The sequence below is a fragment of the Camellia sinensis genome, chromosome 9 (genome assembly GCF_055761805.1).
Source record: "Camellia sinensis isolate YWXY chromosome 9, ASM5576180v1, whole genome shotgun sequence".
Classification (NCBI taxonomy): Eukaryota; Viridiplantae; Streptophyta; class Magnoliopsida; order Ericales; family Theaceae; genus Camellia; species Camellia sinensis.
The window spans coordinates 71917362-71989450 of record NC_138969.1 but is presented as its reverse complement, the minus strand read 5'-3'; the positions used below and the strand labels follow the sequence as shown (position 1 = coordinate 71989450).

At 39.1% G+C, this 72089-nt stretch overlaps 1 protein-coding gene and 2 pseudogenes across 19 annotated transcripts in view; 1 reads left to right on the top strand and 2 right to left on the bottom strand.

The window, feature by feature from the left end:
* Positions 1 to 2353, bottom strand: part of LOC114258822 (uncharacterized) — a 13017-nt gene extending 10664 nt beyond the window's left edge. For 4 of the 19 annotated variants that reach the window (XM_082887092.1, XM_082887102.1, XM_082887094.1 and 1 more), the window contains exons 1-3: positions 2015 to 2340; positions 1761 to 1871; positions 62 to 102 (exon numbers count right to left, since the gene is read on the bottom strand). The gene's annotated coding sequence lies outside the window, so the exon portion shown is untranslated. Of the gene's footprint in view, positions 1875 to 2014 lie in introns of those variants that run through there. The other 15 variants (XM_082887088.1, XM_028198820.2, XM_082887100.1 and 12 more) reach the window with 9 other exon arrangements.
* Positions 2354 to 28146: 25793 nt separating this feature from the next.
* On the bottom strand, positions 28147 to 30506 carry LOC145799532 (protein AUXIN SIGNALING F-BOX 2 pseudogene; annotated as a pseudogene).
* A 176-nt stretch (positions 30507 to 30682) lies between these two features.
* On the top strand, positions 30683 to 58158 carry LOC114258827 (aspartokinase 1, chloroplastic-like; annotated as a pseudogene).
* The last annotated feature ends 13931 nt before the right edge of the window (positions 58159 to 72089 follow it).

The window sequence follows — 72089 nt, the reverse complement described above, 5'->3', positions numbered from 1 at the left end:
CAAAGCAAAACAAAGCTTTATCAAAACATTATAACATAGCTTTATTAGAAATACCACTCACTTAGTTCTTCGGGTGTAGGGATTAAGGCAAGGATCCAAGACCTACAAATACATGACAAAGTCCACTGAATGCATTTCCGGAAGACAAGAAAGAATGCTCAAAGATGGTTATGCAATGCATTCCCAAAACAAGCTTTACATGAATGAAAATGATCCCAGCATTTCTTTCCAAAACCAAGTCAAGACAAAGCAAAACAGGTGCTGGGAGTCAAAACACTGTTTTTCTTCTAGGGGAAACATGCTGGGTACCAACCAAGTCTCGGAATAGATGCACATAGATGATCTAGGCCGAGGTCCCACACTTCTTGGCCGAGGTGTAGTCTCCTAGGCCTAGGTGTGTGGTGGTCGGCCTAGGTATGCATGCAAGATAGGCTAAGGTGCAAGTGATTCTGCAAGGTAGGCCAAAGTGAGATACGATGCTTGGCCTAGGTGTGAGATCTAGGCAATAGTGGGTCTCGGTGACCACCCTTAAGCGAATAAGTCTGGAAATCTGTGTTTCCTCTTGAAGAACATGGAAAACATGAACATGAAGAACACGAATGCTAAAATCATAACTTGTTATTACAAAATCTGAGATTTCATGAGATGAGTTCAAAAATATGGACCTGGGTACCCGTACTTGGAGGTTTCATGAAAACAAACACAAAAACATGGATTTTGATACAAACTTTCGGATCAAAACATGATTTTTCTTAAAGAACACATGAACATCACTTTCTCTTTCTAAAACCAAGCTTTAAATCAATGCATGGCTCATGAATCATGCCAGATCATGCAATGCGATTAGATCAACATAAACAACAACAAGAGTGAATTAAGAATCTAACCTCAAAACATGGATCTAACGGTTCAAGGTGTGAAAATCAAGCTTGGAAATCTAGTTCTCTCACTCTAAGAACTTCTTTTCCTCTTCCTAGAGCTTCTCTCTCTTCAAAGGCAAAGATATAGCAAATGATATGTTTTCTCAACTAGTACCTGACTTAACCCTCTGCTGGGACACGTGGCATCACTGGATTGGATCTCCTCAAAAAGGCGATAGAATGAAAAGACAAGAGCATGGCAAAGTGTGTATAACAAGTAAGGTGGCATGGGCACTCTGACAAGCCAATGACCTCGGATTAAGACATAGGCTTCGGCTAGCAAGGTCTCACTGATCTCGGCCAGGAAGGATAACACTTGGCCCAACTGTGTCACACCTCGGCCTAGATGTGCCACACCTTAGTCTAGGTCACACCAGTCCAAGAACAAGATCACTAGGTGCAAGGATCAAAGATCTAGAACGCCTAGATGATAACATCTCGGCCTAGATGATACACATCTCGGCCTAGGTGACGCACACCTCGGCCTAGATGATGACATCTCACCCCAGATGAAGACATCTCGGCCCATATGCCAGGGTGAAGGTGGAGGTCAACCAAAGTAGTTCCAAGATGATCCTAGGTGTTGGTGTGCAATGGCCTATGTGTAAAAACTCAAAGGTATGATCTAGGCTTGAGATAGCAAAGGCAGATGACCTAGGCTTAACACACCAAGCAAGGGACAAAGCATGCAAGCAACACTTAGGCAAATCACATAAACACAAAACAAGACAGAGACCTCTACTTAGGCAAAATAAGTCAAAGTCTACAAATGCAAAATTAACAAGACAAAATCATGCAAATGCACATGAGCGTGGCCAAGACGAGAATGAAGGTTATTACAGAATCGATCGGCAGCTGAAACACAAAGAGATGAGGAAAGGGGGGCTTTTACTTGCACGGCATACATTCACCACACAAAATTGGATTGAGTCATCGTCATCGTCATCGTCTCTACTTTGAAGCAACGTTTTGAAAAGCCAAAAAATAAAAATAAATAAAGCATATATAAACAATCGAATCAAACAATAACAGCAACAGCTAAATCAGAATAAGGAAAACAAAACACAATTGAAGGTCTGATCGTCGAGGCGCACCATGAACAAAGATTGAATTCATGTTCGGTGATGATCTTCCATAAGCATGTATATCAATCAATCTTCGGATCTTATGCTTATATATATATATATATAGTTGGATTTGAAATTGATTAGTAAAGTTGAAGAACAATTTATTAAAAGAATGATGAAATGAAGATTTTAATGGAGTGAAATTAAGAAAGATCTTCCTCCTTTTGCGCCTCTTGGGAAATGGAGGTGGTTGCGTCGTCTTTGCGGTTCGGCGAAAGCCCATGGCCCTCCCTCTCTCTCTCTCTCTCTCTTCTATTTCTCACTTCTTATCACTCCTCTCTGTCTGTGTGTTTGTAAGGGTGTTTGGAAAGTTTATGCGTTGGGTTTTTTTTGATTTTTTTCGCTGAAAGATAAATTTTTTGTAAAATAAAATAAATTAAAATAAAATATCACATTTAATTTTATAATTATTTTATTTTTTTTTTTATAAATATCACATCTAATTATAAAAAATTTAATTATCTATCCAAACATAAAAAAAAATTATCCAATAATATCCTATAACTAAAAAAATTTACATAAAAACTCACTTCCTAAACACCCACGGTATATTATTAAATTTCTTTAAAAAAAAAACTCAAAAATACCAGCGTCATCATCTCTTTTGGTTGGTCCCAGGATTTTACACTGTAATTTTAAAAGTTCGAGGGCCTCCAAACAATAAGTTGCAAGTGTACAAAATTAAGGGCTTTTTGGTTTGTTTTTCAAAAAAAAAAAAAAATTGGAAAAAATTTTCTACAAATAAATTTTTAAGAGTAATCAAACCAAACAAATTTTTTCAAAAAATTTCTCAAAATTTTGTTTGATTACCTACTTTCTAAAATCACTCACACTCTCTCTCATACACATCAAATCAATCACTTTTTAAAAACTCTTTCTCCAAAATAATTTTTCAAAACCATTTTTAAAAAAAGACAAACTAAACAAGTTTTCGTACTTTTTATTTCAAAAATTACTTTACAAATACAAACCAAACACACCTTAAGAATTTGGACAGAATTAAGTCGAGCCACTCTAAAAAATAATTAAATTTGAATGATATAATATAATTTTAAATTTGATACGGACATCAATTTCCAAACTCAAATTCAATTCGGGTTTGTTTGTGAGAACGATTTGGGTAATTTATGAGGACACGATAAATAAAATGTGATGTAGCACTACTTTAAAAATAAACGCAGCCTAATTCCAAAAAATTGAAAGTATTAATCAATTCAAGTTTAACCTCAGTTTAATTTATTGAGATTTAAGCCTTGTTTATCATAATTTTAAAAAGTTAAAAAATTACTATCTTATTTAAATGGGAGCTTTTTTGATAAATCCATTTTCTAAGAGTTTTATTCCATCCAACCCATATTCTTTTTGACTATTCCATTAGGTCCAATTTGAGATAAGAAGACCAAAATACCATTTTCATCTACTTATGTTCCATTTAGTTCACATTATTTTCTTATATTTCAATAAGTCCTATGGGTGACATAATTACCAAAATACCCTTAATGTGAATGTTCACACCGTCAACGTAAATGTTCATATCGTCAATGTGTAGGGGCCCGGCCCATGTCGATCCTCGTGGGTGCCCAGAAAAATTCGAGTCGGGCCGGGCCGGCCCACAGGCCAAAAAAATAGGCCCGGCTCGGCCTGTTGATAATATGAATATTCATATTGACAAGTTAACATTCACATTGATAGGAGTGTAAAATTGGCCTGCGGCCCGTGGGCTGCCCGAAACCAGCCCGCCGCCCGGGGCGGGCCCGGACCGGCCCGTTCACAATGTGAATATTCACATTGACATATTAACATTAACAATAACATTGACAAGAGTGTAAAATTGGCCCATGACCCATGGGCAGCCCGAAGCCCAGGCCCGGATTGGGGCGGGCCCGGCCCGTTGACAATGTGAATATTCACATTGATATGTTAACATTCACATTGATAGAAGCGTAAAATTAGCCCGCGGCCTATGGCCGGCCCGAAACCCGCCCGCGACTCGTGGGCTGCCCTGGGCGGGCCCGGCCCGACCCGTTGATAATGTGAATATTCACATTGACATGTTAACATTCACATTGATAAGAGTATAAAATTAGTCCGCGCCCCGTGGCTGCTCGAAACTAGCCCACGGCCCGTGGGTGACCCGGGGTGGGCTCGGCCCGGCCTGTTGACAATGTGAATATTCACATTGACATGTTAACATTCACATTGATAAGAGTGTAAAATTGACTCGCGTCCCATGGGCGGCACGAAGCCCGTGGGTGGCGCTGGGCGAGCCCGATCCGGCCCGTTGACAATGTGAATATTCACATTGACATATTAACATTCACATTGATAAGAGTGTAAAATTGACCCGTGGCCCGTGGGCGGCCCGAAACCCGCCCGCTGCCCAGGGCGGGCCCGACCCGGCTCGTTGACAATGTGAATATTCACATTGACATATTAACATTAACATTGATAAGAGTGTAAAATTGGTCCGTGACCCGTGAGCAGCCCGAAGCCCGGCCCCCGGCCGGGGCGAGCCCGGCCCGTTGACAACGTGAATGTTCACATTGACATATTAACATTCACATTGATAAGAGTGTAACATTAGCCTGTGCCCCGTGGATGCCCGAAATATGCCCATGGCCCGTGGGCGGCCCGAGGCGGGCCCGGCCCGGCCTGTTGACAATGTGAATATTCACATTGACATGTTAACATTCACATTGATAAGAGTGTAAAATTGACTCGCGTCCCACGGGCGGCCTGACGCCCGTGGGCGGCCCGGGTTTGGGTCCGGGCCTAGCCCGGGCCGCGGGCGAGCTTCGGGCAGCGGACAAATTTTACACTCCTATCAATGTTAATGTTAACATGTCAATGTGAATATTCACATTGTCACAGGTCGGGCCAAGCCCGCCTTGGGCTGCGATCAGGCTTCGAGCCGCCCACGGGCTGCGGGCCAATTTTACACTCCTATTAATGTGAATATTAACATGTCAATGTGAATATTCACATTGCCAACGAGCCGGGCCCGCCCCGGCCTGAGGTCAGGCTTCGGGCTGCACACGGGCCACGGCCCAATTGTACACACTTATCAATGTGAATGTTAACATGTCAATGTGAATATTCACATTGTCAACAGGCCGGGCCGGGCCCGCCCGGGGCCACCCACAGGCCGTGGGCGGGTTTCGAGCAGCCACGGGGCGCGGGCTAATTTTACACTCCTATCAATGTGCATGTTAACATGTCAATATGAATATTCCCATTGTCACGAGTCGGGCCAAGCCCGCCTCGGGCTGCGGTCGGGCTTCGGGCCGCCCACGGGCTGCGGGCCAATTTTACACTCTTATCAATGTGAATGTTAACTTGTCAATGTGAATATTCACATTGTCAACAGGCCGGGCCGGGCCCGCTCCGGGCACCGGGCCGGGCCCGTTCCTGGCAGCGGGCGGGCTTTTGGCCGTGGGCGAATTTTATACTCTTATCAATGTGAATGTTAACATGTCAATGCGAATATTCACATTGTCAACGGGCCGCCCATGGGCCGCGGACGGGTTTCGAGCCACTACGGGACGGGGCCAATTTTACACTCCTATTAATGTGAATGTTAACATGTCAATGTGAATATTCACATTGTCAACGGGTCGGGCCGGGTCGGCTCGCCCTGGACTGCTGTCCAGTTTTATACTCTTATCAATGTGAACGTTAACATGTTAATGTGAACATTCACATTGTCAACAGGCAGGGCCGGGCCCGCCCACGGCCCGTGGGCGGGTTTCGGGCAGCCATGAGGTGCCGGCTAATTTTACACTCCTATCAATGTGAATGTTAACATGTCAATGTGAATATTCACATTGTCAACGGGTCTGGCCAGGCCCGCCCCGGGCCGCGGGCAGGCTTTTGGCCGCCCATGGGCCGCGGCCCAATTTTATACTCTTATCAATGTGAATGTTAACATGTCAATGTGAATATTCACATTGTCAATGGGCCGGACCGGGCCCGCCTCGGGCCACCCATGGGCCGCGGGCGAGTTTCGCACCGTCACGGGACGGGGGCCAATTTTGCACTCCTATTAATGTGAATGTTAACATGTCAATGTGAATATTCACATTGTCAACGGGTCGGGCCGGGCCGGGTCGAGCCCGCCCTGGGCTGCTGTCCAGTTTTATACTCTTATCAATGTGAATGTTAACATGTCAATGTGAACATTCACATTGGCAACAGGCCGGGCCGGGCCCGCCCACGGGCCGTGGGTAGGTTTTGGGCAGCCACGAGGCGCGGGCTAATTTTATACTCCTATCAATGTGAATGTTAACATGTCAATGTGAATATTCACATTGTCAACGGGCCGGGCCGGGCCCGCCTCGGGCCGCGGGCGGGCTTTTGGCCGCCCGTGGGCCGCGGCCCAATTTTATGCTCTTATCAATGTGAATGTTAACATGTCAATGTGAATATTCACATTGTCGACGGGCCGGACCAGGACCGCCCCGGGCCGGCCATGGGTCGCGGGCGGGTTTCGCGCCGCCACGGGACGGGGGTCAATTTTACACTTCTATTAATGTGAATGTTAATATGTCAATGTGAATATTCACATTGTCAACGGGCCGGGCCTGCCCCGGCTCGCGGCCGGGTTTCGGGCTGCCCACAGGCCAATTTTACATTCCTAGCAATGTGAATTTTAAAATATGAATGTTCACTTCATTAAATTGCTAATCGTTCAAAAAATATTTATAAGGGTATCAAAATTAAATATAAGGGCATAAGTGTCCAAGAAAATAGTGTAAATCAAGAAAATGGACTTTATGGAATAAAACTATACATACATGGGACTAAATGGGTTAAAAAATTCCTTCATGGACTTCTTGGGTTAAAACACTTCTAAATTGGACTTATCAATAAAAATCCCTATTTAAATTACATCATCTTATTTAAGTCACATCACTTCAAATTCAACCCATACCCAACTTATATTTTATAAAAAGTCAAAAAATATACTTATTTAAATCATCTCAAAACACCCTAAATTGAGCTTAGATAGGTAATAAACTCATGCCTCGTTTGGCAAGTTGACATTTTAACCAAAAAGACAAAAAGTTACTAAAAAAATCAAAAAACCTATAACCTATACCAAAAAGTCAAAGATTCCCTCTTTTCTCTACTTTTTGCACATCTTTTCGTAAAAAGTCAAAAAATCACCCCAAACATACTAATTTTTTTTACCTCATATTTTAACAAAAAAATCAAAAAAATTACTAAAATAATTTGTTTCCAAACGAGGCCTTAAGATAAGAGATTGGGTCTAGTCAGACTTGAACAATTTTGTATCAATTTAAACTAGGCTTAGAAAACCATCTATCATCTGTGGCATCTATCTATCTATCTATCTATCTATCTATCTATATATATATATATATATATGAGCATTGATAGAGATCCCCTCCAATCACCACCCCACACACACGTGGCGGGTGGTGATAGAAGGAGAAGGAAAAAAAAAAAAAAAACAAAAGAAAAAGTAGCCAATCAAAAAAGAGAGGGGGTCAAAGGGGGGGAGAAAAGGGGTCTTAAACATTTTTGTATATATATATTATAAGAAAAAAGGGGCTCCTAATTTACAAATTTTGTGGGAGCTCCAATATCATAATCTTAATTTTCTAATTTTTTGATTTAACAAAAAAAAAATCTCAACATTTATTAACTTCTCCCAACCCACAATCCCTTTTGATTTCTCTCATAATTACTGCAGCACAATTTTCAATTTCTTCCATATACTATGGTTATACACAAAAATAAAGATAAGAATTTAGCTATAGATCTCAAAAAGATATAACATCTAAATTTGAATTATGATTTAGTAATATAATTATGTTATATATATATATATATATCAAAATTTTAAATCGCTTAATGGGACAAATTAATCAATTTTTTAAAATTATTGATTTTTTAATTTACAAAATAGATTAAAAAAATTATTGACTGATTTATTTATTTAATAACAAAAATATTTCATAATCTCTCCCTCGTAATCTCTCTCGCCAATTTTCAAAAAAAAATATTAAAACTTACATTTCTTTTCTCTTCCCAAAAAATCAGATAATATTTTTTACTAAAATTGTCGATATCTATCTATATCTTATATATTATATTATAGCATAATAAAAAAAACTATTTTTTTTTAAAGTTTATCTAAATAAATTTTAAGTCAATAAACTCACATGTCTATCACATATCTAACACACATCATAACTTACCTAAATAATAATAATTAAAAACAAATAGAAACCACAAATAAATTAAATTAAAATAATAGATACCCACAACTCCAACTTAAATAAATTGAAGGAAAAAAAACCCGAATAGAAACCACACAAAAATAAAAATAAAAAAGATAAGAATTTAGATATGGATATAATAAAAAATATTAAAACTTGCATTCATTCTCTTTTTTTCAAAAAATCAGATAATATTTTTTTATTAAAGTTGTAGATATCTATCTATATCTTATATATTATATTATAAGATAACAAAAAAAAAAAAAACTAAAAATCAGATATACAACTAGATAAAATTAATAAATTTGATTTTTATTTATTCAGTTAAAATCTTTTTTTTGCATCTCAATATCCAATTTTAAATTTTAAAAATCTTCAAAGTTTATCTAACAAATCTAATTTGAAAATGTCTCCCACCATTATACTTTAAATCAATAAAACTCACATGTTTATAACATGTCTAATTCACGTCATAACTCACCTAAATAATAATAATTAAAAACAAATAGACACCACTGATAAATTAAATTAAAAAAAAAATAGATACCCACAACGCTATCTTAAATAAATAAATTAAAAAAAAACCTAAATAGAAACCATACAAAAACAAAAAATATAAGAATTTAGATATAGATCTAAAAAAAATATTAAAACTTGCATTCTTTCTCTCTTCTCCAAAAAATCAAATAATATTTTTTATGAAAGTTATAGATATCTATCAATATCTTATATATTATATTACAACATAACAAGAAAAAACTAAAAATCAGATATACAAACAGAAAAAATTAATAAATTTAATTTTTATTTATTAAGTTAAAAATTTTCTTTTGCATCTCAATATCCAATTTTAAATTTTAAAAATCTTTAAAGTTTATCTAAACAAATCTAATTTGAAAATATCTCCCACCATTATACTTTCAATAAGTAAAACTCACATGTCTATCACATATCTAACTCACATCATAACTTACCTAAATAATAGCAATTAAAAACAAATAGAAACCACAGATAAATTAAATTTTAAAAAAAAAAAATAGATACCTACAACTCCATCTTAAATAAATTAAAAAAAAAACCAAATAAAAACCACACAAAAATAAAAAAAGATAAGAATTTAGATATAGATCTAAAAAAATATGACTATATCTTTGAATTATGATTTAGTAATATAATTATCTATTTTTCTGATGTATATATATCAAAATTTTAAATCACTTAATGAGACAAATTAATTAATTTTCAAGTTTTATTTAAAGAATAATCTGATTAGTCATCTCAACTCCTAAACTTCGTGGACACTAGCAGAGGAGCTAACAGATTGGGTTAGGTGAGGTTTAAGTTGTTGGAGGTAACATTTTCATATTTTATAAATTTATTTATTTTTTAATTTTATTTTTTTCCTGTGTGATTTTATTTCTTTACTGTTGGTTTGGTTTTAGTTTCGGTTTTAGTGAGGTTTATGTGTTTGTTTACAGGTTTGCATTGTAGAGAAAATTTATTAGTGATTATGGTTTCAATCGAAGTATCTATGTCCGTTCCATGTCAAGAATTTTGATCGGATTTTGTTTTCTTCAGTAGAGACCATAAAATTGAAGTTAAAAAAATGAGTATCAAATTTTTTATATTTTTTGTCATTTTATTTTATAGAAAATGTGAAAATTTATTGAGAATTTAAGATTTTACTATAACATTAGATTTTTGTATAACTAGGTAAATTTAAAACTTTTAAATATCACTGTGTTCTTTATTTTTATTTTCTTTATATCTCATTAGATCATTACTGCTATTTATTTGTTTGTTAATTATAATTCAGTTAATTGAAAATGAAAGCCTAATATAACTTTTCATATATATTACAGTTAATTTGTTATAACTGTAGTTGTAGATAATAGCATGATATATAGGGATAATATTTAAATATAATTTCTATTTTTTATGTGATTAAAATAGTCCATCTTAATAGTATACAGAAGAGTTAGTTGGTTTCTTCTATCTCTAAAAAATTCAATCTATTTTTGTTTTACTTTTTAATTTTTTAAATTGAAATATCAATTGTTTATGTCCATCAAACAAAACTGATAAACACATATAAAAAAGCTACACTTTTCTTTTTCTTTTTATTTTTTTTTTCATTTTTAATATGTAGGATATTTACAAATGAAAAATATTTGACACCCCAAATTTTTTTCAATAATCCAACTTATAATGATGTAGTCATAAGTGTCAATTTTTATACAAATATGAGAAGAGAATTAATTAAATTATACATTTCAACCAACCACATACTCAAACTTTGACTATTTCAAGATGTTATTTCACTATAATTCTAATTAAGAAAATCTTCAATCATTAATTTTTTTTTATCAAATTATAATTTGATAAAAATTTAAAAAGATGAAATGTTGAAAATTATTCAGTGTGCTTGGTTTGAGTTTTTTGGATTACGTTTTTTAAAAATTGAGTTTTTTGGTTTTCGTGTTTTTTTGTTTTTAGTGAATATTTTTAAAATTTTAAACATTTTTTTTTTACTTTTTAGATGCATCTTACTTAGATATATCTAAAAAATAAAAAAATTGTGAAAAAATATTTTAAAATATTAATAAATACAAAAAAATGTACTAAATTCTTGTATTTTTTTTTTTGTATTTTTGGTATTTAGTAAATTTTTAAATGGTTTTTTTCACAATTTTTTTACTTTTTAGGTATATTTATGTTAGGTATGTCTAAAAAATAAAAATAAAAAATTGCTTAAAATATTAAAAAAATTCAGTAAAAACAAAAAAAATATGAAAAACAAGAAAGTAGAATTTTCTGAAAAGTGTTTTTGGAAAAGAGGAACCAAATCAAAATTGGTGAAAAGAAAAAAAATTGGGATAAGAATGAAAATTCTTTTAAAAATTGATAAAAATTTAATGAAAACGTTAAAGTAATTTATATCAAATCAAAATTTTTATTCAAATTTAAAATCAAATTAGATAAAAAAATTAAAAAAAAATGATGAAAGTTTGAAAATATTTTGAAACATTCTTATTCATAAAGACTAGAAATCCGTGTGTATTATATTCGTATTGTATTTTTAGTTATGAAATTGAAATCAAAAGAAATATAACTTAAATTATTGGATTAATAATAGAAATATCGAATTAATTATTGATCAATATCAGTTCACGTCGTATTTAATAATAAAATTATATATTTGTTTTAATTATAACTTTTAAATTTATATATTTTTGTACGGGAAAGAAATAAACCTTCTCGTATAATCATGTTGATAAAGTCAACGCTCCTCCGTACGTCATCGCTTTATTCCCTGAAAACACAAACGTGAGCTAGCCGGCGGGTGTGTGCCGGATACCTCTTCGATGCCTAAGTCAGCAAAATAGACAAAGACAAAAAGTTCTTTGTATTTGAGAATCAAAGTTGTGTCTTACCTCTCCATAGGTGATGTTATGAGCTTTTATAAGTTCCGCGTGGCACAATCCTAATAGGACTCTTACTCCTCCATGTAGAGTCCTCCTAGGATTCATACTCCTGAAAAATAATGCTTATACTTCAACACCCCCCTCACTGCATAAACCAAGTGAGATGGTTCTACCATGGTCAGACTTCAACATGACCGAGGTAAACATGGCTATGCTAAGCCGCAGACTAAACCGAGATAACATTAGCTCGGCTTTTCCATTCACTGCTCTCACATTGGCTCTTCTTAATGCTAACCACGGTATGTCTAGACCAGAATAACCAATACTCCGGTCCAAACCGGGATAACTTTGTGAGTGACGACCGAACTTACCGTAAGCTCTTTGGGACCAGAGTAACTTCAGGTCTCTCGTGGACCGGAGTAACTTTACACCTCTTATGGATTGGAGTAACTTTACACCTCTCTTGGGTCGAAGTAACTTCGTAGCCTTTTTACTCAGCTCTTCGCACTGTGGCCCATAATGGCCCATTACCCAGCTCGGCCCAATTTTCATATAAATTACCCTCTCAATTGCTCCTTAATTCCATCTACGCAGCATGATAGGGATTACTTTGTCTACCAGCCGAGCTAAAAAACTCTTTAGCCTTTCCGACCGAGCTAAAAGACTCTCTTAGCCTCTCCAGCCGAGCTAAATTCACGCCGGCTCTACCTGTCCGGTCAAAATGTCTCTTCAATCACAGCAACTGAATCGTTTCTCATTCCAAGGACACGTGGCCCCCTCTGATTGGCCCAATGCAGCTGTCACGCCGTCTTCGTTCTCCGTGTATTTTGAACAGTTCCCGCCTCCGGTCCTTATATCAAAACAAAACTCTTTATTTTTTGAATCACTTACCACACTATTCATTTCCTCTTCTCACTCTTTCGTTCCTGAGCTTCTTTAACCCTGAACTTGCTGAGTTCGTGTTCTTCATTGCCGTTGTTTCCATCTCCGATTTCTTCCTCTTGAACTGGTAAGTTTACTCAAATCTGCCTTGTTTTTGTTGTTTTCGCATTTGCTTTTACAATACATGTATTTTGTGTGTTTTTTCAAAACACATACCTTTCTTTCGTGTAATAGAACCTCTGGCTTTTCACGAATAAACTGAAAAACACTGATTTTGATCCAAAATCATAGTATAACCGAACTAAAAAGTCGTTTGTAGTTGATGTCATTCTAGCCAGACCATTCAACCGTACTAACACTTCACGTTATGCCATTAGTTTTAACAAGTCAAACCACCTTTTGTTTTAACTCAACCGAGCTAGCAATTCGCACTAAGTCTGTGTAATAGTGCGTTTGTTAGTCTCAATCACGGCCGAGCTATAACTTGGGGCTAACCCAGCCTTCGTAGTTCAAACCGAACTAAGAGCGCTGCCCCCTAAAGGTTCAACCGGGCTAACACTAACCTTTGCACAAAACGAAATAACAAACCCCTTGCACAAACCAAGATACCAAATTCTTTCTTCAAACCGAGCTAGAACTATATTTATCTTGCCCCTTTTTGTTCTTTTAGCATGGTCCCACAAGCTGTGCTTAACACCTTTTTTTTCACTTTGCAGACTTTAGGTTGCCCAGGCACTCCTTCGAACGTTCAACCGAACTACTCAGCACCTTTCTCTGACCGAGCTAACATAAGCTTAATTTATTCGTAACTTAAAAGAGAATGGGTTAATATAGGTTCTTAGTAGACACACCTGGGGGTTTGGCCGAATTCCGAAAGGATTATAACATCCTTGATAATGTTCACCTCACCTTAGCCAAATAAGATATCATGCATTGGGGAAACCCTGGTTTTGTTCCCTTCACCCTCCTTTCCCTTGTAGAAACCGGCCTAAGATTTCCTGTACAGCCTTTAGTTTGTGAATTCCTTAGGCAAACTAGGATATGCCCAACTCAGCTTTCCACAAACTCATACCGCATAATAAATGGTATAGCCGAGCTAAACCGCTGACCTGGCATTAACCTCGGCTTAGCCGAACTCTTTCATCAATATTCAATAGGATCAAAAGAAGATGGATGGGTCTATTATCTAAGAATACGCCGTCGTTGAGAGAAAATAATAACGGACACACCAGATAAAGACTTGAACGATGATGATTTCTTCTGGGTTTCTGGAAACTTCGAAGACCAAGAAGCTCAGATTCCTGGTGACCAAATAAACTGGAATAAAGGGACCACCGGTATAATTACCTCGGCTCTATTGCATGCCTCTTTTTATTTTGGTTTCCAGTTCCTGAACCGAACTGACAGTTGTCTTCTTTATGCAGATTCAACCCACCTCAAGTCACTGTACAGTTACCCTAACCTAAACACATTTTGCGCCGCACTACGGTATCCTAAAAGAAGTTGGGCCAAGCTGCTCAATTTTGAACCGACATACAGATATAGCAGTTGACGAAAAGCCAGAGTAACAGACTTTTTGTTGGAGGCATCGCCTGAACCGGATCCAACCTTGCCACAAATTAACCTGGTCCGTACTACTGCTGAACAAGAGATGGCGAAGAGGAACAGAGTGAAGACCCTCATAACCAAAACACACCCAACCGAAGTACCACTAACCACCCAGACTCAAGAGACCGTGGTGGCTCTTCCATCTCAACAACCCTCTTCATCTCGCCCCAGCAAGCGTGCCCGGACTACCCAAACCGAGCAACGCCTTGTTGATGAAGATGAAACCATCCTTCCACCAAGCCCTCCAACGAGCCCTCAGCTGGAGCGTTCTAACCGGGCTAGCTCCTCCAAGTGGGCTCCAAAAATGTCTTTCCAAAACCGCGCTATTCGTGATATTGACTCAGTGGTGGCTGACAAAGACTGTATACTAGCTTTCAATCTGGCTAAGAGTGTATGTCTGCCCTCTGATATGAAGCATCACAACCAGTTGACCGAGCGCAAGGCCATCCGATCTGCAACGAAATCAATGATCCTGGTAAGCAGCCCCTCTGGTCTCTCTAATTTTTCCAACTTTTTGCTCGGTTTTGTCATTAGTTTCTTTCCATTCTTCTTCAGGCCATGCAAAAGAGTCAAATTGCCCACAAACATGTATTGGAGCTCTGAAAAATAGCAAGGCAAGCCATGGCCGAAGTAACTGAAAAATCTACTGAGCTAAAAGAGGCTAGGAAGCAGCTAGTCGAGCTAAAATCCGAGAACGGTCGTCTGGCCGGTCTTGTTAGCTCGGCTGATGCAGAAAAACAAAAAGCTGCAGTTGTGATCAAAGACAAATATTTGCGCGAACTTGCTAAACTAGAAGGAAAGAAGAATGCCGAAATTGAGGAGATGAAGAAGAAGCTGGAGGGTACTGAGACCCGCGGTTTTAAGGAAGGTGAAGCCCTTTATATTAAGTAATGTGAAGCGGCGAAGGACCTTTTCTTCAAGAGCGGTTGGAGGGCGGCCGTGACTCAGCTCTGTTATCAACCAGAGATCGAGGTCTACAATCCTCCACCGTATTTCATACCGGGCTCAATGGTGGAGTATGCTGCGATCGTTCAACAACAATTTCTTGAAGAATCAGATAAGGAAGAAGAAACCGTGCCCAACGATACCTCGATCGTCAATGACGCTGCCGATCAGTCAGCTCGGCTGGAGCAAGTGGTGGAAAACCTGACTGACGAGCTGCCTGTTGAAACCGTGCTCGCAACCGGGACTGTGCTGCCAGCTGAAACCGGTCTTAGAGTTGATCTTGACGTCGATCTAGACACCGAAATAGATGATCTGTTTAACTGACTTTGTATTTTCTCTTTTTTTTGGAAACAAATTGTAACCAGGCTGAGGCCCCACCCTTTGTACTTGCTTTTGAATTTTGAATGAATGCTTCTTTTTTGTTCAAACTCTTATTTCGATTGATCTTTATACTTATACCTTTACTTTCTAACTGATGCCTTGCATGAGGTACAACATTCTCTTGCCGAGATACTTTATCTCGGTCTTAATCATTGCAACTATGAGTATACCAGCCAATCATTCTTTAGCCGAGATCCCTACCTCGGCTGAAGAATACTAAAAGTTGGTTTAATCCAACCAACCACTCTTTAGCCGATGTCCTTACTTCGGCTGAAGAGTACTAAGAGTTGGTTTAGTTCAGCCAACCACTCTTTAGCCGATATCCTTACTTCGGCTAAGGAGTACGAAGAGTTGGTTTAATCCTGCCAACCACTCTTTAGCCGATGTCCTTACTTCGGCTGAAGAGTACCAAGAGTTGGTTTAGTCTAGCCAACCACTCTTTAGCCGATATCCTTACTTCGGCTAAAGAGTACTAAGAGTTGGTTTAATCCAGCCAACCACTCTTTAGCCGATATCCTTTCTTCGGCTGAAAAGTACCAAGAGTTGATTTAGTCCAGCCAACCACTCTTTAGCCGATATCCTTACTTCGGCTAAAGAGTACTAAGAGTTGGTTTAATCTAGCCAACCACTCTTTAGCCGATATCCTTTCTTCGGCTAAAGAGTACCAAGAGTTGGTTTAATCCAGCCAACCACTCTTTAGCGGATTTCCTTACTTTGGCTAAAGAGTACGAAGAGTTGGTTTAATCCAGCCAACCACTCTTTTGCCGATGTCCTTACTTCAGCTGAAGAGTACCAAGAGTTGGTTTAGTCCAGCCAACCACTCTTTAGCCGATATCTTTTCTTCGGCTAAAGAGTACCAAGAGTTGGTTTAATCCAGCCAACCACTCTTTAGCTGATGTCCTTACTTTGGCTGAAGAGTACCAAGAGTTGGTTTAGTCCATCCAACCACTCTTTAGCCGATATCCTTACTTCGGCTAAAGAGTACCAAGAGTTGGTTTAATCCAGTCAACCTCTAAATTGGTTATTCCTGCCAATTTAGAATAAAATGTTTAGTTATTCCGACCAAACGTCCTGCAGTCTGGATCCTTATCCTGGGCTTAGGAGGGGTGTTGGTTTTTCCAGCCAACCTCTAGATTGGTTTTTCCAGCCAACCTAGAGTAAAGTGTTTGGTTGGTCTGACCAAACGTCCTGCAGCCTGGATCCTTATCCTGGGCTTAGGAGGGGTTTTGGTTTTTCCAGCCAACCTCTAGATTGGTTTTTCCAGCCAACCTAGAGTAAAGTGTTTGGTTATTCCGACCAACCTTGCTGTTGATGTCCCTAACTTACTTAATACAATCTCTTTTTACAGAATAAAACATTTATGCTGAAAAGAAAACTACTTGTTTTATTGAGGAAAAAAGAAAATTACAAGTATTTTGAAGAAAAGCTAAAAATAAAATAGTTTGAGATTGGCAGTGTTCCATGGCCTGGGAATTGCTTTGCCATCCTCATCTTCTAAGTGGTATGCCCCCTTGCCAGCTAATCCGACCACTTTGTAGGGTCCTTCCTAATTAGGCCCTAATTTGCCATCTCCTGGGACCAAGGTGTTTCCCATTACTTTGCGCAGCACCCAATCTCCGATCTTGAATTGCCTTGGATGCACTGTTTTGTTGTATTTCCTGGATAACTCTTGTTGGTATGAGGCAATGTGAACTAGTGCTCTGTCTCTTCTTTCCTCTGCAAGGTCGAGCTCTAATGCTATGGCTTCTCCATTCAAGTCTAGATCAAAATTTTCACTTCTAATTGTGGGGAGGCCAACTTCCAGCGGGATTACTGCTTCCATGCCATAGGCTAAGGAGAATGGTGTTTCTCCTGTTGATCGTCGAGGTGTGGTGCGGTAAGCCCATAAAACATGAGGAAGCTCGTCAGCCTATTTGCCTTTTGCTCTTTCTAACCTTTTCTTCAGTCCATCCAAGATGACCTTGTTTGACGCTTCTGCCTGGCCGTTGGCTTGGGGATATGCCGGTGTAGAATTGTAGAACTCTATTTTGTATTCTTCATAAAAGCCTCTAAAGATTCTGCCATCAAACTGGGTGCCGTTGTCTGATATTAGGGCTTTAGGTATGCCGAATCGAGTAATGATATTCTGCCAGACGAACTTCTTCACATCTTTTTCCTTGATTGATGCCAATGCTTCTGCTTCCACCCACTTTGTGAAGTAGTCTGCTGCTGCGAGAAAGAACTTCTTGTTTCCGGGTGCTGTTGGAAGTGGTCCTACTATGTCCAAGCCTTACATTGCAAAGGTCCATGGGCTGGACAATGGTAGAAGTTCTCTGGCCGGCTGATGTATTTGGTGTGCGAACTTCTGACATTTCTCGCACTTCTTCACATACTTCTCCGAGTCTGCCTGCATGTATGGCCACCAGTATCCTTGTAAAATGACTCTGTAAGCTAACGAGCTTCCTCCTTGGTGGCTTCCGCACACCCCTTCGTGTATTTCGAACAAGAATGCTTCTACTTTGCTGGGGTGGACACACTTTAGATAAGGTCCTGAGAATGACTTTTTGTACAATGCCATAGATGGGGAGAGCCAAAATCGCTGTGACTTTGCTCTAATTTTGTTGGCTTCTTTCTTGTCTTCCGGTAAGATGCTGTCTTTTAAGAACAGTATGATAGGATCCATCCATGAGGGGCCTAATTCGGCACAACATACCTCTTCTACTTCAGGGTCCTCAATGCTTGGTCTCGGTAGGTAGTCAATTAGTAATGGGTGAGGGATGGATGTATCTGCCATTGACGCAAAGCCTGCTAGTTCGTCTGCTCTGCTGTTTTCCTCCCTGCCAATCTGTTCTATTCTTACTACTTCAAATTTCTTGATCTCTGTTCTGACCAATTCTTGGTACTTGGCCATCTTGTCATCCTTTGCTTCATAGTCGCCAGAAATTTAGTTTACCACCAGCTGTGAGTCGCTGTAGACCATTAGTTCGGTGGCCTTCATGTAGAATGTTGATTTGAGTCCTGCAAGAAGTGCTTCATACTCCGCTTCGTTGTTTGAAACTGGGAAGCCAAGGTTGATTGCTTGCTCCACAACCAGGCCGTCTGGTGAGATGAGGACTATGCCAAGTCCTACACCATGCCGGTTGGATGCTCCATCCACAAAGAGCTTCCACATCTCTCCAACGAACAACTTCTAGCAAGTGGAGGGGTCAGATGATGCCGTGGCGTCAGGGATATTGCTGGTGTTCTCTTCAAGGTCCATACTGGCTGTTTGCCCCTCGTTATCTGATTGAACTAAGTCTTTATTTGTTGATGAGTCTTGGCTTGGTGTAGCATGGTTCGCTTCAGCCTTGCTCTCTTTATTCTGGTCTGCCTTGGGGTCCGACTGAGTATCCTGCACCAGGGGTTGCGCTATTCCGGCGTCAACTTCCACCCCCAGTTCGGTTGTGTTAGTCAGGTCGACTGGGCAGATATGATGACTTCCTGGGGTAAATTCTGCGACAAAGTCTGCCAAAGCTTGGGCCTTTATCACGGTTCTGGGTTGGAACTTGATGTCGAATTGTCCCAACTCTACTGCCCACTTCAAGATTCTCCCAGAAAAGTTCGCTCTTTTAAACAGAGCTTTTAATGGGAAAGCTGTGAGGAAAACTATGGTGTGGGCGTGAAAGTAGTGCGACAACTTCCTTGATGCCATCATTAAGGCTAAGGCCAGCTTTTCTAGTGGCAAATACCTTGTTTCGGCATCCAGCAATGTCTTACTGACATAATAGATGGGCAGATGTTGAATTCCTTCCGCACGGACCAACACTGCGCTAATTGCGTGCTAAGAGACCGCCAGGTACAGGAAGAGTTCTTCTCCAGGTATTGGGGTGACCAGCAGTGGTGGAGAAGACATGTATTCTTTTAAGCTTTCCAGAGCGCGGTCGCATTCTTCGTCCCACTTGAACTTGGCTTTTAACGCTAGAAAAAATGATCGTAGTCTGTCTGACGATCGGCTAATGAATCAGTTGAGTGCAGCTGCCATGCTGGTGAGATGCTATACTTCTTTTACTGAGTTAGGTCTCTCCAGATCCTGAATAGCTTTGATCTGGGAGGGGTCTGCTTCTATACCCCGGTTGGTCACCAGGAAGCCCAGGAATTTGCCAGATCCTACACCGAACGTGCACTTAGATGCATTAAGGCGCAACTTGTGCCTCTTCAGAATCTGGAACATCTCACCTAAGTCCCTTAGATGGTCGTTCTTATCCTTGCTTTTGACCACCATATTATCAATGTAAGCTTCCATTGTTCTGCCTAACAACGGCTCAAACATCTTGGTGACCATTCTCTAGAATGTTGCCCCTGCGTTCTTTAGGCCAAAGGGCATGACCTTGTAGCAATACAGTCCTTTTGGAGTGGTAAAGGACGTGACCTCCTGGTCTGGTTCGTACATGGCAATCTGATGGTAGCCTCTGTACGCATCCAGAAAGCTAAGTTGGTTGTGCCCCTCCGTTAGGTCTACCAGTTGATCTATCCGTGGTAAGGGGAAGCTGTCCTTTGGGCATGCTTTATTGACTATCTTATAATCGACGCAGACACGCCATTTGCCATTCTTTTTTGGCACCACGACTGTGTTGGAAATCCATCTGGGGTAGTGCACCTCTCTGATAGCTCCTGCTTCTAGCAGATTTCCCACTTCTTCCGCTACTATTTCGACGTGGTGGAGCGCCGATCTGCGAGTGCGCTGAATGATTGGTTTGGCGGATGGGTGGACATTGAGTTGGTGACAGATGAAGTTTGGATCGATGCCTGGCATGTCGTATGGTGTCCAGGCGAACACTTCGATGTTAGAGGTCAGGAATTCCAAGACCTCTAATCTCTCAGTGCTAGACAACGACGAACCAAGCAAAAAGAACTTATCCGGGTTCTTATCATCTATTCCTACCTTTACCAAGTCTTCCACCACTTTTTGGTCAGCTGCTTTGCCGACATCTGCGAATAGTTCATTGCTCTCAGGTTCTTCCACCGAATGAACATATCCTTTGGCAGCGCGACTGCCATTAACCGTGACGAAGCACTGTTTGGACATAATTTGGTCTCCAAAGACCTCTTCATTTACACCGACTTCGTTGGGGAACCGCATTACTTGATGGTAGAATGGCGCTACAAATCGCATGGCATGCAGCCATGTTCTTCCCAAGATTATGTTGTAAGTGGAAGGGACCTTTAACACCCAAAACTCCACTTGTTTTGTCACGCTTCCTGTCCTGACTGGAAGAATGATTTTGCCGACTGGCCACTCTGGCATTGATTTGAATCCGATCAGGGGGGATACAGCTGGTGCCAGGTCTTTGTCCTCCAATTTCAGTTGTTTAAAGGTGTCGTAGTACATTTTCTCACATGAGCTACCTTGGTCTATCAGAATTCGCTTGACGTCATAATCCTTGATGCGGAGGGTGACGACCAGTGCATCGTTGTGAGGGCAATATATTCTTTCCAAGTCCTTGTCTGAAAAAGACATGACGTTTGTGGCCTCTGTTCTCCCCTTTTTGATGGTAGGTTGGGCACTTAGTACCTCCCTTAAGTGCTTAGCCTTCTTGATCGACCCTCTAAGCTCGCATACACGCTCAGGTTCGAATACTCCATGTATCACATTGATCACACCTTGAGGTGGGGCATCAATTGGCATTCCATTGGGGTTATTGTGGTCCTGGGGGGCTGGTTGCGTCCCTCCTTCAATGTATTTATCCAGGTGACCGGCTGCCACCAATTCCTCCAGATGCTGTCTCAATGGCATGCAATTTTCAGTGCGGTGCCCCTTTTCTTTGTGGAAGGTGCATCGCAATCTTTCGTCGTAGTCTTTCTGTGCTTCTCCTAGCTTAGCTGGCCATCTGACGAATGGTTCATCGCGTATTTTGCTCAGAATCCGATAGATCGGTTTCTTGAATACCGTGGTTATGGCAGTGAGGGCTCTCAACCATCTTTTATCCTGGTCCTCTCCGTTGTCTCGCCTGCCTTGTCCGTTTTTGTTTGGACGTTTTACCGCGTTGATCTTTGCTGCGGTCTTTTTATCTGGTACTACGGTCGTGCCAGATTTTGTTTTGGCACGGGCGCCATCCTCTTCCACCCTGATGTGCTGATGCACTCTTTCCATCAAGGGCTCCACGGTGAGGGGCGGTGTCATGGTGATTGAGTTCCTTAGTCTGTTTCCGACTGGAAGGCCTCTTTTGTATTGTGCAATGGCAAGATTGGTGGGGTAGTCCCCAATCTGGTTAAATGTCTCCCAGTAGCGTCTATTGTAGGATCTTAGTGTCTCCTTTTCGCCCATGTCGATGGAGAGTAGCTGGTCAATCTCCACCGGGGTTTTGGTGTTCGTTCTGAACCTTGTGACGAACGTCACTGCCAATTGCGCCCAGGAGGCTATGCTGCCTTCTGGAAGTTTTTCGAACCAAGTCAAGCCTAGGTCGCCAAGGCTTGATGGGAAGAGGATGCACATCAAAGCCTCGTTTCGCCAATATACTGCCATAACCTGGCGGAAGTGGCTTAGGTGCATGTAGGGGTCTGTCTTCCTTTCGTACATGGTAGGCTGGATGAAGCTTGAGGGTAATGATGCGTTCTCAATCGCCGGAACGAACGGCGAGCTATGTAGTCTTGCCAATACTTTATCTGTTGGTTCGTAGGCAAGGTGTGGTGCTGGCATTCCAACCTCGACGTTTCCATGCGTCCGAGGAGCCAACCGCCAAAGAGCTGAAACTCTGTGTGGGTCGCGTGCTCTAGCATCCTCCTTCTGTCGCGCCCTTTCTTTAAGCACAGTCCGTAAGTCGGACGATCTAGGCAACTCCGTTTGCCTGGATGATGTATGGTGCGTGTGTGAGGGCCGATAGGTACTTCCCTCTGTGTAAGACCTTAATGATCTCGTTCTCTCAGACCTGGAGTAACGAGTTCTGGAAATCCTTGATTGAGAGTCGCTCGTCCTGAGGCTTCTATTTTCTGCTTGCGATGTCGTGGTATGCCTACTACGATCTTCTGAGTGGCGTGGAGGAGCATTGCCTTTGCGCCCTTCTCCTGTCACCACCCCTTTTTCCTTGATCTGGCGCTTCATGGCCTCCATGTCTGCTGCCATCTTCCTCATTAATTCATCTTGCTCCTTCACGCAGTCCTCTAGAACTTGAGGATCAATCCTTCGCCTTTGTCTGTCAGGACTTTGTGAACGAGAGTGACGGGGGCTGTTAGTTCGTCTCCTCCCCCTTGCATCCCTCCTGGGATTTTGTCACTGTGGCTCCAAGTCCGCTATGGGAGGGATAGAAGGTAGGCCTTCGCGCCTTGCACCTCCCTTTGGTGTTTGTCCGTCGATGGCGGACTGCGGCAAATCTTCATTGTGTGTCATTGCTTCTAAAGAGGAAAAGTTTGATCAAGAGGTTTTGTTCTAGTCTGAAATTCCCACAGACGGCGCTAATTGTACGGGAAAGAAATAAACCTTCTCATATAATCCTGTTGATCAAGTTAGCGCTCCTCCGTATGTCGTCGCTTTATTCCCTGAAAACACAAACGTGAGCTAGCCGACGGGTGTGTGCCGGATACCTCTCCGATGCCTAAGTCAGCAAAATAGACAAAGACAAAAAGCTCTGTGTATTTGAGAATCAAAGTTGTGTGTTACCTCTCCATAGGTGATGTTATGAGCTTTTATAGGTTCCGCGTGGCACAATCTTAATAGGACTCTTACTCCTCCATGTAGAGTTCTCCTAGGATTCATACTCCTGAAATATAATACTTATCCTTCAACACCCCCCTCACTGCATAAACCAAGTGAGATGGTTCTACCATGGTCAGATTTCAACATGACTGAGGTAAGCATGGCTATGCTAAGCCGTAGACTAGACCGAGATAACATTAGCTCGGCTTTTCCATTCACTGCTCTTACCTTGGCTCTTCTTAATGCTAACCATGGTATGTCTAGACCGGAATAACCAATACTCCGGTCCAAACCAGGATAACTTTGTGAGTGATGACCGAACTTACCATAAGCTCTTTGGGACCGGAGTAACTTTACACCTCTTGCGGATCGGAGTAACTTTACACCTCTCTTGGGCCGGAGCAACTTCATGGCCTTTTTACTCAGCCCTTCGCACTGTGGCCCATAACGGCCCATTACCCAGCTCGGCCCAATTTTCATATAAATTACCCTCTCAATTTTCATAACAAGAAGAGATATGTCATAATTCAGTTAATCTCATTTAATTAGATTTAACTTTTTTTTTTAATACAAATTATCAAAATTTCCCTAAATATATATATATATATATATAATTTTTTTAATTTTTTTAACTAATAATTTAAAAAGCTATAAACATAAAAATTAACTTATAAATTTCATATATACCACAAAATAAAATATTAAATTACTTCAAGATAATTATAATGATTTTTTTTTAAAATTTATGAAGTCTCGTACACAGCACGAATTACACTATATAAAATAAAAAAAATCAGATATTTGGGAGACTTTCTTCTTATTTGATTCTCTACCAATATGCTTGATGAAAATGTTAACAACCATCTAATAGCGTATAGCGATCCCGGTTGTCCCTTTACTACTCTATTGTATTCCGGACTCGGTTCCGTAGAGTTGGTAGTTGTATCTATCTTGTTGTCGTCCTTTAATTCCATTTGTTTGAGTTTTAGGATGTATTGGGCAGAGTTGTTACAGGTTGGTTGGGCTTTGGTTTCAATTCTTTGTTGCCCAGTTTTTAGGAGGTCCGCTCGAGCGGGTCTTCTTGTGCTCGAGCGGAGATTGCACACCCCCAGTATTTCGTATCCCTGCAAAACTTCTGCAGGTGTGATTTTTATGCTCGAGCGGGTTTCTTTACGCTCGAGCGCTACCGCTCGAGCGGGTTTGTTGGCACTCGAGCGGGTAGCACTTTCTGGGTATAAGTTCTGGGAGGGGGAAATCTACGCTCGAGCAGACTGGTTTTCGCGCTCGAGCGGGAGTGCTTTATTCTTGTGTCTTGGTGCTCGAGCAGGCCTTCTTAAGCTCGAGTGTGTCCAGATTTTTGTTCTTGGCGCTCGAGCGTTGTGTTCTCCGCTCGAGCGGGAAGGCCGTATATCAGTTGGCAGCTGGGCATTTTAAAATCACTTTTTCTCATTCTTTCTCTCTCTTACTTTTCCGAAGAAGCCATTTGAGAGCTCCTCTCTCTAAAACCATAACTTCTCTCTAAGTATTGATCTAGCTAGGGTGTTTTTCTCACCTTTGGCCTTTACAAAAAAGTTGTTGATCGTCGAGGGCTATCTTTTGATCCGAGAAACTCGTGGTTTGGAGCAACTTCGTTTTTGTCATCTTCTTTCCTTGAGCTCCAAATTTGAGGTAGGGATTCCTACTCACTCTTATGGGTTTTAACATAGATTTTGAGCTTATTGTTTAAATGGTTGATTTTGGGACTTAGGGTTTCAAAATGTGTTAAAGAGGGTTTTGTGATTTTGGGCTCATAATATGTATTTTGGGTTTCAAAATAGTGTTATTGATGTTGGTTGTTGATATATAGACCATTGGGTCAATATTGGGAAATAGGGTAGAAAACCCTAATTGGATGTATAAATTAATTGGTATGATTAATTTGGAAAAATTGTGGTTATATGGAATTGAGTTGAAAATAATGAAATTGGTTCATTATATGGTAGAATAGTGGAGTTAGATTTATTAATCGCTCACTTTTGAAAACATTGATATTTTATCTGTTAGAGCTTTTATTATCTGTTTAGAAATAATTGCTTGGGCTACCGGTAGAGGGTAGTTTTGATTGTTGTAGACAATGCATGATGATTAGGCAAACTAAAACTAATTAATTGGATATGTCGTAGAGTATGACAGTTGATAGAATACATTAACGTTATGTATTGTTTGATTGTATATATGACCTTTGTGTATATACGTTGTGTGCGTGGGAGGAGATAGGGGATGTACTCCACGGTTTAGGGGAAGATAGGGGATGGACCTCTAAACCGGATGTTGTTTGGGAGGAGATAGGGGATGGACTCCACTGATACAAGTCATATGCTTGTCAGATAATGTGTTGATATAGCTCATATGCTTATCTTTGGAAGTGTTGATACAACTCATATGTTTATCATTGGAAGTGTTGATATAGCTAATATGCATATCTGTTGAAATGTGGATACAGTTTGTATGCCTATCTGTTGAGATGTTGATACAACTAGTATGTTTATCTATTGTAAAATGGGAAACGTTTAATATGAGTCACTGTCTCATATAAGTGGTTGGCCAGGTTCTGAGCCGTTGATGTAAATTGTAAAATGGATAAGAAATGGAAATTGAAATGAAACATGAACATAGTGGTCATGAAATGGAAATGGATTATGAATTGGTTTATGGAAATTGAACATTTATCAATTGCTAATATCTTAGTTATTGCTCATACTGTGTTTAGTATATCTTTTCTGGGCGTTGGCTCACCCTATATGGGATATTATTTTCAGGTACAGGTAGTATGCCACCTCCAAGGACATAGCTTGGATGATGATGAGAGTTGAAGACTCTTTTTTGTTTATTTTGATGTGTTACATGTGAATTCAAGCCAATGGCTTAATATGTATTGAGTTAGCACCATTCTTTTTTGTAACCAAGTGTTAACTTGGAAAGCTGTAAGCCTATAGGGCATTTGCTTTTGTTGTTAACATGTAATACAGTTGTAAGAATTACTCTGATGAATAGAAATGGTTGGTTTCTTTTATATTAATGCATGTCTAAAGTGATGGGTTTATGTATTATTTTGAGGGCGTTACATAGCGAGATTAATAGGTTGGAGACCGTTTATGACATCAAGATTAAACCAAAATAATGCATATTTTGGGACCATTTACCTATTTAACTCAAACCTATATGCTTATTTCAAAAAGATAAAAATTATACACTTAACTGTCAAATAATAAGAATTATCCACAAGTGGGCTAAACCAAGAGGAAAAATATAGTTACGAATGAAATTTGCCCCAAAGGTAATCAATATTCAATCACCCATTCACCCTGGATGGGCTTCACCAATATTATTAAAAAGATCTATGTGGAATAGCAGATCTATATCAATAAAACCAACAACCACCCGTACACCCAAATTCAACATCAAAGCAAAAAGGGGAACTTGTCAATAAGTCCCATATACAAAGTTCAAGGTCCATCTAATCCTCAAACAAAACGCTTGCACCAATTAGTCTTACACATTTTTAATTGTTACCAAAAAAATTTATTTTATTTTTTTTAAATTTACAGATACTGTTATATCTTACTACCGTCGGACTTCCGTCAAACGGTCACCGAAGACTCATCGGAATGTTTAACATCACCGGAAGTCACCGGAGTATTGCCGGAAAGTCGCTGGAGTATCGCCGGAAGTTCATCGGAGTGTTAAGAACGTTAATGGAAGTCACCGGAATGTTTAGAACGTTCACTGGGCATTAAGAACATCATTGGAGACTCACCAAAATGTCTAGAATATTGCCGAAAAAAAAAAGGAATAAATGAAGAAATTAGAGCAAAAAAAACATAGCAAAATGTGTTAAATATTGATAAACTAAAAGAAAAAAAAAATGAAACGGCAAAAAACAGCAATAATGGGAAAAACATATGCTATTTTTCAATTTTTGTAACGTTTAAGCAAATAATCTCCAATATTGATCAAACTGAAAAGTAAGTTTTGAAACGGTAAAATGTTACAGTTTCAAAGCAAAAATCTATTAAGCATTTGTCCTTATTAATCAAACTGAAAAACATGTTATGAAACTGTAAAATTTTACAGTTCTAAAGAATGTTATGAAATTGCAAAATTTTACAGTTTTATACCATGATTCATTCCAACACCAAAAAAATTTGAAACTGCAAAATTTTACAGCTTTAAACCATGATTCATTCCAGCACGAAAAAAAATTTAAAACTGCAAAATTTTACAGTTTTCACCGCCTGTAACTAAAACTTGAAAACTACTTGTTCAGAACTTAAAAATTTTCTCCATTAGAACAGAAAAAGAGAAGTATATAACAGAGAAAATGTAGAAAAAAATAAGAGATCGAAGGAGAGAGGCGGATATGGAGAGAGGATTGTACTCCGACAACTATTTTTTGTTTAGATCTAGCCAAGTCTGATGTAGATCTACTCAGATCTGATGTAGATCTACATCACATCAGATCTAAGTAGATCTACTCATCTTCTTTGTCGGAAATATATCTTCTTCGCCGTCGGTGAGGGTGAAGGCAACGAGTTGATTTCGATGGTTGGTGGTTACCGGTGAACCCTGATCAATGGAGAAAGACGTGATCACCGGTCGTCGACCATAATAAAGAAGATGAGAGAAAAATGTAGAAAAAAAGAGAGAGAGGAAAACGTGAGGCAAAAAGCAAAGAGAAAAAGAGAGAGAAGGGAAAGTAGGACTTTTGGGTCTACTCAAAAAGTTGTTGGGTTAAATGGTGTCCACATATTTCAGTGACAACGAGAGAGAGAGAGAGAGAGAAAAAAAAAATTAGTTGTTGGGTTAAATGGTTCAGCCATGTCCAAAAGTCGTACTCTATTTAGCCAAACTAGTTCAGCCATGTCCACATTTTTTCTTGTTTTGAATTAGTTGTTGGGTTAAATGGCTAAATAGAGTACGACTAATTCAAAACAAGAAAAAATTGGCATGGCTGAACCAGTAATAAAACACCCACTGATGCAGCAACAATGTGCACACGAAATCTGGTGCATCTCTCCTCGGCCCAACCAATGTCCAATACAGATACATCTTTTCTACTTTTTGTCTATCATCAGGGGTAGCCTGGCCACTTTCATTTATGATTTCCACATTGAGCCTCGGCATCGTCTTTGCAAGCATCTTGCAGTCTCCAAGGGTAACTTCACAGGACGACATCCAAAGGAATCGCATTGTTTCATACTTTCCAACGTCCGTTAGAAGTCCCACATTGCCGAATGGGCCATCCTTGATCTCTAGCTTTCTAAGCTTCTTGCAGCCATTCAAAACATAAGGCATTCCCTTATCACTGTCTCCAGCAAATGCAATGGAAAGCATTTCAAGCTGCTCAGCATACATTCCAATGTAAAGGAACACCTGGTCTATCAGGAGGCCAGAGAGCAACAGGCGCTTGAGACCCTTGCAAGATTGAACTACTACCCCAAAACCTTCATCTAGTGGCTGCATAGTCACAGGGCCTGGTCTTGTCGGGTTGAGGATGCACAATCTAAAACGGGTGAAATTTGGGCAATTCTTAGACACAGTTATGAGGGCGGCATTGATCATTTACTGGCAGAAGTATAGTAATGAATGAAGCTTGGGGCAACCAGCAAATATTGCCACCAAGCCTTCTTCAGTTACAGCAGCATGCCCAACCCCATGAAGATCAGATGGGAAAACCCTCAACTTCTGCAGTTCTCTACAAGTGGAAGCCACAACACCTAAACCTTGATCTCCAATGCAATCCAATATCTGTAGAAATGATGCAAAACTGTAATTATCAAAAAATAAAGGGGGGCAAAAAGAAGTCCAAAATTCAATTATCGGAGGGTTAAGAAAACAGACCCGCAAGCGCTAAAGTTTCCAGCAATGACCGATTAGCTTTATAAGCTCAGAACCATGAATCCCTGGAGCATAGCTCAAGTTCAGGGAGGTCAGGTTCAAGCAAATCGGATAGATAGCAGGCAAGCAACGGGGAGTAATCTCCAAGAACCCTGACAAACTCCTAATTGATGTGCATTTCGTGATGACACTCTTTAGTATGTAGCGAGTCTCTGTATCCAAATCATGAACAAAGGCTCCTGTACCTAAGTCCACCAACTGGGGCGCTTGTGCCACAATCTTTTGAAGAGTAGCAAATGGCACAGCATGGTTTAACCTCAGACTTCTAAGATTATGACACCTTGCCACCAGTCTTTCAAGGGCTGGCAAGTTAACTTCTCCTTTGAGGCATGCAAAATTCAAAGAGACAAGTGACATGCAGCTGTCAGGAAAACAACCAAGCCACTGGCCTCTGTGATCATCAACTTCATTTTCTTGCAAGCTATGAAGCACGGACACGAACACAGACACGACATGGACACACGGACCTATAAATTTTAAAAAAATAAGGGATACGACACGCTAGAGACACGTTTAATATATATAATTAATTTTATTTATTACATGTCATAAAATTATAAAAAAAATTATTCAAAGATAACAAAAAATATAAAATAATACTATTAAAATTATAACAGAGGCATTTTTTTTTACTTATCACAAAAAAAAAATTATAACTGAGGCACATAGAGAGAAAAGAAAATATAAAATGAAATTAGAAAAAAAAAATAGAAGAGCGAGAGAGAGACTCCTACTCACTGACCATATAAAAGAAAAAGAAAAAGAAAAAAAATAGATTGAAGAAGATCAGTGACAACGAGAGAGAGAGAGAGAGAGAGAGAGAGAGGGAGGCATAGGAGAAGAGAGTGACCGACGACAGTGTAATCGATGGAGAAGACGGTGTTATGGTGGTGTCGGTGTTAATGGAGGTAGAGAGGAGAAAGAAGAGAGAGAGAGAGAGAGGCCGTGGCGGTAGAACGGCGGAGGGTGAGGGGAAGTGGTGGTGGTGAGAAAGGGAGGGAGAGAAGAGCTGCGGAGAGAGAGAGGAAGAGAGAGAGTATGGTTTGATTTACTATAGTTCCGTGTTTTTTGAGTTTAAAAACTAGCGTAAACTCATTTTTTGAGTTTACAATTTCTTATCAAATTTACAAACTAAGACCAATTATTTATAAACCAAAAAATTTACTAAACAAGGTTTTAAAATTTTTGTAAATATAAACTGAAAATTGAAAACTAAAAACTAAATGGTTACCAAACAAGTGGTTCAAATTTTTGTCTGGGGAGCTATTCTTCAAGGAACGGACGAATATGCCAGCTTTATTGATCTCTTTTGCTGGTTCAGCAATAATAGATCTCACCACTATAACAAGTGCACCGAGGTATAGCCATTTATAAAAATAAGACGACATTGATAACCTAATGTCAATTCTATTAAATACTAACTTTTTCCATTTTAATGATGACTTTTGATTTGCCCAATATCTATTTACTGGCTATAAAATAAATTTTGTTCCTGGTCCACATGCTTGTTCAGATACATTCATGTATGCTTATGTATGTTTGGTTTGTCATATTTTGTTTGTGAAAATATTTTACAGCACACCTAGAAGAATTGGATCAACTTCTGAAGGCAATTGCTCAAGTCAAAGAGTTGACTTTACACACAAAAGACTACTTAGTCTCATTTGGGGAGTGCATGTCAACAAGAATCTTTGCTGCATATTTAAATAAAATTGGTGTTAAAGCTCGCCAGGTATTTGTCTTCTGATCATTATCTAGGACTCACTGGTTTTTGAAAATCTATATTCTTCAATGGCCAATGAAATAATGAAGCAATTCCATACTGAACAATGCTGCTAGGCCTATGATTTTCGTATTATGTTAATTTGTGGTCAAACACTATGATTTTCTAATTTAGGATGTGAAAGTCCCTTCAATATCTCTTACTTTATTATTATTATTATTTTTTGAGCGATGTTTTAGTACTTGCTTAATCCCCTTATATTAAATTTGAGGTAGACTTGTATATAAGCCTGGTATTAATTGACAATTTTTGCTTGTCCTTATACGAGACAAGTTTAGTTAAACCAAAAGGGAAAAGATTATGTGTGATACAAAAATGGAAAGGGCTATGTAGGTTTTTAATATTGTGATTGGTTTTTACAACTGTAAATTGTGTTGTATTTGAATCTGTTTCTTCTCCTTGCATGTTTATTGATTTCTTGAGTTCCAATGAAGAATTATGTTGTAGATTTGTGTATTGGGATTTCGCTTGTGCATGTATGTCATTGTCTGAGCAGGCTCGATCTTCTTGATACCATATTATCAATCTATTATGCATAACATGTTACATCTAAAACTGCTGCATTCAATCTTTCAACATGAAGAATACCTAAATCTTTTATGATTAGTTGTCTGTTTGCTATGCTTTTTGGTAAGCAACAAAGGCAAGATACTGATGATTACTTCTTGTTTGTTTAATGAAAGCCATATTGGCAGCAAAGGCAATAGTCTTACCTCAATGAAGCGTCTATAATGAACCATCCTGGAAAGCTGTCCTTTTTGGTATAACAAACTCTATTGGAAGGCTGTCATTTCTAGTTACTTCCTTCCGCTAAACTTTCAGATAATTGGTTAAATAATTTCATTATTATTTAACACATGTAATATTGACATTTTTCTATTGCTTTTCCCGCTGGTTAAAATGTCTGTTGTACTTTTAAGTGCCTTGTTAATGATTTCTATGATCATGACTAATTATGACACTATCATTTTGCAGTATGATGCATTTGATATTGGTTTCATAACAACAGATGACTTCACAAATGCGGATATTCTGGAAGCAACTTATCCAGCTGTTGCAAAAAGGTTACACAGTGATTGGATTAGTGATCCTGCAATTCCTATTGTTATTGGCTACCTTGGAAAGGTCCTCCTGCCTCCAATTCCATTATAGTTTTCTACTTTGAAGGAGTCATTATCTGCCTGAGACTTGTCCATTTGAGGGATTGCAATAATGATATTCTTTAACCATTATGATTGCAGGGCTGGAGATCTTGTGCAGTGACTACATTGGGTAGGGATGGCAGTGATTTAACCGCCACAACCATTGGTAAAGCACTTGGGTTGCAAGAAATCCAGGTCAGTGTTTACACTAAATATATGTCAAAAGTACATGGACATAATTAACTAGTATGTGAGCATATGAACATGTATGGAACAGTGTGTGAAAGTGTTTTCTTGTGAGCTCAAGTTGTATGAAAATTTCTTTCAGATTCTAGAATATCCATAGTATGATGTTTCTTGACAAATAAGAGCCTATTTTTCAAACATTTCCAGGTGTGGAAGGATGTTGATGGGGTTTTGACATGTGACCCTAATATATATCCACTCGCAGAACCTGTGTCACATCTAACATTTGAAGAGGCAGCAGAGCTTGCGTATTTTGGTGCTCAGGTAATCATTTAATGGCCTTATACCTTTTATTGGACTATCAAAAAACATCATTGCTGGTATACAATTTTCTTGCACAGGTTCTTCTTGTAATTTGCTCCTGCACGGAATGTTTTATTTTTATGTTACGTTATTTTTCATGTTTGACCTGTTCTAAACTCGTTACACTGGCTGAGTTTTCAGCTGAATCTTCTTGGTAGGGGCTTTCCGAATATGGTTCCGGCTTGATAATTTGATTTAATTGTCCAAGTTCTCACCCAAAGTATGAGGAATAAACTTAACCAAAGAAAAAAAGTCTAAGGAATAAGAAAAAACTAGATGCCAATTATCTGGAAACACCCATCAGGTTTTAGTTCAAAATATATCCTCAGCATTATTCATTCCTGCTCTCTTAATCTACATCTGGTTGTATTTTATGCAACTTTAATCAAATTTAATAACTGTGGAAGTCTGCTCCTAACTTGACCATAGTTCTTTACTGGCAATAAAAATCTGGTTTTCCTTTTTTTGACCATATAAACTATAGACTTTTGATTGCCGATAACGAATTAGACTGGGTAATTACATTGTGTTTTACGAAGTGCTAGCTAGTAGCTATGAAATCTTTCTCACTGAGCATTTTATTATTCCTCTAGATTCTCAAATATTTATTTATAGTAATAGTATTTTTGAGGTTATGGGTTCAAGTCTGAAGGCAACCACTTTGTGTACTATGTCAAAGGTTAGGTGTGTACCCAATCTTTCCCCTCCCAAACACACATTAATGTGTATTAATTGGGCGTTGTTTTTTAGTAATAGTATTTTTTATTATACCAATTTGGTATAGTTGACATGTTTGTAAATCCATAATGCATCCCAAATATTTGCTGGTTGGCAGAATTTGACAAAATTGGAAGTTGCTTGATAGATTCCATTGGGTGATAAATAAAATGAGTTTGCTAGATGCATTGTTGTTGTGCTTTTACAGGTCCTGCATCCGCAGTCCATGAGGCCAGCAAGAGAATGTGATATTCCTGTTAGGGTTAAGAATTCTTACAATCCTAAGGCTCCAGGTACACTCATCACCAGAACAAGAGATATGAGTAAGGTTTGTAGCATGAAACTCTGTAGAAATGAAACTGATTATTTTATATGAAACTTTAAACAGCTTAAATTATGCACAATTACTAACTAGCATTGTCGTGAAACGGAATGTGACCATGTTGGATATTGTAAGCACTTGCATGCTTGGTCAATTTGGCTTCCTTGCCAAGGTAAATGAGCTATCTGATATATATATAGTGCATTTTGTCTTGTGGTTGCCTTCATTACTTTTCTAAGCTTTAATGATGTGCATGGTAGGTATTCTCAATCTTTGAAGATTTAGGCATATCTATAGATGCTGTAGCTACAAGTGAAGTTGGTATTTCCTTGACATTGAATCCATCAAAGCTCTGGAGTAGAGAACTGATTTAGCAGGCAAGCGTACAATATTGTGCTTATTGTATCATTAGATTTATTACTTTTCTATTTTTCATCCCCCACACCACACAGATGATCTCATTGAATGCATGGACTCATTTAATGGGTGCACATGTTGGTACTGTATGTAAAGAGTGTGATAACATGAGACCCTAAACTTCATCAAATACACCATGCACACCTTATGCTTACAATCTTTCCAGCATTGGGTATAGTTCTAAGGTTTTACTTTTGCTTCATGCTTTAACTGTGAATTTATTTCCTTATTTGGCATTTTATCTTCTTTGAACAGGAGCTTGACCATGTTGTGGAAGAACTTGAAAAAATTGCAGTTGTAAATCTCCTTTAGCACAGATCAATCATCTCTCTTATTGGGAATGTTCAAAGGTCGTCACTGATATTAGAGAAGGCACTGCAGCATATAATTCTGTTTTGAGTCCCATTGGACTTGTTTTTTGTGGTATTTTGTGTTTTGGTGAGACTCGTCTGGATTACTGTCACGACCCAAACCCGGCCCTATGGGTTTAGCACCGTAACCGGCCAGTAATTCGAGATTACCGAAGGCCTGCCTAACAGTAATCCAGTAAAACAGAGTACAGGGCCTGGCGGAAGCCAAAACAATAAATAAACAATGTCCAATGAGCTGTGACAGTCTACACATACAAGTACAATCATTCAGAACAGGGATCTAATCCCTAATAAACGGTACAGTAATAGTCTATACAGTCTATACAGTAAACAAAATAGTTACAGGGACAGACGGAGAATATTAAAACACCCCAAAGCCGAAGCTTGAACGGCTTAGAACCTCACAGTGAGGCACAGTGGTTGGCTGACAAAACAAAAGCTTGCCTGACGCTCCTAGCAGCGGTCCAGTGCCTGAACACCTACATATATATATGAGCAGTGAGCTAAAGCCCAGTGAATAACATAATGCGTAAAGAGGTTTAGGGTGAATGTCTTTTCAAAATTTAAATAGTTCATTGATTCAGTATATCGGTCAGTCAGTTTGTGGCTCATATTGATGCCGTAACAGTCATTTAGAAATCATAGTAATCGTACGTGGCACATCCGTTAGCAGTACTAGTAGCAGTGTCAGTACAGTAGCAGTAACGGTAACAATAAAGTAGCAGTAACAGTAACAGTACAGTAGCAGTAACAGTAACAGTAACAGTACAGTAGCAGTAACAGTAACAGTAACAGTACAGTAGCAGTACAGTAACAGTAACAGTGCAGTAGCAGTACAGTAACAGTAACAGTACAGTAGCAGTACAGTAACAGTAACAGTACAGTAGCAGTACAGTAACAGTAACAGTGCAGTAGCAGTACAGTAACAGTAACAGTGCAGTAGCAGTACAGTAACAGTAACAGTACAGTAGCAGTACAGTAACAGTAACAGTACAGTAACATTTTAGAAAACAGTACAGTTCTTATGGATTCAAGAGGTGTCTCGCACAGACTCTAGAGGTGGCTCACTCTGTAGCACTTAGTTCCGTGCAGCACTTTGCTCCAAGTTTCATAGATTATAACAGTCATATGTGGTACATCCAATAGCTAAACAGTACAGTAGGTCTTAACAGACCAGGTCTTAATAGACCAAACAGTGAATGATGGCCATCATATCAGTAAACAGTAGTGGTTCCAACATGGGAACCGACAGAGATCTCTGTAACAGTAACAGTAAGCAGTAGTTGCTAAGGATGCCACAATACAGTTCAGAATATAAGTCATACATTCATTCATTCAGTTAACAATAACAGTTCAGAAACAGTTCGGTTTAATTGTTCAGAAGATAATCATTTTGAACATATCTTTACACAAATGTTACTCACAGAGTTCTGGGCTATAGTAAGCTAGAGTGTCTCCTCGGAAGTCAACCCTACACAGTCAACAGATCGAACACACACTAAGCTACACAGTTGGGAAAGATAATAACTTAACCCCTAATTTGCCTTGGTGTGTTCTACATCTATATCCTCATTAAGATGCCTTAAACTAGGCCTAAGAATGCCTAGGATGGGATGAGGATGCAAAAATACACTTAGAAAACATTTTGCAAACTTTGCTGAAAATAGGAGCCTCGCTCGAGCGGGAATTTCTTCGCTCGAGCGGAAGTCCAAAATCAAAGGCTTCGCTCGAGCGGAAGTCCAAAATCAAAGGCTTCGCTCGAGCGAGGAATCCTTCGCTCGAGCGGTCTGCAAAACAGTAAAAATACTGGATGCTGAGATTTTACGCGCGATGGTCGCTTGAGCGGAGCCCTGGACAAAGGTGCTCGCTCGAGCGGGGAACCCTTCGCTCGAGCGAGGAAGCCAAATCTGGAATTTCCAGATTTGCCTCCCAAGCTCAAACCAAGCATTCAACCACTCCAAACTCGACCTCTTGGGCCCAAATTCTGGAAAACATAACTAAATTCAATGTATAACAAGTTTCAAAGCTCAATTTATGAATTCAAGCCCCAAAGGTGAGTCAATTAAAACCATATTCAAACCCATTTTCAAGAACAACATTCAAACATGCATGGATGAGTTTTAAACCAAATTAAAGCTCCAAAGCTTGCTCAAATGAGCTCATTTCTTTTCAAAACCAGATGAAAACATGGTCTATAACAACAATATGAGCATGCATGTACTAATGTCCATGTAATCAACCTCAAAATGCAACAATACTAACATGCATGCAAGAGATGAGCTTCAATCCACCATTAATGAACCAAATCATGACTTAGCTCTACAAATTAACATGAACCATGCATGAATCAACTTAAAGACAAAATCAAAAGATGAAATTCATACCTAGGTTCCTCGAATGCAAGTCTAGAGGTTCAATATAGCAATCTACACTTCAATTCCAAGCAATTCAAGCCAAATCAACAAGAACAATTCTCTCTCTCTCTCTAACTCTCCTCTCATGGTCGGCTAAGCTCAGGAGAAATGGCTGATGGAAATGTTTTGAGTCAAGGATGCAAGGCTCTAGCATCACTAGGTAGTGTGCCACTAAGGGTGGCAATATGGTAAATAAACCAAACTCTTTAATTAGCTTATTTTAATCTAATTTAATCATGCCTAATCAGTTTTCAGATAATTATACTATAAAATCACATAAATTATGTTGATCATTAAACATCAATCAATTTTGGATTCGGCCGCCGATAAGGCCTTCCATTAGCAGTTTAAACATAGAAGCATGAACAGATAGTCATACAGTCAAACAGATAGAATGCAATTTAACTAACATATACTCAATCAATTCGGTTTCCAATTTCAGTCAGTCAGTTCAGTACTTTTAATCAGTTCAATTATCAGTCAGTTATCAGTCATAATCAATTCAGTTTAATGGTAATCAATGTTTATCGGTAAACCGTCACGAGGGTTGCTACAGTCTTCCCTCCTTATAAAGAGTTTAGTCCTCTAAACTCGGATTAACATACGGCAACAGAGATAATGCCTAACATAACAGTAGCTTTTACTCTTTAAAAGGAGCATAGTCATAATCATAACAGTTTCATGACCCAATCTCAATCTTAGCAGTGCACAGAAACAGAATCATAAATCGCATACAGAGATTAGGGTCCGAATTATAATGGAGTCTTAGACCTAGTCAGGTTTTAGAGTCAGGAACAGGTTCAGATACAGAGCAGAAGCTGAGCCCTCGTGACGAGGCCTCCGCTACGGGTAACAGAGTGCAGACAAATATAAGTTCCATAAGGAACCTCCAATACCGGGCAGCTAACATATACCACATAATATTAAGAGTCACGAATACATATCAGAGGTTGACCCCTTAATCAGTATACAGCATATAGCATTTCAGAAAACAAAACTTATTTTATAACACAGAACATGAATACAGTTGCACACAACCTTACTGTAGTAGTAATCCACTACTTATATCAAGTACTTATCGGGGTTATAGATTGCACTAGCCTCATTTCATAAGTAATTTCCCCCGTTAAGTTACAGAGATTCGATTCATTCACTTCTGAGTCATTCATCTGGTCTTGTTCAATTTGTCCTTAATTCGGTAATCCATCACAGTCAGTTGTACATCACTTCCATAGCAGTAGACAGAGTTCTGAAGTAATCATTCACATACTATTCATCAGTTTCAGTCCTTACAGATTCGATCATACTATAAATCAATACGGAAACAGTCATACTGATTTCATATACTTCCAGATAGTGAGGGTTTATAATCAAAACTAGTTTGCTGTCAACAAATCCCATCAGTTCTGAAGTACGGTAATCGCCAAAACAATCATTCCCTAATCAAACAAGTTCATAGTTATGCGGTAATACCAGGTGATTAATCACATGGCAGGCACCCAGTTTTCCCATATTGGAAGCAAATCAGGTAATAGCTCTCAATAAGAGTTTTCTCAAGTCGATGAAAGTTCGACTAGGTCATTTCAGATGCAAGTTCTGTCCAATCATAATAAATAAGACTTCGAAGCACAAGCATCAAACAGAAGTTCTATTGGTTACACAAAGGGTTTCATCAACTCGCGGTTCTATCAGATCAGATCAGGTAGCAGTTCCATTCTTATCATTTCCAGGTGAGGTACAGAAGTTCATACTCCAGTCATTTCAGTACATAGTCAGTAGTTTCGCAATTAGTCTGAGTCCATTTATTGTCAATCTTACATCAGGGTCTGGTATCATTATAATTCATATCGAAGCAGTACAAGTCATATACAACGTGTTCCTCCCATTAAGTTTACAGGCAATGCAATTAGTCACATCGAGAGGTAAACATCACAGTCAGTATAGCAACTTCCAAATAAATCCTTCTTATAGGCATATGGCATACAGTAATACATTACGCGAGATTCTCGGACACATAATAGGGAGTTGCCCTATGAGGGTTCCAAATCAGTCATACAGTCACTAGAGCATAGGCTCGCAGGTCTATTCAAGCAGTCATGTCGATTTCCACAATCACGATTCACAGTCAAGAGTTCATTAGTTGGGGTCTTTATTCAAGCACACAATTCTGGAGTCATGGTCCCAACGGTTAAGTTATCAACAAATTATATACCAATCAGTCCGAGCAAAGGTACAGTCATATATGTGCACTTTCAGAGTCTACTAATATTCCCAATACGGATTCACAAGTTCAATGTACAATACAAAATAGTTTTCCCCAGATACAATAGTTAAGGTAACAAGTCATAAGTTTACCCAGTCTAGTAATATCCTTGAGCAAAGGTATGCGAACATGTACATGAGTCTAAACAGTTTTCATAGCATAGGTAATTGTTAACATAAGGCGTTACGGTGCTGTACATAGTCCGCATCAAATAGTAAATCTCGAAAGATTCATTAACCACAGTCCATACCTGACAGTCCTAATAGTATCACAAGCATGAGAACATATGTATAGGTGTGAGTCTAAAATCAATTAGCATGTGAGCATTCGTTCGCAAATTCATACGCAGTAGTTCATCTTTACAAGCTAATACGGGTTCTTAATTTCAGAAGTCCCACACACAAACAGTTCACGTATATAATTCGAGTTCAAGGGTCCGATCATTTAATGATGTCCGTCAATATATAACAGTTCAGTCCGAATCATAGCTGTACAGATTTCTCGAATTACAGTCAGTCATAAGGTGTTCCCACGTTCAACAGTTCTAGCACAGTTCAAAAGGTCATGCTTAATAGTTCACATTCAGTTATTGCCATATGATACAAGGACCTAACTCAGTAAACTCTCGTTGGTCACAAGTCCTGACAATTCTCATAGTATAGGGTTCATAATTTCAGTAATTCAGTTGGTTCAGTCAGTATTTTCACAGTCTTTATCGGATTAAGGAATGTACGATTCCCACACAAATGTTCGTATAGGCAATTACACATAATTAAGGTAATACCCGCGTCAGTCATTTCAGTGTTTCGAGCATTCTCTGGAACTAGGGTCTAGATTTAGACTCAATGTCGTTCGGTTGAGTTCGTGGGCAAGATTTAGGCAAGTGTCCTCCCTGTCCACGTCTAAAGCGAGTTTCAGACAGGCGGTGGCAACGCCCCAATGTTATTTCCCACAATCGGTACAGATAGGTATATCATTGGTCAGGGCTATTGCCCGAGGTTTTCCATTCACAGTGGTCATTTTCACTTTCTGTTACTTCCGTTTCATTCTTTCTGATTCGGTTGACGATGTTGATTTGGATATTTCAACGTTGCTACGTTGTCTCAGGCATTAATACTCTATCCAGGACATCTACATGCTTTGTTGGGTTTTAGCACGTCAAGTCAGTCAAACACATCTAGGTCACGCCCACCTTCAATTCTTTTCTATTCTTTGGTAGACAGTATCTAACATGTGGGGTGCCTATCGAAGTAGCGGGGTAAATTTTACCTCGTATTCGACCACAGTCTTATCACCTTACTCAAGTTGTTCAAACTCGGATACTTTCCTATCTTGGATGCATTGGGGGAAAGTATTTTTCGAAGAACACTTCACCTATTTTCTCAGTTTCTGAACCCAAGCCTCAGTTTTCAGTGGTTCGGTACTTCCCAGAAATTTCGGTGGTTTCAGTTTGTTGGGTTTCTGTATCAGTGTCATCAGTTCATATTCAGTTGGTTCAGGCACGTACGTCTGCCTTTATTATCTCAGATTTTCGATTAAGCCTTCAATCATTCATTCTAGCCTATTAATCCTCAGACCAGAAGATTCAGTTTCGTTCACAATCCTCGCCCTTTCCCTTGTTTACTCACAACAGGGTGATTATCAATCCAGGAGAGGTTGTTACTGATTTCACGTTTTATTTCATATCAGACGTGTGTATGCTTTCAATTCAACTCAGGTACGGTCACATGACCCTTTACTACCTCGCGTCCATAATCACATAGATTCCATATTCGGCATTAACATTCACATTACATGTTATACCACTTAACTTCTTTAAGTGTGCATATAGGTTGCGTTCATTTCACCATAGACAGTACAGTAATCATAAGCGTAGACAGTTGCATACTTAAACACATTAACACATTTATTCAAATCATGGCCACACACACTTCTCAAGTTCATGCGATGCCCTAATTACTTTTCTAGGACATCCAATAGCTCATTTGGACACGTGTGTGCAGTATAACTCGTGGTTAAGTATCGCTCTGATACCACTCTGTCACGACCCAAACCCGGCCCTATGGGTTTAGCACCGTAACCGGCCAGTAATTCGAGATTACCGAAGGCCTGCCTAACAGTAATCCAGTAAAACAGAGTACAGGGCCTGGCGGAAGCCAAAACAATAAATAAACAATGTCCAATGAGCTGTGACAGTCTACACATACAAGTACAATCATTCAGAACAGGGATCTAATCCCTAATAAACGGTACAGTAATAGTCTATACAGTCTATACAGTAAACAAAATAGTTACAGGGACAGACGGGGAATATTGAAACACCCCAAAGCCGAAGCTTGAACGGCTTAGAACCTCACAGTGAGGCACAGTGGTTGGCTGACAAAACAAAAGCTTGCCTGACGCTCCTAGCAGCGGTCCAGTGCCTGAACACCTACATATATATATGAGCAGTGAGCTAAAGCCCAGTGAATAACATAATGCGTAAAGAGGTTTAGGGTGAATGTCTTTTCAAAATTTAAATAGTTCATTGATTCAGTATATCGGTCAGTCAGTTTGTGGCTCATATTGATGCCGTAACAGTCATTTAGAAATCATAGTAATCGTACGTGGCACATCCGTTAGCAGTACTAGTAGCAGTGTCAGTACAGTAGCAGTAACGGTAACAATAAAGTAGCAGTAACAGTAACAGTACAGTAGCAGTAACAGTAACAGTAACAGTACAGTAGCAGTACAGTAACAGTAACAGTGCACTAGCAGTACAGTAACAGTAACAGTGCAGTAGCAGTACAGTAACAGTAACAGTGCAGTAGCAGTACAGTAACAGTAACAGTGCAGTAGCAGTACAGTAACAGTAACAGTACAGTAGCAGTACAGTAACAGTAACAGTACAGTAACATTTTAGAAAACAGTACAGTTCTTATGGATTCAAGAGGTGTCTCGCACAGACTCTAGAGGTGGCTCACTCTGTAGCACTTAGTTCCGTGCAGCACTTTGCTCCAAGTTTCATAGATTATAACAGTCATATGTGGTACATCCAATAGCTAAACAGTACAGTAGGTCTTAACAGACCAGGTCTTAATAGACCAAACAGTGAATGATGGCCATCATATCAGTAAACAGTAGTGGTTCCAACATGGGAACCGACAGAGATCTCTGTAACAGTAACAGTAAGCAGTAGTTGCTAAGGATGCCACAATACAGTTCAGAATATAAGTCATACATTCATTTATTCAGTTAACAATAACAGTTCAGAAACAGTTCGGTTTAATTGTTCAGAAGATAATCATTTTGAACATATCTTTACACAAATGTTACTCACAGAGTTCTGGGCTATAGTAAGCTAGAGCGTCTCCTCGGAAGTCAACCCTACACAGTCAACAGATCGAACACACACTAAGCTACACAGTTGGGAAAGATAATAACTTAACCCCTAATTTGCCTTGGTGTGTTCTACATCTATATCCTCATTAAGATGCCTTAAACTAGGCCTAAGAATGCCTAGGATGGGATGAGGATGCAAAAATACACTTAGAAAACATTTTGCAAACTTTGCTGAAAATAGGAGCCTCGCTCGAGCGGGAATTTCTTCGCTCGAGCGGAAGTCCAAAATCAAAGGCTTCGCTCGAGCGAGGAATCCTTCGCTCGAGCGGTCTGCAAAACAGTAAAAATACTGGATGCTGAGTGTAGACACCCCATTTTTGACCGACCTTAAGACTCAGACGTCGCCAATTGAGCGCTTGGTGATGTTGCATAATGTGCTTGTTCAGAAGTTTCGGAGTTGCGGCCGTGAGCCCTGCCTCCGGACTCCCGAACCCTTTTCTGTGCCTTGTCTCGGTTTGCGAACCAGACTCGGTTGTCTCTGTTTCTTTTCCTGAGGGAAGGAAGAGGTCCTGTAGACCATCTCTCAATGTCTGCAGGCTACATTTGGTGGCCGTAGGCCATTTTGCCCATTTCGGAGTCCGGTTCCCGGTTTTCGGAGCCGTCAGGCTGTGTGCCTCAGTTCGGGACCGCCTAACCATCTCCGTTTGCTCTGATTTTTGGCATACATCTTATTTTCTCCCTTTTGAGGGACACTGGGGTCTGAGAAACCCACTTCGTGGCCGAACGCCACTTTCGGTGTTTAACGGGCAGTTTCTGGGGCCCCGAACTGCGTGTTTTGGCCCCCGAACATTCGTTTTGCATCGGTTTTCATTCATTTTTGGCAGGTACCTCTGTTTTATCACCAGGAAGGTCACTGAAGGGTGGGAGGCCAGCAATTGTTGCAGCAACCAGTTATCTCTCCTCCGGAGCCTCCCGACGCCCGTTTTTCGCACTTCCGGGCTAATGTTGAATACCCTAGGGTTAGTGTTGCCAACTTTCAACCACATATCTGTGATCTACACACCTGGGAGGCTCCTAAAAACCCATGGCCGACCACTAATTTTTCTTTCCATTTTTGCCCCTCCTCTTTAACTGCAATGTTGAACACCTTGGGCCCATTTTCTCGAACTTTCAACCACATATTTGTGATGTACACACATGGGAGGCCACTAAAAAGTGGTGGCCGGCCATTAATGTTGATTGACCCTTTTGAACCCCTCTTTCCGAGCCAATGTTGAACCCCTTGGACCCATTTTCTTGGACTTTGAACCACATGGTTGTGATGAGGAGACCTAGGGGAACATCACCATGTGGTGGCCGGCCACCAAATTTGATTGAACCTTTTGACCCCTAGCCGGCCGGCTAGGGGGGGTGGCCGGCCAGCCACCTGCAGCCAAAGCAATGGGCCGGCCTGCTTCCTCACTGTGTGTGCTTTACAGCTGTCCAGCTGTTTCCCCCCAGAAAATATCCCAATTCGGGGATATTTTGTGGGGAAAGATTGCCTCCTTTTGGCCCCACCTTTACACCCATCTTCTTGTCCATATAACCAGCTGAGGTCCTTCTTGACAAGGGTTAGAAACTTTCATCTTCAAGCTTCCATAGCCAACTCCATCTTCTTCCTTCTCAATTCTTGAAAAAACCCTAAGTCCCTAACCATCATTCCTTCTACACCACCAAGCTCTACCACCACCATCTCATTTCCAGCAACAAGGAAGGATTCTTGAAGGCTAAAGAAGTTGCAAATCCATCCAAGAAGCAACAAAAGTGTTGATCTTCAAGGGTAAGTAATACTTTGACCCTTTTGACCCTTTTTCTTGATCAATATGTAAGCCATGCATGCTTTTTGTGTTGAGCTCCGGCCATAACTGAAAGTGGCCCTCTTTTGAGCTCATTTTCACTTTTCATTAAGGGCTCAACCCTGTTTGAGCCCTCCATGATGCACTTGCTTCATTGACCCTCTTGTATGTCAACATTTTGCATGCTATTTTTAGCCTATATGTAATCTGTTTTTGAGCATGTTGTAATCTGTAAATGTGCTTATTTTGGGCCCTTCTTCAACATTGTTGAAGGGCCCCTCACCATTTGGTGCCTCCATGTGTCACTTGTAGTTATATCCATTATTTGGCCCCATTTTTGCATAAATTGGTAGCCCTCTTTGCTTCTGTTTTTGGACCTTGGTCCGAACTTAAAGTAGCCTTATTTTGGCCTATAATTCATGTTTCATTAACACTTTTTTTCTGTTTGGTGAATATTTTGCATACTTCATGTTATAGCCACTTTTGAGCTTCATTTTGCATAGCATTTTTAGCATATTTGTATATTGATTTGAGGCTTGTCATATACTGTAAATATTCATATTTTTGGTCCCTCTTCAGTGTTGTAGAAGGAAATTTTTCAGTTTGGGTTTAGCTTATACTACTTGCTTCATTACCCCTATCTTGGCCCCTATTCTTGTATGCTATTTTTGCCATACCTATATTTGCTGTTTGGCCATGTTTATAACTGGAAAAGTGCTTATCTTGGGGCTGTCTAGTTTCTGTCTTTGCATTGCATGTCCATGTTGTGCATATTTAGCATGGCTATAGGCCATTTCGGGTGCTTAATGTTGCATTTCGGGACATTTCCTTGCATTTCATATCATTTCGCCTCATCCCGGGGCTGTTTTCCCCTTGTTTTGTTGCTGAAATTCCATTAGCATGCTTGCATATCATTTTTGCCATGTTGCATCACATTTCATCATTGCCTCGGTTTGCGTGCCCGTGTGCACGCATTTCGAGGCACTTCATTTTCTGCCATCGGCATCTTATGTGAGTGCGGCTGAGGCTCTCTCATGTTAGTATAAGTCCATACTTCATTTTCCATGTCATTTGCATTGCGTATGCATTGCCTCGGTTTGCGTGCCCGTGTGCACGCATTTCGAGGCACTTCATTTTCTGCCATCGGCATCTTATGTGAGTGCGGCTGAGGCTCTCTCATGTTAGTATAAGTCCATACTTCATTTTCCATGTCATTTGCAATGCGTATGCATTGCCTCGGTTTGCGTGCCCGTGTGCACGCATTTCGAGGCACTTCATTTTCTGCCATCGGCATCTTATGTGAGTGCGGCTGAGGCTCTCTCATGTTAGTATAAGTCCATACTTCATTTTCCATGTCATTTGCATTGCGTATGCATTGCCTCGGTTTGCGTGCCCGTGTGCACGCATTTCGAGGCACTTCATTTTCTGCCATCGGCATCTTATGTGAGTGCGGCTGAGGCTCTCTCATGTTAGTATAAGTCCATACTTCATTTTCCATGTCATTTGCATTGCGTATGCATTGCCTCGGTTTGCGTGCCCGTGTGCACGCATTTCGAGGCACTTCATTTTCTGCCATCGGCATCTTATGTGAGTGCGGCTGAGGCTCTCTCATGTTAGTATAAGTCCATACTTCATTTTCCATGTCATTTGCATTGCGTATGCATTGCCTCGGTTTGCGTGCCCGTGTGCACGCATTTCGAGGCACTTCATTTTCTGCCATCGGCATCTTATGTGAGTGCGGCTGAGGCTCTCTCATGTTAGTATAAGTCCATACTTCATTTTCTATGTCATTTACATTGCGTATGCATTGCCTCGGTTTGCGTGCCCGTGTGCACGCATTTCGAGGCACTTCATTTTCACCCGTCGGCATCCTATGTGAGTGTGGCTGAGGCTCACTCGTGTTGGTATAACCCCATTTGTCATTTCCATGTCATTTCATCATATTTTACCATTGCCTCGATTTGCGTGCCCGTGTGCACGCATTTCGAGGCACCTCATTTTCATAGCATTTACCATTGCCTCGGTTTGCGTGCCCGTGTACACGTATTTCGAGGCACCTCATTTTCATAGCATTTACCATTGCCTTGGTTTGGGTGCCCGTGTGCACGCATTTCGAGGCACCTCATTTTTATAGTATTTACCATTGCCTCGGTTTGCGTGCCCGTGTGCACGCATTTCGAGGCACCTCATTTTCATAGCATTTACCATTGCCTCGGTTTGCGTGCCCGTGTGCACGCATTTCGAGGCACCTCATTTTCATAGCATTTACCATTGCCTTGGTTTGCGTGCCCGTGTGCACGCACTTCGAGGCATCTCATTTTCATTGCATTTACCATTGCCTTGGTTTGCGTGCCCGTGTGCACACACTTCGAGGCATCTCATTTTCATTGCATTTATCATTGCCTCGGTTTGTGTGCCCGTGTGCACGCATTTCGAGGCACCTCATTTTCATAGCATTTACCATTGCCTCGGTTTGCGTGCCCGTGTGCACGCATTTCGAGGCACCTCATTTTCATAGCATCTACCATTGCCTTGGTTTGGGTGCCCGTGTGCACGCACTTCGAGGCATCTCATTTTCATTGCATTTACCATTGCCTCGGTTTGCGTGCCCGTGTGCACGTACTTCGAGGCATCTCGTACTTCATAGCACATATCATTGCCTCGATTTGCGTGCCCGCGTGCACGTACTTCGAGGCACATATCATTGCCTCGATTTGCGTGCCCGCGTGCACGTACTTCGAGGCACATATCATTGCCTCGGTTTGCGTGCCCGCGTGCACGTACTTCGAGACACATATCATTTTCTCGGTTTGCGTGCCTGCGTGCACACATTTCGAGACATCTCATTTCATAGCATTGTGTACGTTAGGATTATATCTTAGTTGCATTTCATGCATATCATGCATATTACATTGTGTCCGGAATAGGAGTTAGCCCGGGCACGGGAAACGAGGTACGTTTCGTACTCCGAGTGACGGAATGTGTCTCAATTCCCCAGTCACCGACACTCCGGATTATCCATGATGGAGTTAGGTTTTAGCTGTAGTTTCATGTGCATTCATCCTATATTGAGTTGTGCATTTCGACTCCTCTGTCATCATGCCTCGGTATGCGTGATTGGTGGCACGAGGATCGAGACATGCATATATTTGTGCAAATACATTGCTATGCCCCTTTCCTGCTCTCTGTTACAGCAAAATCAGGAATCATGAACTTTCCGGGACTTGGCACGCTTTTCAAGAACAACAGATGTAAACAGAGGCTAATTGGGGCATTCCGGTGGATTTCCGCGCAAGACAATCCGGACATGCATCATCCACCAGAAGCAAGACAGTCCCTGGCTTGTACGCCAGTTTTATTTGCTTTCTTAGTTAATTCTTTAACTAATTAGAATTCTGTAATATTTTGGACTGTAATATTCTTTTATTTTGGGGACTGTAATATTTGGACTGTATTATTTATTCGGACCCTCCGAGCGAGGGCACAACTGTAATAAGTGTGGGTGAGTGTGATGTATGTCTTCCAACCCCACGTCTTTCTCCCTTTTATTTATCCGCTTTTGATGGTTAGATTAGGGCATATTTTAATTAGCATACAGTATGACAGCATGTTTACATCATTCATCTATATTGCATGCATCGGGCTCGGCGCATCATACTAACTGCATTGTACTTTCAATACCAAGTTGAATACATGTTAGTTGTAGCATTTCATATGCCATCTTAGAATAGCCGAGCCTACTATAGTTGCATTTTGCATGTGTTGCATTAGGCATTTCTGTACACTTAGGATCATGCATGATTTCTAATATAGTTTCTATTTTGGCTTGGAGTACTCGGTGAGTTTTATGCTTTAGCATCCTTGCATGTGTGTGAGTGAATGCCATGATAGCATGCTTACCATGAGGCTATGTGCTTATCTGATATATCTGCCTGAATGCCTGTGGGTGAAGGTTGGGTTATCTGAATTGGAATGAATCATCAAAATGTTTCAAGCCTACCTGCGGGTAGCAAACCCTTTTCAAAAACAAACAAGAAGTGTTTTGTTCCAATCTAGGCGACCTAGTCTATACTTATATGCTGTGAGCATCACATAGTAATCTAGGCTAATAACCGGAATAAGAACTCACAATGTTTTCAAAAATTGATATCATGGTTAGTAGAGGCCGGTCTATGACCGGGCGAGCGGGGGTGCTCACGAAGTGACCTTCCCCAATCGTACCCAAGTTCCCGAGCCGAGGCAACTTTGGTGATGACGGACACGTGGCCTTTTGGCACCGAGTCAGGGTTTCCTAAATTTCCCAAAATAAAATATTTAGGTGGCGACTCTGTATCTGGCAAAGCAGTCCATGTTTGGCACTTCTTTCAAAAATCAGTTTTCCTAAAACGATTTGCCGGATTTGGACTCTTTGGTTCAGATTTAGAACCGTGACTACGAAAAGTCGAGTCCGAGCTGTAGCGAAGTCCCCCGCGGGCTTGTTACACTGAGATTTTACGCGCGATGGTCGCTCGAGCGGAGCCCTGGACAAAGGTGCTCGCTCGAGCGGGGAACCCTTCGCTCGAGCGAGGAAGCCAAATCTGGAATTTCCAGATTTGCCTCCCAAGCTCAAACCAAGCATTCAACCACTCCAAACTCGACCTCTTGGGCCCAAATTCTGGAAAACATAACTAAATTCAATGTATAACAAGTTTCAAAGCTCAATTTATGAATTCAAGCCCCAAAGGTGAGTCAATTAAAACCATATTCAAACCCATTTTCAAGAACAACATTCAAACATGCATGGATGAGTTTTAAACCAAATTAAAGCTCCAAAGCTTGCTCAAATGAGCTCATTTCTTTTCAAAACCAGATGAAAACATGGTCTATAACAACAATATGAGCATGCATGTACTAATGTCCATGTAATCAACCTCAAAATGCAACAATACTAACATGCATGCAAGAGATGAGCTTCAATCCACCATTAATGAACCAAATCATGACTTAGCTCTACAAATTAACATGAACCATGCATGAATCAACTTAAAGACAAAATCAAAAGATGAAATTCATACCTAGGTTCCTCGAATGCAAGTCTAGAGGTTCAATATAGCAATCTACACTTCAATTCCAAGCAATTCAAGCCAAATCAACAAGAACAATTCTCTCTCTCTCTCTAACTCTCCTCTCATGGTCGGCTAAGCTCAGGAGAAATGGCTGATGGAAATGTTTTGAGTCAAGGATGCAAGGCTCTAGCATCACTAGGTAGTGTGCCACTAAGGGTGGCAATATGGTAAATAAACCAAACTCTTTAATTAGCTTATTTTAATCTAATTTAATCATGCCTAATCAGTTTTCAGATAATTATACTATAAAATCACATAAATTATGTTGATCATTAAACATCAATCAATTTTGGATTCGGCCGCCGATAAGGCCTTCCATTAGCAGTTTAAACATAGAAGCATGAACAGATAGTCATACAGTCAAACAGATAGAATGCAATTTAACTAACATATACTCAATCAATTCGGTTTCCAATTTCAGTCAGTCAGTTCAGTACTTTTAATCAGTTCAATTATCAGTCAGTTATCAGTCATAATCAATTCAGTTTAATGGTAATCAATGTTTATCGGTAAACCGTCACGAGGGTTGTTACAGTCTTCCCTCCTTATAAAGAGTTTAGTCCTCTAAACTCGGATTAACATACGGCAACAGAGATAATGCCTAACATAACAGTAGCTTTTACTCTTTAAAAGGAGCATAGTCATAATCATAACAGTTTCATGACCCAATCTCAATCTTAGCAGTGCACAGAAACAGAATCATAAATCGCATACAGAGATTAGGGTCCGAATTATAATGGAGTCTTAGACCTAGTCAGGTTTTAGAGTCAGGAACAGGTTCAGATACAGAGCAGAAGCTGAGCCCTCGTGACGAGGCCTCCGCTACGGGTAACAGAGTGCAGACAAATATAAGTTCCATAAGGAACCTCCAATACCGGGCAGCTAACATATACCACATAATATTAAGAGTCACGAATACATATCAGAGGTTGACCCCTTAATCAGTATACAGCATATAGCATTTCAGAAAACAAAACTTATTTTATAACACAGAACATGAATACAGTTGCACACAACCTTACTGTAGTAGTAATCCACTACTTATATCAAGTACTTATCGGGGTTATAGATTGCACTAGCCTCATTTCATAAGTAATTTCCCCCGTTAAGTTACAGAGATTCGATTCATTCACTTCTGAGTCATTCATCTGGTCTTGTTCAATTTGTCCTTAATTCGGTAATCCATCACAGTCAGTTGTACATCACTTCCATAGCAGTAGACAGAGTTCTGAAGTAATCATTCACATACTATTCATCAGTTTCAGTCCTTACAGATTCGATCATACTATAAATCAATACGGAAACAGTCATACTGATTTCATATACTTCCAGATAGTGAGGGTTTATAATCAAAACTAGTTTGCTGTCAACAAATCCCATCAGTTCTGAAGTACGGTAATCGCCAAAACAATCATTCCCTAATCAAACAAGTTCATAGTTATGCGGTAATACCAGGTGATTAATCACATGGCAGGCACCCAGTTTTCCCATATTGGAAGCAAATCAGGTAATAGCTCTCAATAAGAGTTTTCTCAAGTCGATGAAAGTTCGACTAGGTCATTTCAGATGCAAGTTCTGTCCAATCATAATAAATAAGACTTCGAAGCACAAGCATCAAACAGAAGTTCTATTGGTTACACAAAGGGTTTCATCAACTCGCGGTTCTATCAGATCAGATCAGGTAGCAGTTCCATTCTTATCATTTCCAGGTGAGGTACAGAAGTTCATACTCCAGTCATTTCAGTACATAGTCAGTAGTTTCGCAATTAGTCTGAGTCCATTTATTGTCAATCTTACATCAGGGTCTGGTATCATTATAATTCATATCGAAGCAGTACAAGTCATATACAACGTGTTCCTCCCATTAAGTTTACAGGCAATGCAATTAGTCACATCGAGAGGTAAACATCACAGTCAGTATAGCAACTTCCAAATAAATCCTTCTTATAGGCATATGGCATACAGTAATACATTACGCGAGATTCTCGGACACATAATAGGGAGTTGCCTTATGAGGGTTCCAAATCAGTCATACAGTCACTAGAGCATAGGCTCGCAGGTCTATTCAAGCAGTCATGTCGATTTCCACAATCACGATTCACAGTCAAGAGTTCATTAGTTGGGGTCTTTATTCAAGCACACAATTCTGGAGTCATGGTCCCAACGGTTAAGTTATCAACAAATTATATACCAATCAGTCCGAGCAAAGGTACAGTCATATATGTGCACTTTCAGAGTCTACTAATATTCCCAATACGGATTCACAAGTTCAATGTACAATACAAAATAGTTTTCCCCAGATACAATAGTTAAGGTAACAAGTCATAAGTTTACCCAGTCTAGTAATATCCTTGAGCAAAGGTATGCGAACATGTACATGAGTCTAAACAGTTTTCATAGCATAGGTAATTGTTAACATAAGGCGTTACGGTGCTGTACATAGTCCGCATCAAATAGTAAATCTCGAAAGATTCATTAACCACAGTCCATACCTGACAGTCCTAATAGTATCACAAGCATGAGAACATATGTATAGGTGTGAGTCTAAAATCAATTAGCATGTGAGCATTCGTTCGCAAATTCATACGCAGTAGTTCATCTTTACAAGCTAATACGGGTTCTTAATTTCAGAAGTCCCACACACAAACAGTTCACGTATATAATTCGAGTTCAAGGGTCCGATCATTTAATGATGTCCGTCAATATATAACAGTTCAGTCCGAATCATAGCTGTACAGATTTCTCGAATTACAGTCAGTCATAAGGTGTTCCCACGTTCAACAGTTCTAGCACAGTTCAAAAGGTCATGCTTAATAGTTCACATTCAGTTATTGCCATATGATACAAGGACCTAACTCAGTAAACTCTCGTTGGTCACAAGTCCTGACAATTCTCATAGTATAGGGTTCATAATTTCAGTAATTCAGTTGGTTCAGTCAGTATTTTCACAGTCTTTATCGGATTAAGGAATGTACGATTCCCACACAAATGTTCGTATAGGCAATTACACATAATTAAGGTAATACCCGCGTCAGTCATTTCAGTGTTTCGAGCATTCTCTGGAACTAGGGTCTAGATTTAGACTCAATGTCGTTCGGTTGAGTTCGTGGGCAAGATTTAGGCAAGTGTCCTCCCTGTCCACGTCTAAAGCGAGTTTCAGACAGGCGGTGGCAACGCCCCAATGTTATTTCCCACAATCGGTACAGATAGGTATATCATTGGTCAGGGCTATTGCCCGAGGTTTTCCATTCACAGTGGTCATTTTCACTTTCTGTTACTTCCGTTTCATTCTTTCTGATTCGGTTGACGATGTTGATTTGGATATTTCAACGTTGCTACGTTGTCTCAGGCATTAATACTCTATCCAGGACATCTACATGCTTTGTTGGGTTTTAGCACGTCAAGTCAGTCAAACACATCTAGGTCACGCCCACCTTCAATTCTTTTCTATTCTTTGGTAGACAGTATCTAACATGTGGGGTGCCTATCGAAGTAGCGGGGTAAATTTTACCTCGTATTCGACCACAGTCTTATCACCTTACTCAAGTTGTTCAAACTCGGATACTTTCCTATCTTGGATGCATTGGGGGAAAGTATTTTTCGAAGAACACTTCACCTATTTTCTCAGTTTCTGAACCCAAGCCTCAGTTTTCAGTGGTTCGGTACTTCCCAGAAATTTCGGTGGTTTCAGTTTGTTGGGTTTCTGTATCAGTGTCATCAGTTCATATTCAGTTGGTTCAGGCACGTACGTCTGCCTTTATTATCTCAGATTTTCGATTAAGCCTTCAATCATTCATTCTAGCCTATTAATCCTCAGACCAGAAGATTCAGTTTCGTTCACAATCCTCGCCCTTTCCCTTGTTTACTCACAACAGGGTGATTATCAATCCAGGAGAGGTTGTTACTGATTTCACGTTTTATTTCATATCAGACGTGTGTATGCTTTCAATTCAACTCAGGTACGGTCACATGACCCTTTACTACCTCGCGTCCATAATCACATAGATTCCATATTCGGCATTAACATTCACATTACATGTTATACCACTTAACTTCTTTAAGTGTGCATATAGGTTGCGTTCATTTCACCATAGACAGTACAGTAATCATAAGCGTAGACAGTTGCATACTTAAACACATTAACACATTTATTCAAATCATGGCCACACACACTTCTCAAGTTCATGCGATGCCCTAATTACTTTTCTAGGACATCCAATAGCTCATTTGGACACGTGTGTGCAGTATAACTCGTGGTTAAGTATCGCTCTGATACCACTCTGTCACGACCCAAACCCGGCCCTATGGGTTTAGCACCGTAACCGGCCAGTAATTCGAGATTACCGAAGGCCTGCCTAACAGTAATCCAGTAAAACAGAGTACAGGGCCTGGCGGAAGCCAAAACAATAAATAAACAATGTCCAATGAGCTGTGACAGTCTACACATACAAGTACAATCATTCAGAACAGGGATCTAATCCCTAATAAACGGTACAGTAATAGTCTATACAGTCTATACAGTAAACAAAATAGTTACAGGGACAGACGGGGAATATTGAAACACCCCAAAGCCGAAGCTTGAACGGCTTAGAACCTCACAGTGAGGCACAGTGGTTGGCTGACAAAACAAAAGCTTGCCTGACGCTCCTAGCAGCGGTCCAGTGCCTGAACACCTACATATATATATGAGCAGTGAGCTAAAGCCCAGTGAATAACATAATGCGTAAAGAGGTTTAGGGTGAATGTCTTTTCAAAATTTAAATAGTTCATTGATTCAGTATATCGGTCAGTCAGTTTGTGGCTCATATTGATGCCGTAACAGTCATTTAGAAATCATAGTAATCGTACGTGGCACATCCGTTAGCAGTACTAGTAGCAGTGTCAGTACAGTAGCAGTAACGGTAACAATAAAGTAGCAGTAACAGTAACAGTACAGTAGCAGTACAGTAACAGTAACAGTGCAGTAGCAGTACAGTAACAGTAACAGTACAGTAGCAGTACAATAACAGTAACAGTGCAGTAGCAGTACAGTAACAGTAACAGTACAGTAGCAGTACAGTAACAGTAACAGTACAGTAGCAGTACAGTAACAGTAACAGTGCAGTAGCAGTACAGTAACAGTAACAGTGCAGTAGCAGTACAGTAACAGTAACAGTACAGTAGCAGTACAGTAACAGTAACAGTACAGTAACATTTTAGAAAACAGTACAGTTCTTATGGATTCAAGAGGTGTCTCGCACAGACTCTAGAGGTGGCTCACTCTGTAGCACTTAGTTCCGTGCAGCACTTTGCTCCAAGTTTCATAGATTATAACAGTCATATGTGGTACATCCAATAGCTAAACAGTACAGTAGGTCTTAACAGACCAGGTCTTAATAGACCAAACAGTGAATGATGGCCATCATATCAGTAAACAGTAGTGGTTCCAACATGGGAACCGACAGAGATCTCTGTAACAGTAACAGTAAGCAGTAGTTGCTAAGGATGCCACAATACAGTTCAGAATATAAGTCATACATTCATTCATTCAGTTAACAATAACAATTCAGAAACAGTTCGGTTTAATTGTTCAGAAGATAATCATTTTGAACATATCTTTACACAAATGTTACTCACAGAGTTCTGGGCTATAGTAAGCTAGAGCGTCTCCTCGGAAGTCAACCCTACACAGTCAACAGATCGAACACACACTAAGCTACACAGTTGGGAAAGATAATAACTTAACCCCTAATTTGCCTTGGTGTGTTCTACATCTATATCCTCATTAAGATGCCTTAAACTAGGCCTAAGAATGCCTAGGATGGGATGAGGATGCAAAAATACACTTAGAAAACATTTTGCAAACTTTGCTGAAAATAGGAGCCTCGCTCGAGCGGGAATTTCTTCGCTCGAGCGGAAGTCCAAAATCAAAGGCTTCGCTCGAGCGAGGAATCCTTCGCTCGAGCGGTCTGCAAAACAGTAAAAATACTGGATGCTGAGATTTTACGCGCGATGGTCGCTCGATGGTCGCTCGAACGGAGCCCTGGACAAAGGTGCTCGCTCGAGCGGGGAACCCTTCGCTCGAGCGAGGAAGCCAAATCTGGAATTTCCAGATTTGCCTCCCAAGCTCAAACCAAGCATTCAACCACTCCAAACTCGACCTCTTGGGCCCAAATTCTGGAAAACATAACTAAATTCAATGTATAACAAGTTTCAAAGCTCAATTTATGAATTCAAGCCCCAAAGGTGAGTCAATTAAAACCATATTCAAACCCATTTTCAAGAACAACATTCAAACATGCATGGATGAGTTTTAAACCAAATTAAAGCTCCAAAGCTTGCTCAAATGAGCTCATTTCTTTTCAAAACCAGATGAAAACATGGTCTATAACAACAATATGAGCATGCATGTACTAATGTCCATGTAATCAACCTCAAAATGCAACAATACTAACATGCATGCAAGAGATGAGCTTCAATCCACCATTAATGAACCAAATCATGACTTAGCTCTACAAATTAACATGAACCATGCATGAATCAACTTAAAGACAAAATTAAAAGATGAAATTCATACCTAGGTTCCTCGAATGCAAGTCTAGAGGTTCAATATAGCAATCTACACTTCAATTCCAAGCAATTCAAGCCAAATCAACAAGAACAATTCTCTCTCTCTCTAACTCTCCTCTCATGGTCGGCTAAGCTCAGGAGAAATGGCTGATGGAAATGTTTTGAGTCAAGGATGCAAGGCTCTAGCATCACTAGGTAGTGTGCCACTAAGGGTGGCAATATGGTAAATAAACCAAACTCTTTAATTAGCTTATTTTAATCTAATTTAATCATGCCTAATCAGTTTTCAGATAATTATACTATAAAATCACATAAATTATGTTGATCATTAAACATCAATCAATTTTGGATTCGGCCGCCGATAAGGCCTTCCATTAGCAGTTTAAACATAGAAGCATGAACAGATAGTCATACAGTCAAACAGATAGAATGCAATTTAACTAACATATACTCAATCAATTCGGTTTCCAATTTCAGTCAGTCAGTTCAGTACTTTTAATCAGTTCAATTATCAGTCAGTTATCAGTCATAATCAATTCAGTTTAACGGTAATCAATGTTTATCGGTAAACCGTCACGAGGGTTGTTACAATTACTCTTTTCTCATAAGTAATTTTTCTCCTTGTTCTTTGCTTTTCTTAATTTTCTTTTTATTTTTTTTATACAATAATGCATGTTGATCTTCCTAATGTAAGATTTTAGGATCTATATACTAGAAATCAAAATACTATGAATATAATTAATTACTAAAATATAACCTTAAATACATACCGTTTGATTCCATGATTGTCTTGAGTTTTACTTCTTTGAAAGAAGATGGTATTCACAATCGGAAAACCTTAGCACCAGCTCTTCCCCTCCTTCTCCTAATCTTTTTTGTTGTCTTTCAATGGGGCTGACAACCCTTTGATCTACATATATATAGATATATGTAAACCCTAATAAGGATAGGAGAGGGGACTGGGCCTAAATAAAACAATTACTGGGCCCTCCCATTAAGGAACCCAAATAACTTAAAACAGGCTTTACACCTCCATATCATATATCCACATATAAAATAATATATACACTAAGATGACCATGGCCCAAACTTTATGGATCACAATAATAATTTTGGGCTCATACCAGTCAATCTATCTGAATCACGTTCAACCCGTTTTTCACAAACCAAACAAAATATAGTCAATGACAGCCTAATTAAGAATAAATTCTTACACCTAAACCCCATATTTCTAACATATTTTTGGATAAAGAAAGGTATTTTATAGCTTGGATTTGTAACTGTCAACTTTGGGTGTGATTATATGAAATTTTACTAAAGAACAATTTGTGCTGTGGTTTGCTAATACACTTCTAGATCAGAATTTTTTACCCAAGTTGGTTAATTTACCTGTTGAATTTCTGAAAACACTCTCTTGACCCTTTTCTGGGGAAACTCCAAAGAAAATGTATTCAACCATCATCTGGCTTCTCATTTGCTTATAACTATTTGGTTCTGGTACCAATTCTTGTTTCTTGGGTGCATTTTCTGGTAGGCTTTTTGTGTTCTTCGTGCCAATGGGGTCAATGTTCAGATGATATCTCAAGGTGCATCCAAGGTATGTAGACATAATAACTATCTATCCTGTTCTCTTGCATGTATTTTTTCGTGTGAGGCGTAATTTAGTTTTCAGAACCTAAGAATAGGTCTTAAGCACCATGACCTTTAGGCATATGTTCAGTGATCCAAGACCTAGAACTACTTATTTCTTAAGTACTGAGGCAAGAAGTATGAACCATCTAATTTGAAGAGATTGGACAGCTTTCACTATACACACAAACGAATCCAAATATATAAGAAACACAAACAAGCACACCATTCCATTGAAGTTGAGTGTGCAAAACAGATTATCAAGAATTGTGTTTTGTTCTCATCTGGTAACTCTAGGTTGGACCGATTCTATTGTTGTATTTGCAAACATGCAATCACTGAATGTTGTTTTAATGGCCTGAGTCTGTGGAAGATAATTTTCAACACGTTTTTATTTCATCATCTGTTTAAGACATCTGTTTTTATTTGTTGTTGTTGTTGTTGTTGCCAACTAGGTTAACATCTTACTGATAGTACATGATAGTGAAGCAGAACAATGTGTGAGGGCTCTCCACTCTACTTGTTTCGGGAGTGATATCTCCGAAGTAGATCGGGAATGTGGATCTCAGAATGGTTCTGTCTCAATTTTGCAAAATGGATGTCGACTGGTTTCTGGACCGTGATCAGACATAATTGTTGTCTTTCAAGATATGGTTACATTTTAAACCTGGGAGTTCACTATTACCGTAGTTTAAGCTGTAGTATGGGAACTATTCATGGATCTCAGACATATTTAATGTCTTGCAACGTCTAGATCAAAGTTTTTTTTTGGGGGGGGGGTTAAGCAACTGGATATATGTTATTCCAAATAGTTTGTTATTTATTTATTTATTTTTCTTCTTTTCATTTCTTCAAACAATTCATTTGGTCATCAGCAGTGATTGGTAGGTGATACAGCACACAATAATAGTGCTGTAATACCAAATTGATGTAGAACAAAGAAAGAAGAAGATGAGAAAGCAGGGAAAGAAACAGTGAGAGAAGAGAAAAAATACGGAGAGAGAGAGTTTTTTTTTATCATGTGGCTACAAATTTATAACATGAACTATTTGAATTATAGAAGTGGGTCCAGAGTAATGAAATCTTATTAAAAATCTTGTAACTTTTGGTTTAAACAGTTCTTTTACTTATATAAAAATTAAGGTCTCGTTTAAGAACATATTTTTTTAGTAATTTTTTGACTAAAATATGATGTAAAAAAATTAGTATGTTTGGTATGATTTTTTAATTTTTTTATGAAAAAATGTACAAAAAATAAAGAAAAAAGAGAATCTTTGACTTTTTGGTATAAATTGTTGGCTTTTTAATTTTTTTAATGACTTTTAAATTAAAAAATGATGTTGTCAAACGAGACCTAATTATAGAATTGAAATAATCTTTTTACATAGGTGTGTAATTCACAAAAAGATAAGAGTCACTTGTGAGATGATAGTTATATCTGATTATGGTCGATTTTTGTGTTTTACTTTTCTTTACCAAAAAGCTTTGGCTTCTGTCATGTTTTTGTTTCCTCGTTCTCCAATCACAGAGCAATTTGAGAATCGAAAATGCATTCTTTGTAAGAAAGTTATATATTTTCATCTTGTCTGGACAAGCTTGGTAAAATCACTAAAATTAGTGATTAACTAGATGTGGTAAACTTTATTAGTAATTATTAACTGGATCAGAAGGTGAATGGACAAATTACTTAGAAATTCTATGTAAAAGATGATAAATTTATTTAGTCTCACAATCTTTTGAATATTCTCAAAAGTTTACTACATATTTTTCTTCTTCATTTTTCTCTGTGTTTGTTTTTATCTATTTCTTTCTCTTCCTGATTTTTGATGACGAGCAACCATGCCTTGGTTTTTCTCTTTCTCTCTCTAATATATAGTCACTGGGTGACCAACGGCCATCATTGCTTGGGGTTCACCAGCAACCAACGACTATCGACTCCTTACTTTACCTTCACCAACAGTGAAAGAGACGAGTTTCTGGTAAAGAAGATGAGTAGATTTATTTAGATCTGATGTAGATTTACTCAGATCTACATGAGATCTAACTAGATCTAAATAAAAAATAGTTGTCAGAGTACAATATTCCCTCTATATCTGTTTCTCTTCTTCGATTTTTCAATTTTTCTACATTTTCGCAGCTACACATTTCTATTTTCCTATTTTAATGAAGAAATTTTTTAAGTTCTGAACATGTTATTTTTAAGTTTTAGTTACAAGCGGTAAAAACTGTAAAATTTTACAGTTTCTGTTTTTTTTTTCCTGTACTGAAATGAAACATACTTTAAAATTGTAAAATTTTATAGTTTCATAATATTCTTTAGAACTGTTAAATTTTACAATTTCATAATATGCTTTTCAATATTTGGAACATTTTGCTATGTTTTTTTTCAATATAATTTCTCTATTTTTTTTCTGGACAATATTCTGAACATTCCGATTAGTCTCCGATGATGTTCTTGACGTTCAACAAACATTCTGGACATTCTGGCGATACTCCGGCGTACTTTCTTGGTGATGTTGAATATTTTGGTGAGTCTCCAGTGACCGTTTGATAGAAGTTCGACGGTGGTGAGATGTAGCAACGTTTTTAAAGTTATAAAAGAAAAAAAATAAAATTGACAATAATTAAAAATATGTAAGACTAATTGATACAAATATTTTATTTTAAAATTAAATAAATTTTAAACTTTGTACATGAAACTTACTGGTAAGTGTCCAAGGAGTATGGTCTATGGGCTTGGGCGCTAACCATGAGTTATGGGCTTGGACGCGTTTTTTGTTGTGGATTCTTGGAGATGTAGTAGGTCCAGCATAGTGGGTGTTTGGAAAGTTGTTATTTTAGTAGGTTTTTTAGTTTTTGATTATTTTAGGAGGTTAAAATTTTTGTGTTTGGGAAAATAGTTGAGTTTTTTTGTAGTTGGATGTGATGTTTGTGAGAGAAAAAGTGAAATGATTATGAATTTGATGTGACATTTTGTCTAGATTTATTTTTTTGGTTTTTTAACCAATTTTGTCTTTTAGTGTTTTTTTAACCAAAAAAATTAAAAAAAAAAACACTTCCCAAACAGCACCATAGATGTGAAACCCCCCTGTTCCACCCAGCTATATAATATGAATGAAACAAACAAGTTAGGGTTGGGAGGTAACGCTAGGGTTTTAAGAATGACGTGCACAATCGACTTTAGATGCCTGGACGAAGGATTTTGAGGGAAAACATACAAGAGAAAAAGATCAGAGCAAACTGAAGAAAAGCTCAATCGATCCATCCAATCTCAAAACAACAACAACAAAGACGATGCCTCCACGGAAGTTATAACAACCCCGACTCATGATTAACATTAATCCATGATTAATTATGCTTAACAGTAATTAATGAGGAATTCTGAATTAAATTGCATCTGTGTTGCATTATCTATGTTTATATCTGTTTTGCGTAAGAAGATCTGTTCGTGTCTTAGTTTCGATTTGCGAATTGAAGGCCTTATTGGCATCCGATATGGAAATTGATCTGAATTATGTGTTAATTAGAATTTATAGGATTTTGTGGTAGGTTTAATTGAAATTCATTTCAGAACGATTAAATAAGATTAATTTAATCCCACTTAGTTGCCTATGACTTAAACTAATTAGGCACCATTCCTTTTATGAACCCACTCATCTCTTTTCATCTATTTTGATTACACCTTTGAGCCTACAATACATACACGTGAGAGAGTGAGAGAGAGAGAGAAGGGGAAAGGAGAATTGAAATCAAAAGCAAGAGGAAAGGAGGATTGCTAGAATTGCTAGAATTGTTGGCAAATTAAAGAGAATTTGGGAGCTACAATTTTCATACTTGTAAATTCAAGCCTTTAGGTAAGAATTTTGTCTTATAGCCTTGGAGTCTAGACTCTAATGCATAAAAACAAGAGAGTTAAGTTGATTAATGCAAGAATTGAGCTAAAGATTGGAATTGAGAATAAATTTGTGTTTGCACGTGCATTTCATGAAGTTTTAAATGTGTTTTCAAAGAATTCCCTCATGCATGTCTTGTATTCACTTTAATTTTGGGAAAACAGTGAGTTTTGTGTTGTTTGGTAACACTTGATCATGTTTTGAGAAGCTTTGGTTCAAAGAATTGCATGCATGTCATGTTCTTGAGTTATTCTTGAGTTTAAAGTTGAATTTTATACAATTGGCATGTCATTGGGCCATGATTTCTTGAAATGATCCTTTAAACATGTTGATTTATGAGTTTCTAAGTGTTTCCTCAAGTTTTGGCCCAGAAAAATGAAGTTTGATGCTTTAATGTTTGAGTTTGAACTTGAAGATCAAATCTGGAAATTCCAGAAATTTGATCCACGCTCGAGCGGGGGACTCCACGCTCAAGCGAGCACTCTGAGTACGTGCACTTCTACTCGAGCGACGTGATACGCGCTTGAGCGTGAAATGCATGTACCCAGAAGTTCATATGTTTTACAATTCGCTCGAGCGAGGGATTTCACGCTTGAGCGAAGGTCTGAGTCTCACGCTCGAGCGTAGGTCGAGCGTCCGTCGAGCGTGAAATTCATGCATCCAGTACTTTTGTTAAAATTTACAGTTCGCTCAAGCGAGGGAATTCACGCTCGAGCGAACCTTCACTTCTTGCATGTCCACTCGAGCGAGGAAAGCCACGCTCGAGCGTGGACCCTGTTTTCAGCAAGTTTTGAAAATATTTTCAAGTGCATTTTTGCATCCTCATTCCATCCTAGGTATTCCTAGGTCATGATTAAGACACCATAATGAGGTTAAAGGCTAGTAGCATGCTAAGAACAAAGAAAGTAAGTTATGTATAATTCGAATCGGTGTTTCAAGCGTGTTTTTGTTTTGTGTTTGTGTAGGTCACGTGCCATAAACCATTTGATTAGTTTGCTCTGTCTGTCTACACCCGAAGCCAACTGTGAGTAATAACATTGTAATGCTATGTTCAACTTTATTTATTTTCTGTATGATGAAATAAGATTTGTTTTCTGAAATGCTATGTTCTGTACAATGAATGATTGTCCAATTTCTGACATGTATTCGTGGCATCCTTAGCATCATGTGATAGATGTTAGCTGTTACCCGGTATCGGAGGTTCTATTATGGAACTTAATATGTCTGCACTCTGTTACCCGTACCGGAGGCTCCATCATAGGGCTCAGCATGTTTATTCTCTGTTACCCGGATCCGGAGGTTCCTTTATGGAACTGGTTATTCATAACCACCACATGTTCTGCATCTGTTCTATATCTGCTCTGTTAGCGCTAATGGATGTACCACGTATGATTAAGCATGAACTATGACTGTCGTATTTATTTTGGACAAGAATATGAATATGAATCTATTTATGAATCCAAATTATGATTTCTGAATCCGTATGGACTTTATTCATTAAAACCCTTTACTCCATTATTATTCATTGGGGTTTCACTCACTGTTTATGTTATGTATGTAGGTGAGCCGACACGTGACCAGGGCCAGAGTTGACAGCCTACGTTTCAGTTTTGTCAGCCAACCTTTGCGCCTCTCGAGGAAGTTCCTGATGAAATTTGATTTTGTGGCTGTTTTTGTAATCTGTATTAGACTATGTTTGTTTGTTAAGTTGTGGGCAAGATTTTTGTCATGTACGCCTATGTGTGTTGTGTAAATATTATGTCTGATAACTTCACTCGTATTTTATAAAAGTTTCAAGTTATTCTGTCCCATGTAAGGTACCACAGCTCATTGGACCTTGTCTATTTTGTATATTTGCTTTCGCAGTCCCTATCTATATGTTAATCTGTCATGAGGCCTTTGGTAATCCAAGGATTACTGGTCGGTTACGATGTTAAACCTATAGGGGTGGGTTTGGGTCATGACAGAAGTAGAAGAAGAAGAAGAAGGGACATAGTCAAAGAGATAAACAGTGTCATCTTCAGATAACTTAGACAAGCCGGTGGTGTTCGAGAAGCCTACATACGGCGGAGTAATAGCAGGGAAGGAATCAGGGAGGAAGTGGAAGCAGCCGAGGACACACCACTACAAGAAAAGGAGGTAAAAAACATGGAACCTTTTGCGACGGCTCGTTTCTCGTCGCAAAAAATGACCTTTTGCGACGGCAGATTAACTCGTCGCCAATAACGATCTTTAGCAACAGCGTTTGTACCGTCGGTAATAAACTATACTAGGAGTGTGATAATACGAGAGTATTTGCGACTGCATTTTTCACCGTCGCAAAAAATAAATTTTTTTAGACGGCAGAAGGTTGCTATCGAAAGTAGTTGACAATTTGCGACGGCAAATGTCCGTCGCAAAAAACCATTATCAAAATGGCGCCGGTTTTAGCAATATTTTTTACCATTTGCGACGGTGTAAAATTTACCGTCGCAAAAAAATAATAACAAAACTTTGCCCCGCTCTCCCCAATTTTTGGCGCTCGGTCATTTCAATAGAAATCCCTAAATCTTTGAAATCCCTAAATCTTTGAAGTCCCTCAATCTTCGACGGCCATCTTCGACCCAGCCACCGCCAGCCATCTTCGACCCAGGTTTCACAACTTCTTCTCCGGCGAAGTTCTTCGACTTCGGCGACCCCTCCAATCAAAGCTCTCTCTACATGCTCAAAACCCGTTCAAGTATCTGTTCACATTCTCAAAATAGAGGTTGAACTCATTTTTTATTTTTTTTTCAAAAACTTGACTTCATATTTTTCATTTTGCTTGTTTTAGTGATTTTTTTTTTCTTCTGTCTAAATAATAAGTATATGTGAAGAAATTTGAGAAAAAAAAAATATCACCAAAGACAAAAAATGAAAAAAAAAAGATGACATTTTTATATTTCTTTTACTAGTTTTTTTTTTTTTTTTGATTTTTTTCACATGTACTTTACCTAGATTAATATGTGAATCTAATTTTTTTTTAAAATGACTAAAATGTGATTTTTTTTTTTATAACAAAATTATAGAATAAACAAACACTTGGTAACATGAGCAAAAAACCAATCTTTTTAATAAGAGCTATTTCCTATGGTGTAGATGAGATCTTGGTCTGGATAGAGAACCGAATATTGATTCCATAATCCATATTGCCTAAACCTGTTGATTCAAAATATTGGCAGTTAACGATGCAATCCATGTGTGTGTATATATATATAATGGTATTGAAATGCTTAGGAGTTTTTGTATTGACAATTAAGAGCATACTTCTCTTCATTGTCATCACCATTGTTGAGTAAATGGGTAATGCGATCATATACAATATCACCTAGGTTGATTTCAATTCCTACATTTCAATGTCAAAATGGAGAAAGTGAGTTATAGGTATACTATCGTTACACTTTAGAATCCAAACCCAACCTAGAAGATTATGTGTATATGCTTAATGAAAACTTGTACACATTGGTAACAAATGCAATGTGTAAGTAACTTTGATTATGACTGACCACAACCTTATTACGAACACATTAAATGTGTACCACATTTTTAAGTAGTGTGCATTGTAAAATTATATATATGCTAAATTTCATTTTGTCTTCAAAGTTTGCTAAGAATTTGAAAAATAGCAAAATTAGGTGAAATGACAAATGTGGTAGGGTTTAAGGTTTGAGAATTATAAGTTGAAAAGATTATTTTATTCTCAATTTTTGTATAATTAAATTCTAGTATGATAGAATAACATGGTGCTTGCCTACAAGGCTCTAGTATGATAGAATAACATGGTGCTTGCACTATGTTTTGAACTAAGTGTCGTTTTTTTTAGAACTAAATTGTCTTATTCATGTCAAAACTTGTCGTATGTTTTAGAACTAAGTGTCTTACTCAAAAGTTTTTTAAACTTAAGGAGTCTAAATGAATATGATCTTCATATTCCGTCCCAAATCAATTCATTTTAGATCCTTCAAATTTAATGGATAGCTATATTCATTGCTATGGAATGGAAGTGTACTACTTGTTTTGAGAGATGAGGGTGTAATATGTAGGTATTATATTTAGAGTTACTTTGATGAGGTATTTTTGTGGATGTGTACAGATGATGGATAAGAGTTGGATTCATTTTCCAAATAGGATGTCAAGCGAATACATTAATGGGATTGATGAATTCCTTGTGTTTGCCTACACAAATAGGGTTGAAGGTTCGATGATCAGTTGTCCGTGTAAGAAGTGTGAGAATTGATACCATCTTGTACGAGAGGGTGTACAGGAGCATATGATTTTGAATGGTTTTTAAAAAAAATACAAACATTGGATTAATCATGGGAAATCTTACGTATCTCTGCATGGTAATCGAAATAATGAAACATTAGCTAATTTAGACATTGGGGATGATATCATTGAAATGATACAAGGCGCTATGGGAAATCCATATGCCGGTACAAGTGTTAAGGGTAATGAACCACAAGGGCCTGATCCCCATGCATCTGAACCCCAGCTCGGTCCAAATGCAGAGACTGTAAAATATTTCAAACTTCTTCAAGATGCACAAAGTGAATTGTATCCGGGTTGTCAGAAGTTCATATCTTTGTCATTCATTGTTCGACTTCTACATTTGAAGGTGCTTAATCAGTGGACAGAAAAGTCTGTTGACATGTTGCTTGAGTTATTGAATGAGGCGTTCCCATTGGGTGTGAAACTCCCGGACTCATATTATAAAGTTCAAAAGGTCACAATAGATTTGGGCTTCACGTATGAGAAGTGGGATGCATGTCCCAACAGTTGCATGTTGTTTCGAAACGAGGACGCCAATCTTGATAAATGTGTCATATGCAATAGTTCTAGATGGAAATCAAATGGTGATGGTGGTTCAAATGGTCCTAACAAAGGTGGCAAACGAATAGCTGCAAAACAGATGAGGTATTTTCCTTTAAAGCCAAGGTTGCAGAGGTTGTTTATGTCATCCAAGATGGCCAAGTTAATGAGATGGCATGCAGAGCAACGAACTGATGATGGTGTCTTTAGGCATCCTGCTGACTCCCTTGCATAGAAAGATTTTGACCGTTGGAATATTGACTTTAGTAATGATTGCCGAAGTGTAAGGCTTGGCTTAGCATCTGATGGTTTTAACCCATTCAGGACGATGGACATAGTTCATAGCACTTGGCCTGTTGTGCTCATTCCATACAACTTGGCCGCCATGGATGTGCATGAAGCAACCATTTCCAATTTTATCCGTGCTTATTGACGGCCCGAAAGGACCTGGTGACAAGATTGATGTGTATATGCAACCATTGATTGAGGAGTTGAAAGAACTATAGAATGAGGGTGTGTCAACATTTGATGCATCAACAAATCAAATGTTTCAAATGCATGCAACTTTACTGTGGACAATTAGTGATTTTCCTGCATACGCAAACTTGTCAGGATGGAGCACTAAAGGCGAATATGCATGTCCTTGTTGCAATAAGGAAACTACATCGTGTTGGTTGAAGCATAGTAGGAAACAATCATACTTGGGTTATCGCAGATTTTTACCTACTGGCCATAAATTTCGGAAGGATAAAGTATCATTTAATGGTAGTCGGGAAGTCAGACTCCAACCAAAATTGTTGTCTGGAACTGAGATGTTGCTACAATTAGAATCTGAGGGTATTTTAACCCAATACAAGAGGGATGACCTTAAGGAGAGGCATAAGAGACAGGTAGAGAAGGAGAAAGCTGGACATCGCACCCATAGCTAGAAGAAAAAGAGTATCTTTTATGAACTGCCATGTTGGGAGCACAATCTAATAAGACACAACCTCGATGTGATGCATATAGAGAAGAATGTTTGTGACAATGTGTTGTGGACAATATTAGGGGTTGCAGGAAAACCGAAGGATGGTGTTAATGCTCGGCGTGATTTAGAAGATATGAATATTAGAAAACCCCTACATTTGCAGTTAAGAGGGTCGAATAAAGCCTATTTACCACCAACACAATTCACGATGGCCAAGGATGAGAAAGATTTGTTCTTGAAAGTGTTGAAGGAAGTAATAGTTCCCGACGGGTATTCATCCAATATATCACGTCGTGTGTGCTCACATGATAGAAGTATTGGGGGTCTTAAGAGCCACGATAGTCAAATTCTAATGCAACAACTTATTCCATTGGCTATTCGAAGATCGTTACCGAAGAATGTAATTGAACCCTTGATTGAATTGAGCAATTTCTTAGACAATTGTGTTCCAAAGTGAATCGTGTGACAGATTTGCAATATATTCAAGATCGTATCGCTGTAACACTTTGTCATCTAGAGAAAATATTTCCTCCGAGTTTTTTTGATATAATGGAGAACTTGCCTATACATCTAGCTGATGAAGCATTATTGGGTGGAGTGATTCAGTTTCGATGGATGTATCCAGTTGAGAGGTATCTTTTTACTTTGAAGCAATACGTGCGTAATAGAGCTCATCTTGAAGGATCAATTGCTAAAGGATATGTTATGGAAGAATGCATGAATTTTTGTGCACAATATCTCAATGATGTGGAAACCAAATCTACTCAACCCCGTGAGGAACTATAGTGGTGCTGATAATCTGGGTCATGCTATTGGTGAAAACACAAGCTTTATCTTGATAATACTTCTTGGGTACAAGCTCATCGGTACATCTTACTCAATACAAGTGCGGTTCAACCATTCATAAAGTAGGTTAAGTCACTCACTCAATATTTTATTATGTTTTATTGAATTTTCAACCAAATTTTTTGTATTGATAAATTTTCAATCTACACAGCAAACACCTTGAAGTACTTAAGCTCAAAATGCCTCGTGTCGACGATCATCAGCTTCAGCGTGAACATTTTGAAACTTTTCACATTTGGTTCAAGGAACATGTATGTATTTAAGTCTATAGATTCTAGTTACTTAAGTCGAACTACATTTTAAATTTTACATTTTAGTTTTAAATAGGTCCAAACTTTGCAAAGGACTACTGATGTCATATTTTCTAGAGAGATTATTCTATTGGCAAATGGTCCTCATAACCTGGCAAGGAGGTTCAACGGGTATATACTGAATGGGTTTCGGTATCGAGTAAAGGCCATGGATGATCGTCTAGCCACACAAAATTGTGGTGTAGCTTTGAAGGCAGATACCATAAGTTATGCTAGTCGGAAAGACAAGAATCCTCGTGTGGGGTCTGTGTACTATTATGGACAATTGACAGATATTGTTGAGATTCGATATTCCAATGAGAAGAAACATGTGTTGTTTAAGTGTGATTAGATTGACAACATTCACGGAAAGAAAGAAGATGTTTTCAATTTCACGTTGGTGAACTTCAATCATTTGTTGTACCGAGATGATCGAATTACCAATGAACCTTTCATCTTGGCGTCCCAAGCAGAGCAAGTTTGGTATGTTGTAGACCCGTTACAACCAGACTGGCAAGTGGTGGTGAAGATGTCTCAAAGAGGTTTATTTGATATGAGTTCGACTGATCTAGAAATTGAGCCATATATGAGCCAACAATTGGAAGAAAATATAATGCTTCGTGATGAAAAAGTTGGTTGGGTGAGGGAAGTCGCAGAAGGAGAAACAGTTGATATTCAAATAGGCTGATATTTAATCAACATCAGTAATTCAATTAAGACCAAAGTTGTAGTTAATCATCAGTTTCTTAATTTACTTTGTCTTTGTAATTGTATTAGTTCAATTAATGTCATATTATAGTTGATGACAAACCATTGTCTATATTTCTAATGCCAATTAATATTATATTGCTTGCAGATTATTATGAGAAGGAAGAGGAAACCTGATCATTCCCGGCGCATGATGTCTGATGTGCTACATAACAGGACATCAGTAGCACCACCATCAGAGGAGGCATCACATCGGCGACCATCGAAGGGGCCATTAGTGCCACCACCATCTGACCAGCCATCGCAATGACCATTATTACTGGCACCTAGGGCTGTAAACGAACCGAGCCGAGCCGAGCCGAGCTTTGCTGAGCTCGAGCTCGGCTCGTTTACTTATCGAGCTCGTTTATTGAGCTCGAGCTTGGCTCGATAAGGAACTGGGCTCGAGCTCGGCTCGATAATTTTTTTTTAATATTATTTATATTATTTAATATATAAAAAATGTATTTATATATATTTATATATTATTTAATATATAAATAATATATTTATTATATAATTTAAATAAAGATAAACGAGCCGAGCTTAACTAGTCGAGCTTATGCGAGCTCGAGCTCGGCTCGTTTACTAAACGAGCCTAATAGTGGAGCTCGAGCTCGGCTCGTTTACTAAACGAGCCGAGCCGAGCCGAGCCCTTAACGAGCCGAGCCAAGCTTGTTCATGAACAGCTCGGTTCATTTGCAGCCTTACTGGCACCACCATTAAAGGAGGCATCCCAGCGACCACCATCAGAGGGGCCATTAGTACCACCGCATCGGCCACTATCAGTGGCACCACGGCAGCTATCATCCCGACTAGAGTCATCAGCTTATGAGCCATCCGCAGGTATATAAATTTGTTTTGATTTGTATGAAAATTATTTAAACATACATGTATTTATTCTTATTATATATAACTTGTTTATTCTCATTATATTTTGCAGACCCTTCGACTTCTTCACAGCCTACCTCAGGTATAAGAATTCGATTTGTATTCACATTACTTAAATTTGCATTTGTTTATTATTATTGCATATTGTTTATTGTTATTGTATCTCGCAGGTCATGTTAGTTCTTCATCAACCTCGACTAGGCGTGGTAGAGGATGTGCCAAGGGCATTAAGGAGTGGGGTACTAGTACAAAGCTGGACATACAATTTGATGAAAATTACTGCCCAATAGGGGATAATGTGGCTAAGTTAACTACTCAACTTGGCATTATTGTGCGGAATGGTAACATTGTTCCTCTTACTTTTCTTGAATGGAACAATGTGCCTGATGATATTGTTGATGCTATCTGGAAGGATGTGAAGGTAAAATTATATTTTTGTCCAAAAATTCGAATTCCAAAAATGTGTTATTATTATTTAAACTTTGAAATTGTGATTTATAGGACAATTTGAATATATGTCCAGAGGAGTACAAGCCAATCTGCATGAAAAACTGCAACAACATATAGAAGGTTCACAAGAACAAAATTAAGGCTAAGTATTTCAAGCCTAGAAGTTCTGATCCTAATCTGAAGGATGATGTTCCTTTGCACATTGTGCCAAGCCAGTGGGAAGAACCTGTGGAGTATTGGCGTACTTCCGATACTAAGGTATACAAATAAGTTAGATGTATGATATGTAAACATACAAATCATATTTATATATTTACATTTGTTGAACCTGTTATAGAAAATTGCAACTAGGAACGCTAAAAATCGGCAAGCTCACGACATAGCTCATTCCACAGGGCGTACTACTTTCACTCAGATACGACATGAGGTTTATATTTTATTGTTTTATTTTTGTATATAAATAAACATTGTATATTTTCAAATTATTTGGATTCTAATTTTCATATTTCTAAAAAAATGTAGATGACCAATAAGGGGGAGTCTACTGATAAGATGAATGTTTGGCTTATGATACGTAGAGCAGATGACCCAGAGGTTATCCAGACCTTGGTAGTTTCCAAACACCTTTGATTGTATTTAAAGTTTATTTTTTATTTTTTGTGTGTCAACCATCTTAATTTGGCATATACTTGTATGTCTTATTCAATACAAGATGAGTTTAATCGTCAACTCTCTATGCTACCTGAGGATTGTCGGACTTTGGATGCTAGGAATGCCATTTTCCATGAGTTGATAGGTCATGACAGACATGGATATTGTCGCACATACGGGAGAACTGTGCCTTAGAGAGTGGTGTATAAAGATGGTGTTGGGCCATCACAGTCAACACCCCAGCCATCGACTATTGTTCAGATCACCCAGCAGGTTTGTGCAGAGCTAAGAGATGAGTTGAGGGAGGAGCTGCGAGCAGAATTCTCTACACATTTATAGCAAATGAGAGCTGAGATGATGGCCTTTGTGTCACAGAGGGCGAGTGTGGATCCCAACAGACAGGTTCAATATAAATTACATTGTTTGATAGTTAAATTTTCACACAACATTATGTATAAAATTCGAATATTATTAACACATTATGCATTGACTATCATAGGTTCCTGATGCATTGAGTGGCCACCGAGCATTTAGGGAATCTGCAGAAGACAAGAATCCATATACACCACCACCAGAAGATCAGGTATAAAATGTATCTTTGCATTCTAAGCTAAAATGTATCTTTGCATTCTTTACATTCTAAGTTAAGAGACTTGTGGGAGAAGATGGGACTCAAATTGGGTTCCCGGATTGGGAGTTAGAGCCGGGTTTAGCACGAAACTTGGCACACACGACCGCCTAGGCACAAGAGGCTTGTGGGACAAGACGGGACTCCAATCGGGTTCCCGGTTTGGGAGTTAGAGCCAAATTTTACTTTAGGCAAACTAGTTTCTTAAGAAACTTGAATTCGAGGTGTTAACGCCCCAAAATCACCAAATGGAGTCGGTTTAGCACGAAACTTGGCACGCATGACCACCTAGGCACGAGAGACTTATGGGAGAAAACGGGCTCGAATCGGGTTCCCGGTTTGGGAGTTAGAGTCGGATTTCGGT